The 72089-nt window shown below is 39.8% G+C and overlaps 2 protein-coding genes across 2 annotated transcripts in view; one reads left to right on the top strand and one right to left on the bottom strand.

Moving 5' to 3' along the window:
* Positions 1-13619: 13619 nt before the first annotated feature.
* On the bottom strand, positions 13620-39720 carry LOC133659308 (immunoglobulin superfamily member 10-like). Its single transcript, XM_062062054.1, has 10 exons — positions 39604-39720; positions 36889-37156; positions 31517-31646; positions 31059-31449; positions 28019-28771; positions 26257-27927; positions 19104-20300; positions 16893-17796; positions 15746-16112; positions 13620-15668 (listed from the first exon to the last, which is right to left on the bottom strand). Exons 2-10 carry the CDS (start codon positions 37101-37103, stop codon positions 14151-14153), a joined length of 7146 nt encoding a protein of 2381 aa, XP_061918038.1. The 5' UTR covers positions 37104-37156; positions 39604-39720; the 3' UTR covers positions 13620-14150.
* Positions 39721-62184: 22464 nt separating this feature from the next.
* LOC133659121 (uncharacterized) overlaps positions 62185-72089 on the top strand; it is a 23604-nt gene continuing 13699 nt past the window's right edge. The window contains exon 1 of the mRNA XM_062061855.1: positions 62185-62285. Within this exon, the coding sequence (XP_061917839.1) occupies positions 62185-62285 (101 nt within the window). The remainder of the gene's footprint in view (positions 62286-72089) is intronic.

The following is a 72089-nucleotide window of genomic DNA, read 5'->3' as shown; positions in this document are numbered from 1 at the left end:
ACGAGCAAAGAAGCAAGGAATCGTCAAACGTAACTGTTGCTTAAAGCAAACAAGAGTGTGGTGAAAAACAGGAATAAGTAGCTCTCTGATTAATCAATCAATCAATCAATCAATGTTTATTTATATAGCCCTAAATCACAAGTGTCTCAAAGGGCTGCACAAGCCACAACGACATCCTCGGTACAGAGCCCACATAAGGGCAAGGAAAAACTCACCCCAGTGGGACGTCGATGTGAATGACTATGAGAAACCTTGGAGAGGACCGCATATGTGGGTAACCCCCCCCCCCCCTCTAGGGGAAACCGAAAGCAATGGATGTCGAGTGGGTCTGACATAATATTGTGAAAGTCCAACACATCAGCGAAAGTCCAGTCCATGGTGGGGCCAGCAGGAACCATCCCGAGCGGAGACGGGTCAGCAGCGTAGCGTAGAGATGTCCCCATCCGATGGACAGGCTAGCGGTCCACCCCGGGTTGGGAGCAGAGTAGAAAAGAAAAGAAAAGAAACGGCAGATCAACTGGTCTAAAAAGGGAGTCTATTTAAAGGCTAGAGTATACAAATGAGTTTTAAGATGAGACTTAAATGCTTCTACTGAGGTAGCATCTCTAACTTTAGTGCCCAGGAGCAGGTGTGCGTCGCAAACACTAATCAGAGGCAGGTGAAACTAATCAGCACCCATGACAACTAAAACACAAAGCCAGGGGTGCTGAAAACAGACCTGAGGGAGTAAAAAACAAAACAAAACATGATCCGGGTAACAGATCGTGACACCAGGGATACAAAAAAAAAGTTTTTAACTATGTTTGGCCTGCTTTTGTGTGACCGAAAATATCCTCCCTGAAGGCAGCAGGTCAGACCAGGATTTTTTTTTTCTCTGACAAAGCGGCGAGAGCAAGGAGGAGGACATCTCCTGGTCACCTTCTGCGGGGCCTTCATGTCTGTTGTAACATGTGGCTTGGCATTGCCTTGCTGGAATAAGCAGGGGCGTCCATCATAACATTGCTTGGATGGCAACATATGTTGCTCCAAAACCTGTATGTACCTTTCAGCATTAATGGTGACTTCACAGATGTGTAAGTTACCCATGCCTTGGGCACTAATACACCCCCGCATCACAGATGCTGGCTTTTGAACTTTGCGCCTATAACAATCCGGATGGTTCTTTTCCTCTTTGGTCCGGAGGACACAACGTCCACAGTTTCCAAAAGCTATTTGAAATGTGGACTCGTCAGACCACCGAACACTTTTCCACTTTGCATGAGGCCATCTTAGATGAGCTCGGGCCCAGCGAAGCCGGCGGCGTTTCTGGGTGTTGTTGATAAATGGCTTTCACTTTGCATAGTACAGTTTTAACTTGCACTTACAGATGTAGCGACAAACTGTAGTTACTGACAGTGATTTTCTGAAGTGTTCCTGAGCCCATGTGGTGATATCCTTTACGTACTGATGTCGCTTTTTGATGCAGTACCGCTTGAGGGATCCAAGGTCCGTAATATCATCACTTACGTGCAGTGATTTCTCCAGATTCTCTGAACCTTTTGATAATATTACGGACCATAGATGGTGAAATCCCTAAATTCCTTGCAATAGCTCGTTGAGAAATGTTGTTCTTAAAATGTTGGACAATTTGCTCACGCATTTGGTCACAAAAAGTTGACCCTCGCCCCATCCTTGTTTGTGAATGACTGAGCATTTCCTGGAAGCTGCTTTTATACCCAACCATGGCACCCACCTGTTCCCCAATTAGCCTGTTCACCTGTGGGATGTTCCAAACAAGTGTTTGATGAGCATGCCTCAACTTTCTCAGTCTTTTTTGCCACTCGTGCCAGCTTTTTTGAGACATGTTGCAGGCATCAAATTCCAAATGAGCTAATATTTGCAAAAAATAACAAAGTTTTCCAGTTCGAACGTTAAGTATCTTGTGTTTGCTGTGTATTCAATTGAATATAGGTTGAAAGGGATTTGCAAATCATTGTATTCTGTTTTTATTTACCATTTACACAAACGTGCCAACTTCACTGGTTTTGGGTATTAGATAAATGAACATTTATTAACACATGAACACACACAGAGGTACCGCAAGTTAGTACTGTTGAGTACTGTAAACAATTCCTAGGTTAGATTAACATGTGATAGGTACCCATCCCTATATGAGGTTGGTACCCCACTGTATTTCTCCATCAGAATAATAACACTAATGCTCATATTCTCAATGTGTGTCCTTAGCGGCGGTCAGGAATGTCATTGCTCTCGACTGTTTGTCCGATCAATCCTCTGCCCATGTGCCTGTGATAGCGGGATGTGGAGAAGTGTCTTTACGAAGGAGAGAAAAAGACAACAGCACCCTTTGACTGGCTGGCCAAGTTGAGATACCTCACATATTTGACACAGCATCTCTGTGTGCTCAGCAGACACCCGTGCGTGTGTGTGCACACAAGAGCGTGCAGACGGGCCAGAAGCGAGAAGACGTGTCAGATGCTAACTACCCCAATGGAAGAATACCGACACATGCACACTCCAAAGTCACTTCATTAGGCACACATGTACAATCTAGCGAGATCCAATACAATAACTTTGCCACATGTGACAGATATGGCTTTATAGACCAATGCCGTTTCAGAGCACACTGAATATCTGGTGTGTTTACAATACAACTTAAGTCAAAGCTACACTATATTGCCAAAAGTATTCGGCCACATGCCTTCACTCACATATGAACTTGAAGTGCCATCCCATGCAATTGTCCAAAATGTTTTGGTATCCTGGAGCATTCAACGTTCATTTCACTGGAACTAAGGGGCCAAGCCCAAGTCCTGACAGTACCAACCCCACACCATAATTCCTCCTCCACCAAATTTCACACTCGGCACAATGCAGTCCGAAATGTAGTGTTCTCCTGGCAACCTCCAAACCCAGACTCGTCCATCAGATTGCCAGATGGAAAAGTGTGATTAATCAGTCCAGAGAAGGTGTCTCCACTGCTCTAGAGTCCAGTGGCGGCGTGCTTTACACCACTGCATCCCACGCTTTGCATTGGACTTGGTGATGTATGACTTAGATGCTGCAGCTCGGCCATGGAAACCCATTCCATCTGCGTACTGTACGTGGGCTTATTGGAAGGTCACATGAAGTTTGGAGCTCTGTAGCAACTATTTGTGCAGAAAGTCTTTGCACTATGCGCTTCAGCATCCGCTGACCCCTCTCTGTCAGTTTATGTGGCCTACCACTTGGTGGCTGAGTTGCTGTTGTTCCCAAACTCTTCACTTTTCTTATAATAAAGTTGAAGTTTGGGGAAATGTTTATAAAACAAACATAGACCCAATAATTCAACTTCAAAAAAGAGTCATTAGAACAATACACAAAGCGTGCTACTATGAACATACCAATCCATTATTTATAAGTTCTAATGTGTTAAAATTTTCAGATATTGTGTTTTTTAAAAACAATGGAAATTATGTTTAGAGTAAAGAACAACAGCCTTCCAGCTTGTATTCTTAGGTTATTTAAATTAAGAGGAGAAAACTATAATTTACGGGGGATATTGATTTTTCAAATAGGTAAAGTAAGAAGGAATATAAAATACAAATGTATTTCAGTTTTAAGAGTTAAATGGTGGACCAAGCTCAGTGATGAGTTGAAGACATGTAGTTCTTTGTTAAGGTTTAAGAAAGCCTTGAAAGGTGAAATGATTGAAAATTATAAAATATAGTAACAATTACTTTCATCTAGGGCTGCAACTAACGATTAATTTGATAATCGATTAATCTGTCGATTATTAATTCGATTAATCGATTAATAATCGGATAAAAGAGACAAACTACATTTCTATCATATCCAGTATTTTATTGAAAAAAAACCAGCATACTGGCACCATACTTATTTTGATTATTGTTTCTCAGCTGTTTGTAAATGTTGCAGCTTATAAATAATTTAATAATTTATTTTTGTAATAAAATATATATGTATATATATATATATATATATATATATATATATATATATATATATATATATATATATATATATATATATATATTTTATTAAAAAAATAAATAAAATAAAACTCTGCCCATGCGCATAGCATAGATCCAACGAATCGATGACTAAATTAATCGGCAACTATTTTAATAATCGATTTTAATCGATTTAATCGATTAGTTGTTGCAGCCCTACTTTCATCCAATTGATTTTTTTAACGTTGATGTTCCAGGTAATCTTATTTTCAGTGAAGGTATAGGATAGGCAAATATAGGCTTTGGCTTTTCGGTCATTCTTTTTCTTTTCTTTTTGTGTGTAAATGTGTATGATTGTTAAATATGTATAATATGTACCGTTAAACTGGTTACACAAAACGGTTGATGGTTGATTATATGACCAAAATAAACTTATTTCATTAAATTATTTCATTCATTCATTCAAGTTGAGTTTAGAATATTTAGGAGCGAGGAAATTTCACGACTGGATTTGTTGCACAGGTGGCATCCTATGACAGTTCCACGCTGGAAATCACTGAGAGCGGCCCATTCTTTCACAAATGTTTGTAGAAACGGTCTCCATGCCTAAGTGCTTGATTTTATACACCTGTGGCCGGGCCAAGTGATTAGGACACCTGATTCTGATCATTTAGATGGGTGGCCAAATACTTTTGGCAATATAGTGTATTATCACGGTCTGTTTTTTTTTTCCTGTGATGTCATCGATGTATGAGAAACTGCTAAGTGCTGCTAAGACATATGCAATGTGGTGCTTTACATGGCATGTAAAGTATCTCAGCAAGAAAGAGTCAGGTGCTTTGAAAAAGTGACACATTATATGCAATATATGAAGCTGAAGCCGACAAGACCAGGCCAGGCCAATATTGTTTCATGGTATATCATATTGTAAAAGCACTTTGAATTTTTTGTTCTTCATTGTGTGACTGTAGCATGACACACTATATTGCCAAAAGTATTTGGCCACCCATCCAAATGATGAGAATCAGGTGTCCTAATCACTTGGCCCGGCCACAGGTGTATAAAATCAAGCACTTAGGCATGGAGACTGTTTCTACAAACATTTGTGAAAGAATGGGCTGCTCTCAAGGAGCTCTGTGATTTCCAGCGTGCAACAAATCCAGTCGTGAAATGTCCTCGCTCCTAAATATTCCAAAGTCAACTGTCGGCTTTATTATAAGAAAATGGAAGAGTTTAGGAACAACAGCAACTCAGCCACCAAGTGGTAGGTCACGTAAACTGACAGAGAGGGGTCAGCGGATGCTGAAGCGCATCGTGCGAGCTCCAAACTTCATGTGACCTTCCAATTAGCCCTCGTACAGTACGCAGAGAGCTTCATGGAATGGGTTTCCATGGCCGAGCAGCTGCATCTAAGCCATACATCACCAAGTCCAATGTAAAGCGTGGGATGCAGTGGTGTAAAGCACGTCGCCACTGGACTCTAGAGCAGTGGAGACGCCTTCTCTGGACTGATGAATCACGCTTGGATGAGTCTGGGTTTGGAGGTTGCCAGGAGAACGCTACATTGCATTGTGCCGAGTGTGAAATTTGGTGGAGGATGAATTATGGTGTGGGGTTGTTTTTCAGAAGTTGGGCTTGGCCCCTTAGTTCCAGTGAAAGGAACTTTGAATGGTCCAGGATACCGAAACATTTTAGACAATTCCATGCTCCCAACCTTGTGGGAACAGTTTGGAGAGGGCCCCTTTCTCTTCCAACATGACTGTGCACCAGTGCACAAAGCAAGGTCCATAAAGACATGATTGACAGAGTCTGGTGTGGATGAACTTGACTGGCCTGCACAGAGTCCTGACCTGAAACCGATAGAACACTTTTGGGATGAATTAGAACGGAGACTGAGAGCCAGGCCTTCTCCACCAACATCAGTGTGTGGCCTCACCAATGCGCTTTTGGAAGAATGGTCGAAAACTCCTATAAACACACTCCGCAACCTTGTGGACAGCCTTCCTAGAAGAGTTGAAGCAGTAATAGCTGCAAAAGGTGGACCGACATTATAATGAACCCTATGGGTTAGGAATGGGATGGCACTTCAAGTTCATATGTGAGTCAAGGCCAAATACTTTTGGCAATATAGTGTACATAAGGGTTACAGGAGTGGACTTCAGTGTCCTGTTCACCTGGTTATCTTCTAAGGCTCACACATATTTTCCACCAGGAAACCATTGGCTCTCCAAGTACCATCATCTTGACCAACATTAAAATACAGTAGCCTAGTAGGCCGAAGTATTCATTAAAAACAAGGCAGGTATATTTACAATCGTTGGCCACTGTAACATTACACACAATGCAAAAAAATAATCAACAATGACACGCCATATACAGTACATATTCACAGACTTTTTGGCGTACCACTAGATTGGGGGTCAGCAACCCGCGGCTCTTTAGTGCCGCCCTAGTGGCTCCCTGGAGAATTTTTAAAACAGGATTGAAAATGGAAAAAGATGGGGGGGGAATATTTATTTTGTTTATGTATGTTTTTCGTTTGAGGACAAACATGACACAAACCTTCCCAATTGTTAGAACTACCACTGTTAAATATGTTTGTGTGTATGCTTCACTGATGAGACTATTTGGTGAACATTGTTTTGTCCTACTAATATCGGTGGTTCCTGAACTCACCATAGTGTGGACTGTGACGCAACAGTTTGTGTACATGGCAAATTTCCCACTCCTTCTTTGTCTCATTTTGTCCACCAAACATTTTATACTGTGCGTGAATGCACAAAGGTGTGCTTTGTTGATGTTATTGACTTGTTGGAGTGCTAATCAGGTATATTTGGGCACTGCATGACTGCAAGCTAATCAATGCTAACATGCTATTTAGGCTAGCTATATGTACACTATGCATCATTATGCCTCATTTGTAGGTATTTTTGAGCTCATTTAACATCCTTTACTTTTATCCTCTTTGTATATAATTGAGTTTGTAATATTGGCTGCATTTTAAATAGTTGTTTGTGTGCCTTGTTGTTCCAGACCTCAGCAAACGTTACCCAGCTTGCAAGGATTGTAATAAATCTATTAAAAGAAGACAGCCTAGCCAGTAAATTCCAGAAGTTATCTCACTTTCTGAGTAGCCTCTGATTTACTAATGGTTTCTGATGTTGTAAAAATGTGTAGAATAAATGTTACATTTCAACATTTCTGTCAACGAAGATTTGCTTCAGCTTGTGACGCGTAGTCATTTTGATAGTAGGCTATTATAGCTAATATAGACACTTACGCCATGTGTTGCCTTCATTATAAGACTTATGTAAGGCTTTTCATTTTTTGCGGGTCCAGACAGATTAGTTTTTTGTATGTTTGGTCCAATATGGTTCGGGTTGCCGACCCCTGCACTAGATGAAGCCGGTGTACCACAACCACAGTTAGAGAATGCCTACTCAACGGGTCGCACATCTGCATCCATTCAGAATGGAGAACTCCCACTGAAGTACTTTTACTGTCTTCAGGCCAGACAAACACTGAGACGCAGTCAGAAAATGAGTAACTCTCCAACAGTGTCATAAAAACGGGAGTATTGTTCCCTTTAAAAAAAAACAGCATTGTGGAGACGGCCCCCGAAGTTTGAAGTAGAAGAAGACGGCGGAAACCTTTTCAAAAACTGGCCTGAGCGGATGTTTGTGACAACCACAGCATGACACATCTTCCCCAAAGACGGCGTGCAAAGGTGAGTCCATCTTACTTGTGGCTTAAAAGCTGACATGAGGATTGTATGGCTCTGGTGTGAAATTCCGTCATCGGCACAGACACTGAAAAATGTCAGTGCATTGGGAATACTATAGTGCGTGTAGTCAGTCTTTTGACAACTGTTGTTACACTTACACCCTACACATTTCAGCAACATGTTTTGTTCTATTTTCTCAAGCGACACGACTGTAGAAAGGTAACGTGTGCAGATACCATAGCACTAAGAAATGTACTATCCACTGAAAATAACATTATTGTCCCTAGTGAGTTGCAAAAAAAAAAAAGTGTCTTGTCTACTTTCGAGCCTGGTGGTGTGGCACTGCATGAGTGCTGCCAGAACTGAGAGCTGCAGTTCGAAACCTGCAATCCTACATGTATTGTGAGGTTGTATATGTTCTGCACCAGATGATAGATACATAGCTCATTTCCATCTGCAGTCCCTAAATACCTAAATTAAAGAGATACAAAAACATGCAATAAAATTATACTATAGCATGTAATCAAATGAAGAAAAGTCATAAAATGCCCTTTGATTGACACGTACTTATACATTACAACCACCCCTCCTTTACATCATAACACAAAGAAAATACATGCTCTTGTTCACATCTGTCATTATTTGTAAAAACAACACCTCACAGCTTACAACCAAATTTCCATCCATCCATCCATTTTCTACCGCTTGTCCCTTTTGGGGTCACGGGGGGTGCTGGAGCCTATCTCAGCTGCATTCGACCGAAAGGTGGGGTACACCCTGGACAAGTCGCCAACAACCAAATTTCCTCATGCATAAATATAATACACATTAAGTTGACATGTAAAACATTGTTGATGGAAACTACAACTAAGATACACGTCAAAATCAAACAGCTTGGGTGTAATAAGTACAATAGTTACAGTTTAAACACATTTTAGGGTGCAACAACAAAAAAGAAAAACACCATAAACTATACATTACGTGTTGGACTTGCAACTATAATTGTAACTTAATGTTATACTTGTAAATGATAAATATTAGGGCTGTGAATCTTTAGGTGTCCCACGATTCGATTCAATATCGATTCTTGGGGTCACGATTCGATTCAAAATCGATTTTTTTTTTTCAATTCAACACGATTCTAGATTAAAAAACGATTTTTTTCCCGATTCAAAAGGATTCTCTATTCATTCAATACATAGGGTTTCAGCGGGATCTACCCCTGTCTGCTGACATGCAAACAGAGTAGTAGATTTTTGTAAAAAGCTTTTATAATTGTAAAGGACATTTTTTTATCAACTGATTGCAATAATTTAAATTTGTTTTAACTATTAAATGAACCAAAAATATGACTTATTTTATCTTTGTGAAAATATTGGACACAGTGTGTTGTCAAGCTTATAAATGTGATGCAAGTGTAAGCCACTGTGACACTATTGTTCATTTATTTTTATTTTTATAAATGTCTAATGATAATGTCCATGAGGGATTTTTAATCACTGCTATGTTGAAATTGTAACTAATATTGATACTGTTGTTGATAATATTCATTTTTGTTTCACTACTTTTGGTTTGTTCTGTGTCGTGTTTGTGTCTCCTCTCAATTGCTCTGTTTATTGCAGTTCTGAGTGTTGCTGGGTCGGGTTTGGTTTTGGAATTGGATTGCATTGTTTTGGTATTGCTGTGTATTGTTTTGCTAAATTGATTAATTTAAAAAAAAAATAATAATAATATATATTTTTTTTTAAATTAAAAAAAAATTAGATTTTTTAAAAGTGACAATCGATTCTGACTCGCACAATGTGAGAATCGCGATTCGAATTTGAATCGATTTTTTCCCACACCCCTAATAAATATGGTGATAATAAAACAAGATATAAACAACTATTTTTATCATAATTAGCTCATTTTAAATGAAAAAAATGTATTTTACTATCAGAAATAATTCATATTTATTAACACATAAAGGTACCGAAAATTGGTTTAAATGTGAACGGTACCCATACCTAATCATATTAGTACATTGTTTTACTAATTTGTTTAATCCATTCCATAATTTAATTCCGCATATTTATATGCCAGAGGTCTTAAGTCAAATTTCCCTGAGGCCATATTTCTCCTCTTTTGTTGAGAAGGGTTGTTTGACATTTTCTTGTAGCAGGTTATTGTTTACTTTGTGCATAATGTTAGTTGTTTGCAAATTCACTAAATCATTGACTTTTATTATTTTTGATTCAATAAATAAATGATGTGAATGTTCTCTGTAACATTATTGTCATTATCTATTATTCTAACTGACCTGTTTTGTAACACGGTTAGCAAATCAAGCATACTTTAGTAGTTATTTACCCACATTTCTATATGGTAACACCAGAATATGGAGAGATTTATTGTCCAAAAATTATTGAAGTGTTTCTTGCCACCTTTTGTTGTATATTTGTATATGAGATTCCCAGTTCATTGTATCATCTATTACCCAAAAATTGTATTTATTTTATCCCGTCAAAGTTTACGCCATCTGTTAGTTTTACTTACATTCAAAGCTAGTCTATTTTTGACGAACCACCTCTTTAAGTATCTAATGTATTCTGTTATGACAGCATTGGTATTACAATTTGTGTATTCTCTCCTAAAAAAATATTTGGATTTAATACAAATTTAAGATTGTTGTAACTTTACAAATGTTTTTTATAGAGACTGAACAATTTAAAGTACTAATGATTGTCACACACACACTAGGTGTGGTGAAATTATCCTCTACGTTTGACCCATCCCCTTGCTCACCCCCTGGGAGGTGAGGGGAGCAGTGAGCAGCAGCGGTGGCCACGCCCGGGAATAATTTTTGTTTTTTTTAATTTGGTAATGGTCATTTTAACCCCCAAATCCAACGCTTGATGCTGAGTGCCAAGCAGGGAGGTAATGGGTCCCATTTTTATAGTCTTTGGTATGACTCGGCCAGGGGTTTGAACTCACAACCTACCGATCTCAGGGTGGACACTCTAACTACTAGGCCACTGAGCGGGGCCCGGTATTAATCCCTGGGGTACGCCGCAAGTTATATTTAGAGTGCATAGTTTCACGTATTGCTTCCTGTTGTTCAAGTAGCTTCTCACCCAGTTCAAGACCAACCCTCTGATGCCATACCGTTTTATTTTGTTAGTTAAGATATAATGGTTAATTTGGTATGTTCATAAAACACTGCAGCTGCACCCTGTTTACAATCTATTGCATTCATAATTTCCTCCATTTTTCGAAAAATGCCATCAATGTTGAGATACACTATGATGCCAAAAGTATTTGGCCACCTGCCTTTACTCACATATGAACTTGAAGTGCCATCCCATGGAATTGTCCAAAATGTTTTGGTATCCTGGAGCATTCAAAGTTATTTTCACTGGAATTAAGGGGCCAAGCTCAACTCCTGAAAAACAACCCCACACCATAATTCCTCCTCCACCAAATTTCAATTTGACAATGCAGTCCGAAATGTAGCGTTCTCCTGGCAACCTCCAAACCCAGACTGGTCCATCAGATTGCCAGATGGGAAAAGCGTGACTCATCCCATTCCATGAAGCTCTCTGCGTACTGTACGTGGGCTAATTGGAAGGTCACATGAAGTGTGGAGCTCTGTAGCAACTGACTGTGCAGAAAGTCTTTGCACTATGCGCTTCAGCATGCGCTGACCCCTCTCTGTCAGTTTACGTGGACTACCACTTGGTGGCTGAGTTGCTGTTGTTCCCAAACTCTTCACTTTTCTTATAATAAAGTTGACTTTGGAATATTTAGGAGCAAAGAAATTTCACCACTGGATTTGTTGCACATGTGGCATCCTATGACAGTTCCACGCTGGAAATCACTGAGAGCGGCTCGTTCTTCCACAAATGTTTGTAGAAACAGTCTCCATGCCTAAGTGCTTGATTTTGATTAGGGCACCTGATTCTGAACATTTGGATGGGTGGCCAAATACTTTTGGCAATATAGTGTATTACCACTGTATCCGTATTGGTTCGTTCGCAAGCGTTCCACTTTTGTTCACGACTATGTCCAATCTGCCAAAAAAAAATACAAATGGTGACACCTTTACCCTGTTTGCTTTTTTTATCCCCATTTTCTCATTGTATTTGAGGTTATACGCTATGTAAACATCGCCCTGGAAACTGTAAAATATTTTGCTGATGGCAACCTGAGCAAAACGTCAAAAAGTTTGAGTCCGAGCAGAAGTGGCCTGTTTTTTTCAGCATCTTCGAGGTTTTTTTGATTGATTGAGACTTTTATTAGTAGGTTGCACAGTGAAGTACATATTCCGTACAATTGACCACTAAATGGTAACACCCGAATAAGTTTTTCAACTTGTTTAAGTCGGGGTCCACTTAAAATGATTCATATGGTGGCCGAGGAACAACCCTCAACCTCGCCAGTGTCTCACTTCAGCAGCTGTAGTTTTTCAGCTAGACAAAACACACACTTCCTTTCAATAGCAGCATATTGACCACATGTCAAGTGACGTGATGGATGTTTCTTTTTCTTTAAACACCCACATTGGGGGATTAAAATTGGACAATCTACATTTTAAAATAGTATTAATGTCAGAGGGAAGGTCATTCCTGCAAAAACATGAATACACTTCACTACCCACAGAAGGTATACGGTTTAAATGATGAACTAGTGATACACGATGATTACTGTTTGTGGTTCTTTCAAATGGTGCTTCCATACAAAAGCTCTTAGCAATTAGCCTGCATTCTAACACTTATATAGCCAAGTCAATACCCTCTATAGTTCCATCTCATTTTCCACTAGTTCATGTACAAAACACTTCCGGTAGCTCTTACAGTAACTGACATCGTAAAAACAAAGCATGAGACAAAAGACAAACAATAACAGTGAGATCAATGAGATAATTACCAGCGGGTTTTGCTTTTTGGAGAGCTACTTTCATATGTTTTTACAAATTTAAAAACTAATAACCAAAACATAACAGAAATATGTTGTTCTTAAACTGTTGGACAATTTGCTCATCTTGAATTCCTTCATTTCCTGAAAGCTACGGATTTGAGAAATATTTATCAACAACACCCAGAAACGCCGCAGGCTTCCCTGGGCCCGAGCTCATCTAAGATGGACTGATGCAAGAAGTTTTAATACTAAAATTAATTACACTTTGTGCCTCCTCAGCAGTGATTAATCAATGTATCTTAAAGTTTGTTTTTCTTTTTAAGAGGCATGTTACATGTTACAATTGTGGGGTTTCGGTGGGAGAAGCGCCAATTAAATTGATTTCAAGTAACGTCAATGTGCAACATAGATTTGAGATATGAATGTTTTGAGTTAAGCACGTTAATTGATAGACTGCTGTATAACATATCATATGAAAGAAGAAGTAATCAAAATAACATCATCAAATAGAGTAGGGTATTGTCAACAAACTGGCGTAGCTTAGTTAATTCTTTTTATGTTTCTTGTGAAAGTCACAAGTAAATGTACAAGCAATGGTTATTTTCTTTTTCTTTTTCACTTGTGTCGACGCCCCTCGGACTTCTGCTGTCAAAATAAGTTTCACTGCATTTCTTTCCCCAACTATTACCCAGAATTTCGTATAAGTATCAAGCTCAGGTATTTGATATTTTAATTTGATACCACGTACACCGGAGCTTGGTATGATATGATGGTATGGTATAATAATCATATCAACAAAAAACATTTTGGGTGTCACCCATTACTACTTACTTCTGATTTCTAGTTCAAAATACAGTATTTTAATCAAAAGAACCATGCAGACATGAACAATCTCAAATATATTTCAATGTTTATTATTCCTCCCATACATTAGTAGGTTCTAAAACATATACTGTATTGTTACAGATAAGCATAATGTATAACATTACTGTAAAATATTGTGTACAACACAATAGAACATAATTATCTAAAACTGTATTAACCAATTATATGCGTTAAAATAAACAAGGGAATCCTCTTAAAACCACAATCCATCACTGACATTGTAGCCAACAAGATGCATCCAGTGTAAAAAAACAATCATTATACCCTCAGTTTGTATTACAAAAATAAAAAACAGTTGATAGTTTGCTGTTAAAATATTTGTACAATACATTCCGACACGTGTTTTCATCATTTAATGTTGAAGGTTAAGTTGTAGACAACACTGTATGTGCAGTAATTATACCCATGTGTTGTCAGCATCACCTCCTAACTTTAGATCGATCCCACATGAATATGAAACATCTACTGTAGGATTTTTCTAGATGTTCCCTTATAAGTTACATCAACCCATTCCAGCCCCCCAGATGCGTTATTTATTGAATTGCTTTGTTCGAATGTTTTTTCCTCATTGGAAACCATTGTTGGAGATTTTTGAGTAAGCTGTGATCCTCTTAAATCACATACAACAAGGTATTAAACCCCGAACACCCAGATGTCTGCTAAAATCAGTCTTTCAGTCCTGATTTATTCTCCTACAGCACATGCACATATACAGCCTTTAGGTCTGTACCCAGATGGTTCTTGGCCAGACACTTATAAGTGCCAGAGTCTAAGGCTGTAAGTCTTTGAATAATAAGCGTACCCTGAGGGTGAAGCAGTTCACTTCCCATTTGTCTCCCTTGTTTTGCTGTTGACAGAATGGAATAATCAGGCAACTCCCAGGTGATCTCTGGTTTCGGTAAACCAGCAGCAGCACAGTTTAGCTTGATAGGTGTCCCTGCCATTACACTCAAGCTAGGTGGTGGCATTGTAGTGATGCGTGGTGGGTAGGCGATGATAACAACAGGGACCGTAAGCAAAGTCTCCCCTGCATCATTCCGAGCTCTGCAGACATAGTTTCCTCTGTCATGGAGAGTGGCATCTTGGACAACTAGGGTACCGTTTTCTTGCAACTTGTAACGGCCCAGGACTTGAGGCCGGGTGAGAGTGTGGCCCCCAGGGAGGGTCCAGTAGACTCGAGGTTTCGGATTCCCATCAGACAGACAGTGAAGGTAAAGAGGATCCCCAAACATACCGCGTATGATGCCCCTCGGTCTTGTCAGAATGAAAGGCTTCTGCCCAACATCCAAAATGATTAACTTTTCTATGTAGCCCATCATATTCTTGGCACCACAGCGGTATTTTCCAGCATCCTCAACGCGAGCATTATAAATGACCAAAGTCCCATCGCGGGAGTTACGCCGTGTTCCATTAGGCAGGATCCAGGTGATATCAGGTTTTGGGTATCCATCAGCAGAGCAGTTCAGAACATTGGTTTTACCCAATGGAGAGACTATCCGCTCATTGAAAGGGTTCTTAAAAATGGGCCTTCGGAGCGTATTAGTCACTTTGAGCTGTACCACCAAAACCGCCTCTCCTCCATCGTTCCTGGCCATGCAAATGAACTCTCCTGTATCTGTAGGACGCACATTACGAATTTCCAATGTCCCATTATGATGAACATTAATTCTTCCCCCGAAGTATGGTGCTCTTAAAAATATGTTATCAGGCATTATCCAGGTGATTGTAGGAGTGGGGCTGCCTTCAGCTTTACAGTCCATAAATTTCCTGGAATATTTTGTGGAGAAATCTTTTGTTACTGTTCTATTCTGATGGTAGCCATTGATCACTGGTGGGTTACCATCAATTTCTAGCTTGTAGACTTTTCTGTTTTCACCAGCAGGGTTGCGAGCCATACACACATATTCTCCAGCATCCATTAGCTTTACATTTCTTATATCTAGAGAGCCATTTACATGCAATAAGTAGCGTTCATTAGATGCTGCAATTACATCATTGTCAGGCAACATCCACAGAATCTTTGGTTTGGGTTCACCAACTGCTTCACAGTCAAACCGGATGTTACCTCCAGGCTTTACTCTGGCATAAGTTTCACTGTTTTGGAGTAGCTTTGGCGCGGCAGTCATCACAGTGATATGTACGTGCATCTCATCTTTTCCTACTTGGTTCTCAGCAATGCAGGTGTAGTCTCCTTCCTCTGACATGCCGACCTGGCAAATAATACCTATATGTTAGTTGACAGGACAAGTTTTTTTTTAATTGAAGTCTGTAAGTGTATACCACTTACTTCATTTAAGTAGAGTGTCCCATTGTCAAACAGAGTGTAGCGTCGCATTCTGCCTCCTCCACTAAAGGAATCTGCCTGCAGAGCACTGTTAACAAGGGTACCATCTGGAAGACCCCACGAGATCTCTGGCTTTGGAGCCCCAGAGGCTTTACAGTCAACCTTTAGGTCATTACCATAGACAACGTTTTTCTTGCCATAGAGCTTATGCTCTATTTTAGCTGGTTTCATGGACACCTTGACTCTCATGAGTTGTTGGTCATCACCAGTTGCACTTTTCGCGACACAGTGATAGTCTCCTCCGTCTTTATCAATCACTGAGTTGATGATTAGTGTACCATTTTCCAGAACCTGGATTCTGCTACCCATCCTAATAAAATTTGAAAATTTAATTAAATTAAAATGAGAAAGAAATATACATTAATATGATCAGTGGAAGACAGATTGTTGGCAATTCAAACATGCTGTACTGTAAACAGGTCTGATGTACTTTTTAATTATGTAAAAGTCCTATAATTAATGGTTTTCTTATTTCAAAATCATTCATTCATCCATTTTCTACCAGTTAGCCAGTTGAGGGTCATGGGTGAAGGATGAAGTTCATTCCAGCAAATTTTGGGCAAAAGCAAGATAAAAACCCTGGACTTCAATCACAGAGCACAGATCATTAACATTTACAGTATATTCACACCTATGTAGGGTCCAATAAACCTAGTGTAACAGAGGCCAGCCAGTGTAATTGGGCTATTTGAAAACCTCTCTCCCTGATGACCTCAAGAGCAGTGCTGGCTATCAGGTTGATAGGTCGGGCTTCTAGCTGAGTAGCTAGCACACTCGTCTCATGCCAGCGACCAAGGTTCGAGTCCCGGTTGGAACAGAAAAAGCAGGGACTGAACCAGGCAGGTTACACTAACATAAATATAACCCGGGGTACTCTGAGAACCTAGGACCCTCTGGCTGTGAGACAAACATGCTTTCTAAACTGCCTCATAATGTCGAATTAGAGCATGCTTTATTTTTTTAAATTAAATTAGTGTTTAGCAGCACGGAGAGAAGAAACAGACAGCACAGAGAGCTCACACTGTTTAGAAGGAATCCAGTCCAAGTACTTTATGGGATACTATAGCATAGTATAGTAGTAGAATCTTACCCTTGCCACTGGTCCACCACTGCTTCAGATGGTAACCTCCACATTATCCTGGGTTTAGGGTCTCCCTTTGCTGAGCAGTTTAGTTCCAGCTGATCCCCAAAATACAATTCAGTAACTTGCTGGGATGTTGCTACTATTTTAGGTGCAGATTTTGTTTTCTCGACTGTTAGAGTCACCACCCTTCGCTCTGAGCCTGTAGAGCTTGTTGCAATACATTCATATTTGCCCTTATCGTTTGGATTTACATCCTTTATGTGGAGGGTTCCATTCTCATGAACAGATATTCTATTGTCCCAGGCAAATCTGTTTGAACTGACTACCACACCGTCATGCAGCACCCAGTGAATCTTTGGCCGAGGATTGCCTTGTCCTGTGCAGTGCAGCCATAGGTTTTGGTTTAAAAGAGCTTTCACCAGCTGACGTTTTTCCTCCAAGATATCTGGTGGGGCAGCTACCACATGCAGGCGAATTGTAGCAGTATCAGCACCTGCTGAGTTACTAGCGATGCACTTGTAATGACCTCTGTCAAAAACTGACACCTGTGTAATGACAAGAGTCCCACCAGCAGTCACCATCACCCTTCCATTTGCGGTGTTTTGCCCCCTTACTTGTGTCCGGTTTGCCAGAATCCAGGATATTGTGGGTGTGGGTCGACCCTCCGCATTACACTTCATCTCCACAGTATTACCTGAATGAGACTTTATCTCACGCATTTTGGGTTCCAGGATACGTGATGGGTAAGCTACCACAGTGAGGGTGACTATAAGTTTATCTGACCCATGATCATTTTCAGCGATGCAGAGGTACTGGCCACGGTCCTTGATGTTGGCATTTTGTATTGCCAAGGTGCCATTGTGCAACACCTCAAACTTGCCTATTCTCCCCTTGATGGTAACTGTGTTTTCTGGAATGAAGAGAGAATATCCCTTAAATATTAAAAGTTAAGAATTTGTATTGACAATTTTTGAATGAATATTTTCTCAAGCACAAATATATAGACAGTATAATTAGGGTTGGGTATCGAGTATCGAGTATCGATTGGAACCGGGACTAACTTTCCGATTCTCCCGGAATCGTTCAAAAGTTTCAATTTCGATTCCTAGTTTCGATACCCATTCCGCCGTCCGGAAAAAAAGAATAAGTCCGCCGACCGGAAGAAGAAGCCGCTGAACACCAACGAAGAAGCGCCCACCGCCGGAAGTGTTAGCATAGCCGAGCCTATGTAGCCGAGCGAGTCAGTCAAGCATGGATAGCGGGCGTCGGCGGTCGAAAGTGTGGCTTTATTTTACTAAAAAAAATGAAATATCGGCGAAATATAACACGTGTGACAGGACTGTTTCGTGCTTAGGAGGGTGCACGTCCAACATGATGAAGCACCTCCGAGTTCATGAAGTACAAATATATGCATGTCCCGTCTTTGACGCGCTGCGCCGACCGTCCTCCTCCTGCTGTCAGATCTCGCTTTCTTCTATTTATGCCTTCAAGCTTCTTCCACACCCAGCGAACGTGTATTGTCCACAGCAGGAGACACTATCTGTCCAGAACGCTCACGCATCCTGCCTGAGAAGGCGGATATAGTCATTTTCCTAAACAAGAACTGTCTCTGATTTTATACTGTACCTGCTGCTAATCTGGACTGGGTTTTGCAAGTTGTTTCTTATTGTTTATTTGCTTTTCTGCACCAGGTTAGCCCATCAGTGGGAGCACGGTAACATTTTTAAGTACCTGCAGCATCATACACTTGTGTGTGTAAATGTGTTTTCATGAGGTTTCCTGCAGCATCATACACTTATGTGTAAATGTGTTTTCATGAGGTTTTCAAAAATAAAGCTCTCTTGAGGAAAGTGTACCCCTGTGAAAATGTATTTATAATATTTATATTCAAATTCATAGATTTGATATTTATATTCTAGTTGAAAACAGCCCTGTGAGGAATTTATAGTAAAGTTCATAAAAAGTTAATAGAATTAAAATTGATGGAGAATGTCAGACTATTTCATTCAGAAAGACTGTATGAAGGTTAGCTAGCTCATTTAAAATATCCAAAACTTTTTTTTGACCCTGCCTCTTAACAGAATCGGAATCGAGAATCGTCAGGAATCGGAATCGAAACAAAGAATCGGAATCGTTCGAATTCAAACGATACCCAACCCTAAGTATAATGGACAATCCGTTTTCTATTACATCACATTTGGTATCATTCAAGTGTACCTGTGCTTGAGGAGAAGCGTTTCCAGGATATTTCTGGCAGGGGGTCTCCGACAGCCTCACACGGCAGGAAAGCATCTGAGCTGGACAAAACTGTAAAACTGGCTGCATTGCCACCAACTATTCTGGGTTTGCTTGGCGTGACCTTAGTAGTTGGTTCTAAGCCAGCAACAGTGGGTCTCATAGTGACATGGGAATGATGCACATTGTTTCTTTTGTATGTGTAGGTGTAGTTTTGCATGGTCATTGTAGCAAAAAAAATGTCTTTACCTGCACTTTCTTTGGTAACACTTTTCAATGTCGGCCTGACTTTCCCTGTAGCTGTTGTGTGACTATGTTTTCTGTGTGTCGAGGGTTTGTAAGTACTATGTACTCTATTTTTAACTGTTGTGTAAGATCCCTTTGATGTAAACGACATAAGTGGCGTTTTGGTTGGAGTATAAGAAATATCCCAGTCTACTTCCTGGGAAGCATATGTGTCCTGCTCTGATGACCCTGAGGTTCTGTCAATTGGCCTTGATAGCGTATACATGGGTTTTGAGACACTCTTTTGGGGTACTATAGTTGCCTGGATTGCACTTCCCATGGTTATCCCAATTGTTGTTTTCTTGTGGAACTCAGTTGCTTTCGTAGGATAAAATGTATTTGTTTTAGGTTTCTTTAAGTTTCTACTGCCCTTATAGGGCCTCTTTCTTCTTCCTTGGCGGCCTCTCTTTCCATTGGATCCTTGTCTTGTAGAAAAATCATCTGGGAGTCCACCGGAGCCATATACAAATTCCTTGTCAGACTTTCTCCCTGAGGGTAAAATGACTGTAGGTGGTGAGGCAAGAGTTAATGGTTCTTGTGGTGTTTCAACAGTGGTGCGGTAATAAGTAGGGCTAATCGTAATTGGATGCTGGACACTGGGCTTCAGATTTGGCACCTCATAGTCTGCAGAAAATGACTCTTCATGGTTGTCTTCTTCAAATATGCTCATTTGTGTCTCTGATTTTTTGGAAGGGGGTAGATCCAGTTCAGTCAGGGAATGAGCAGTTGTGGGGGCCAGAGTAGCAGGGGATGTATTTAGGGTTACCGTTGAAGTCTGATGAATTGTGACTGTTTCAGTAGTGATTAAAGGCTTCCTTTGTCTTTGAGGTGTTTTTGTGTTGCCTCCTTTCTCTTGTCCCCCAAATGGAGTTGTGGAAATGGAAAGTTCTTCATCTATTGTAAAAAAAAAAAAAAAAACACAAGAAAAACAAAACATGTTAATCATGAATCGTCAGTATTGCACTGTGGGCCATGTGGGTGTGACATACAAATCAGTGTCTTATAAGATCCTCTTAAAAAAACAGCGTTCCATGCAGTCGACATTTGCTTTTGGTGTATTTATTTTCTTTCACATTTGGGAAAAAAACGAGCCCAGTTATGCAAAGTACAAACGTCCAGTGCAGAGGATGCTGATTCTCAGAAGGATAGACTGTCCTACGATGAAGTCATTATCATCATTAATAATTGTTTTAATTGATTATTTAGGTGACATTGTAAAATAGCGTTGATATTGTAGTAGGGCTGGGCGATGTATCGATATACGCGATATATCGCGGGTTTGTCTCTGTGCGATATAGAAAATGACTATATCGTGATATTCGAGTATACGTTCTCACGCAGTTGCTTTTAGCTGCGGACATTACACTGCAGGCTCCTCTCGCTCTGTCTTGTCTCTCCTTCTCACAGACAGCGAGCGCACCTTCCTACATACGTCACATACTGTCAGGTCATACGTCACATACGTATACGCCGTCGCGCAGCAGAGAGGTAGCAGCATGGCTAAAGTTAGCTGTGGTGCCAGTGGTAATACGAGAGAAAGAAGGTGCGATACTGGTAACAAATGAAGGAAGAATTAATTCCCAAGAAAAACAGCAGGGGGTTCATCGTCTGGCGGTGGTTTAGCTTCAAGTGGGAATATGTCGAACAGACAACCGTAATTTGTCAAATGTGGGGAAAAAACATTTCTACAAAAAGTAGCATTACTGCTAATATGTAGCATCATTTGAAAAGTCACCTGCTAGAGAATGAAGAGTGCTTACTCCGCATGTCAACATCTCCGTTCGGTGCCACACGCCCACAGCATCAAAATGCTGAGGCAAACATTTCCAGATCAACACCATATGAAAAAAATAGTCAACGACAAAAGAGATAACGTCCGCAGGAACCTACCACATAGTGAAGGACGTACACATTTTGATTTCCTATTATGCAGCTCATTTTTATTTGACACTTATTGAAATATCTTGTGTGACATCATGCACAAAAGTGCACTTTATTTGTTTTAAACTATTGTAGTGGCGTTCAGTATAAAACGTGCACTTTAATTTAGTGTTGTTTTGATTTGTCATCTTAGAGACATTATGCACAAAAGTGCACTCATAGCTTGTTTTAAAATGATTGACAATTTTGCACTTTCTGTTTTGGAAATGACATGAATGTTTGTGCCACTGCTTAATAACTGTTTAATATATACAGTGTTGGTCAATTGACTTAGTTGTGATTTCCCTCTCTGCGTGAAAGTTTAAAATGAGCATATATTAATGCAGTATGAACAAGAATGTTTTAATGTAGACACATAGAATCATCATACTGCTGTGATTATATGTATCAAGTGTTCATTCAAGGCTAAGGCAAAATATCGAGATATATATCGTGTATCGCGATATGGCCTAAAAATATTGAGATATTAAAAAAAGGCCATATCGTCCAGCCTATATTGTAGACAGAAAAGCTCTATTTACTGTAAATCAGGGGTCTCCAAAACTTTCAAAAATAAGACTAGACAATAAAAAAAAAATTTAAAAAAGGAACTAAATCAATATAATGTACTGTATTTTTCGGACTGTAGAGCCGCACCCAGTACATTTAATAAGAAAAACATATGTTTCCATATATTAGCGGCACCGGACAAATATTTTGTGGATGTTTATTTCCAGACGGTGTCTGTAACGCGGCTGTAAAACGGCTGATCAAACAAAACAGAGACATCGTCATGGACCCATTAGCTATGGAAGCTGGCTCTCCAATCAGCTAATAAGACTCATGAAGTCCATGTGACGTTTTGGTGAATTTACATACAAAAAATTGTCATTGTAAGTTAATAAAACTAACACAGACACACGTAAACGTGTTCGCATACTAGCTAATGCTAACGACACTAGACTAATTATGCTATGGCAGCACGTACGAATATGCAATAATTTAGTCCAAAAAAAAACTTACAAACGTTGCTTGGAGTAATGAATGAAGAATCCTTTTGAACAGAAACGTTATGGACAGTTTTACATCCAGTTCAAAACAGGAAGTGCATTTTCAACACGCAACACCCGCAGTGAGCGAACTCATCCAAAATATGGCACCATACAACACTAACACACATTATCAGTGTGTTTGCTTGCGTTTAATAAAAACTATTGAACACAAAAAATTATGGCCATTCGCAAAAAAAGCCCAAACATTTTATACACTGCAGGGTTTCAAAGTGTAGGAAAAAGTGGCTTATAGTCCGGAATCTAAGGTAATATCTGATTTTGGAAATGTATATATTTTTAAAAAAAATAATATCCATATGTATAGAGCTTATGTAACGAAATTTCGTTCTTATCTGTACTGTAATGTTCAAATTTGAATGACAATAAAAAGGGAGTCTAAGTCTATGTCTAGTTTATGTATTCTTATTTCTTATTTATTTGCATTGAAATCCAATTAGGGGATCATGCAATCACAGTGTTTGTTGCTCCAATGCTAATGCACCAAATCACCTGTGTGTTTGCTCGGAGTTTGTTGTTTTTTTAAAAGGAAAAAAAAAAAAAGGAAGTACCCACTTTCTACAATTGCATTAAAGATGTTGACATTCCTGGTAAAAACACACTACAACAGTCACCCACACACATCAAACCATAATATTATCATCGTCTCTCTCGAAAACCAAGTCCAGGTTCATACTGATGGTAAGTCAGTATTTATTTTGTAGTTTTTATTTGACGTAGGGCTTTTCTTTGGTTTATACATCAGTAAATGACAGTAGCATTAGATTGCTATACAGCACTAACTAAATTTACGAGCTCAATATGTTCCATTCACGAGCTCCTAACTCAAAACACACATATCTCAAACCAGAGCTTCCCACTGAAATGAATTAAACACGATGCCTGGCTGTATTTTGGGGGGGTCCTTACCGGGAATTTGCTATGCCAGCTAGTGGTGTGGAGGCTCGTAACTTATATATATGCTCTCAACTTAAAAATAACAATGAGAATGAGAGTGAGAGGGAGACCTAAAATACCCGTAAGTTAGTTAGTTGATGTACTACAATATTACAAGACCCAAAAGCAGTGAAGTTGTCACTCTGTGTAAATGGTCAATAAAAAGAGAATACAATGATTTGCAAATCCTTTTCAACTTATATTCAATTGAATAGACTGCAAAGACAAGATATTTAACGTTCGAACTGGTAAACGTTGTTATTTTTTGCAAATATTAGCTCATTTGGAATTTGATGCCTGCAACATGTCTCAAAAAAGCTGACATGAGTGGCAAAAAAGACTGAGAAAGTTGAGGAATGCTCCTCAAACACTTATTTGGAACATCCCACAGGTGAACAGGCTAATTGGGAACAGGTGGGTGCCATGATTGGGTATAAAAGCAGCTTCCATGAAATGCTCAGTCATTCACAAACAAGGATGGGGCGAGGGTCACCACTTTGTCAACAAATGCGTGAGCAAATTGTCGAACAGTTTAAGAATAACATTTCTCAAAGAGCTATTGCAAGGAATTTAGGGATTTCACCATCTACGGTCCGTAATATCATCAAAAGGTTCAGAGAATCTGGAGTAATCACTGCACGTAAGTGGCGAGGCTGAAAACCAATATTGAATGCCCGTGACCTTCGATCCCTCAGGCGATACTGCATAAAAAAAGCGACATCCGTGTGTAAAGGATATCACCACATGGGCTCAGGAACACTTCAGAAAACCACTGTCAGTAACTACAGTTTGTCGCTACATCTGTAAGTGCAAGTTAAAACTCTACTAAACAAAGCGAAAGCCATTCATCAACAACACCCAGAAACGCCGCCGGCTTCGCTGGGCCCGGGCTCAACTAAGATGAACTGATGCAAAGTGGAAAAGTGTTCAGAGGTCTGACGAGTTCACATTTCTAATTATTTTTGGAAACTGTGGATGTCGTGTCCTCCATACCAAAGGGGAAAAGAACCATCTGGATTGTTATAGGCGCAAAGTTGAAAAACCATCATCTGTGATGGTATGGGGGTGTATTAGTGCCCAAAGCATGGAAAACTTACACATCTGTGAAGGCACCATTAATGCTGAAAAGTACATACAGGTTTTGGAGCAACATATGTAGCCATCCAAGCAGGCCCGGCCCTAACCAATCTGGCGCCCTAGGCAAGATTTTACGTGGCGCCCCCCCCCCACATCGGCAGTGTGTATATACTCACAAGAAACCGAATAGCTTTGTCTTTGACCTTTTTTTTTACTTAAAGAAAGCAAATTAACAATCAGAATAGTTAACAAGATAAAAAAAAATATGGATAAATAAATGAATACAAAAAATAAAAAATGAATATATGAAATACAATATTTTTTACATACATAAACACAAAATAAAACGTGTCAACAAGTTGCATAAAATAAATTAAAAATACAATATAAATAAGGCACTGCACAAAACAAGATATCAAACCAGTATGACTTTAACAACTATATTACGAAAAAAGGGGATCCTACAGAGTTCTCTATTTGTGCTTTTTAATATTGCATTAACTAGAATGACTTACAAATTACTGTACACCAGGGAGTACTGTAATTACCTAACGTTACATTATTATTTTCCATAACAATTTAGCCCCCTCCACAATATTAACCCGACGTTAAAACAGAACTAGCTATTTATTGATTAGCAATTGCCGAATCATGTAACATTAGCTTATTGCTAAAAAGCCAGGTTACTATCACATTCTGTAACAGACAAATAATTTCATGTAGGCTAACGTTACCTACCTGCTACCTCTGTCTTTTTCTCGTTTCTCCTCTTCTTTTCTCTTTTTTCTTCCCTGGGCACCTGACAGTTTTGGCCGTTTTGACATCTTGTGTTGATTTTTTTATGTGGTGACGTCCAAAAAGAGTCATGATACGGGAAGGGAGGGGGCGCACCGTGCCGGGGGAGAGGGGGCGTAATGTTGTAACAAATAATATTTCTATTAAATAGGCTTTACTTTGCATTTTAATTAATGTGGGATTATTTTATGTATTTAGAAGTAATAGTTGTTTTTTTGTTTGTTTTTTTCCTCCAACATTTGTGGCACTGGCGTGGCGCCCCCTGATGGACGGCGCCCTTAGCATTTGCCTATACGGCCTATGCCACGGGCCGGCCCTGCATCCAAGCAACGTTATCATGGACGCCCCTGCTTATTTCAGCAAGACAATGCTTCGTAGTAAAAGAGTGTGTGTACTAGACTGGCCTGCCTGTAGTCCAGACCTGTCTCCCATTCAAAATGTGTGGTGCATTATGAAGCCTAACATACCACAACGGAGACCCCCGGACTGTTGAACAACTTAAGCTGTACATCAAGCAAGAATGGGAAAGAATTCCACCTGAAAAGCTTCAAAAATTGGTCTCCTCAGTTCCCAAACGTTACAAGTGTTGTTAAAAGGAAAGGCCATGTAACACAGTGGTAAAATTGCCCCTGTGCCAACTTTTTTGCAATGTGTTGCTGCCATTAAATACTAAGTTAGTAATTATTTGAAAAAGAAAATTAAGTTTCTCAGTTCAAACATTAAATATGTTGTCTTTGCAGTCTATTCAATTGAATATAGGTTGAAAAGGATTTGCAAATCATTGTATTCTGTTTTTATTTACAAATCACACAATGTGCCAAATTCACTGGTTTTTGGATTTGGTAGATTAGTATAACATCTAAAACTCTATGGAGGTAAATCAGGGTCAAAAGCTATGTACTTGAAAAAAATTACTTTAAAAACTGAAAGTTCAAATTTTGATGTAGTGTATTCAAATAAAAAGAAGTAAACACAAAACACAAGCTGGCCTGTAGGTTCAGAAAGGTTTAGGACTGCTGTTGTAAGTGAAAACAAGTGAAAAACGTTCTTACCTGTGGAAAGATCCGGTGTGTATGGTACTGCAGTATTCTGCCCCGATGACTGGATGAGTTTATTGATAATGGACTGTATATCAGTTATTCTGTTGGGTTTAAGGATTCTTCTGTGACCATGGAATATTCTCCTCCGGCCCCCTCCTTTATGTTTCCTCTTTGGAATAATATGAATGTGCTGCTGGGAGATGATAGTGGACCCCGAAGGTGGGGATCTTATTGTTTGCGTCGTGTGGAAGGTAATTTGATTTTCCTGTCTCTTTGTGGCGGTGACGGCTGTGATGGTGGACTGGCTTTTTGGATCAGAATGGACAAAATACTCCATGGGGTCTCCGCCATCTCTCATCGGAGTCACATTGGGATCAATCGTAAATGACAATGGTATCTCACTGGATGTCTCCGGATCTGCAGGATGTTCTCCAGAGAACTGCAGCTGAGTTTCTTGTGAATAATCTATGTGAGTTTGAGGTTTGGAAGGTATTTCAAAAGAATCATTCTCAATAGTTCCATCACGGCTGAATATGCCTGTGTTGTCTGAAACCGGGTAATGTAGGGACGTGACTGTTTTACTTTTGTCTGGACTGTGTGTAAATCCAGACATTTGGATTGTCACAGAATCTGTTGCTAGTTTGTCCTTTTTGTAATTCTTTGTGGTCATGTCAGGCTGTCTGTTTCCCGTTCCAAATACTTGCCGGTTATTTGAATTTGGCAAAACCGTAGTCAGCAAAATGAGATTGTCATTGTGTACATCGCCAGAGCCAATTTCGTCATCATCTAAAAAATCAATCTTTGACTCTTTAATTAACTTTCTCCCTGTTCTTGTCTTATCCCTTTCTTCATCTTGAGCAATTTTCATGAAATGTACAAATTCTGCCGGGTCCACTGTCCTCGTTGCTTTATCAAAGACCCGATTGCCAAATGTGCGTCTGTTGCTAACTGAAATCCTCCTGTGTCCCTTTCGACCTCCTGAACCTCCTTTTCCTCTAATTTTCTTTCTGGAATGTGGTCGATTTAAAGTTATGCCTACTGATTTCTCAGTAGCTCTGTCTGTGGCCGTGATACGGCTCTCAGTTAAAGTTGTGTCCATTTGACTTTCCATCTCAATTCCAGATCCATCGTCATCAAAACCTGTCACCACATTGGAGCTTTCCCTTGTTGTCACTTGAAATACCAAAATGTCAACTCCCAAATTATTAGAAACCAAACACCTATAAAATCCTTGGTCCCTTGGAGTGAGTCCCTCAATCAGCAGGGTGCCATTCTCATACATCTTTCTGGTCCCATGCGACTTATCCAGTACTGAGTGGTCAGGGAATATCCATTGTATAGAAGCCTTAGGACTTCCTGTCGTGTTACAATCGAAAATAAGATCCTCCCCCAGTTTCTGTGATATCTGGACACCATTGACATCGGCCTCCTCTACATCAGGAGAGAGAACTGTCACTCTAAAAACTAGAATGTCTGCATCCAAGTAGTTTGTGGCAATGCAGCGATAGAGGCCCGTGTCTGAGACATCTGCACCCCGAAGAGTGAGCTTCGCTTCAGCTGTGATTAGAATCCTACTGTCCTCACTCACGTATGGGGCTCGAACCTTAATTCCATCTGGTAAAATCCACTCTAACAAAGGCTTGGGCTCTCCCCGGACTTCACAGTTAAGCTGTACCACACCACCTATATTTTAGATTTAAAGACAAAATACATTTACATTTAGGGGTTATGGTTTAGCTTTATAACAGTGCAACCTTGATCCCTTAACACCCACCTGTGATTACGGTGTGGTCAGTCTTGGTTTGGTTGTCTTTCTTTATCATCGTCCATGAGTAGCTGTCCTTCTTAGGGGTTGTGTTTTCCATACGTAAGTTGACCACAGACTGGTACTTGATGTGCAGGGTAGAAAATGTGGTGGAAGCACGGTCAAGCTGCAGGTTAATCTCACCTTGCATTAACCATGCAGGCAGGGCTTTGATTTCAGCGTCAATATTTGAGTGTGGCTCATCCTCAACCATTTTCTGACTATATCTGTACACCATTTCAGGACGCTTAGCCAACATCACTCCTCTCTCCAGTCTCATGGGAGTCTCGCTGTAGGCTGCTAGGACTTGCCACAAATATTGAATGTGTTCATCGTCAATGTTACAGACTAAATATGTTGTGATGCTTGTTGTAAGCATAGTGATATTATTATCCTCCTCCAAGGTAAGGGAAATGTTGTCAAAATGTGATGGCCTTTGGACAGTGCATAATAGGCTGGCATCACTGTGAAACTGATCCGTCAGGTTAATTTGTATAGACCCGAGTGGGGCTAAAAAGTCCCTTGGAGAAACCGGTGTAAAATACTCTGCGTCGAAGCTGATGTTTTTCTGCTTTAGATGAGAGTGGATCCACGGTTCAGTACAAGTAAAGGCCTCAGCAGGTAGAAGAGAGAGTTGTCTCTTGTGGTATCGGGAAGGATCATCACAAACAGGACACAGCTGGCCCCGAGGATTCCTTCTATCCCGCTTGCATTTTAGCACCCCTGGAAACATTTAAATCAAGTGTTAAAAACAACAATTTTACACATGGACATGTTGTGCGTAAATCTGGACAAAAATGATTGGTGAAATATGGACATAATAAGACAACATCATTCAAGTACAGAATTGTAATTAATGATTTGTTCTCACTGAAGCCATGTCGTGAATTCGAAGTAAAATGTTTCCTCACTGCAGCGTTAAGGTTATACTTTTGACCATGGATATGTTCTTTAGTTTACTATGGATAATTAGATTCATGAGAAACCGCAGAACAAAACACATTTCAATACCTTTATAGATGTATAGATGCATACTTTTAATTATGTCGTTTTTTTCATTCGTACTGAGAAGAGATTCAAATGCAATGTTTCAGGATGAAGAAAAAAACACTTTCCACCACACGAAACACTGGAAATATAAATTATCTGTCACAATAATAAAATCCCTTAGTGTTCAGACGCAACACATTTAGGGTTACACTATAATTCTTAATGGTTTCAAAATAAGCCACTATTAATATAAAAATGCAAATAAATTGTCATTAGATAAAAGTAACACAAAGGTGAGTCACTTTACAAATATGTTCCTCAAGCATCTACATTTTCTTACACAAGTGTAAAAAATGTACAAAAAAAAAATCTTGGTAGTACAACAGAAAAATAATAAATAATTTTAAGATAAATTTGATAACAAATGACGTCATAGAATACTGATTTTTCTCTTTTTGTTCTTCTTTTCCTGACAATGTTCTTACGTATTGAACTGAAACTGAAAAAACAATCAAAGAGAAGCTAATGAATTAATTGGATGCTCGCTGACTTGAAGTCCTGTAACGAACGCTAAGGTCCTAAATGGCTTTTTGCAAAAAGCCGTTTTTTTTTTTAGCCTAATTCCAACTTGGACATTAGAAGTTCCAGAGCAACATGAAATAAAGGTACTGCTTAAAGGCCTACTGAAACCCACTACTACCGACCACGCAGTCTGATAGTTTATATATCAATGATGAAATCTTAACATTGCAACACATGCCAATACGGCCGGGTTAACTTATAAAGTGCAATTTTAAATTTCCCGCTAAACTTCCGGTTGAAAACGTCTTTGGATGATGACGTATGCCCGTGAACGTAACCAGTGAAACAGAAGTATCGGTACCCCATTGAATACAATACAAAATAGCTCTGTTTTCATCTCATAATTCCACAGTATTCTGGACATCTGTGTTGGTGAATCTTTTGCAATTTGTTTAATGAACAATGGAGACTGCAAAGAAGAAAGTTGTCGGTGGGATCGGTGTATTAGCGGCTGGCTGCAGCAACACAACCAGGAGGACTTTGACTTGGATAGCAGACGCGCTATCCGACGCTAGCCGCCGACCGCATCGATGATCGGGTGAAGTCCTTCGTCGCGCCGTCGATCGCTGGAACGCAGGTGAGCACGGGTGTTGATGAGCAGATGAGGGCTGGCGTAGGTGGAGCGCTAATGTTTTTATCATAGCTCTGGCAAGGTCCCGTAGCTAAGTTAGCTTCAATGGCGTCGTTAGCAACAGCATTGCTAGGCTTCGACAGGTGGCACAGCATTAACCGTGTAGTTACAGGTCCAGTGTTTGGTTCGGTGTCTCCTGATAGTAGTATTGTTGATCTTTTGTCTATCCTTCCAGTCAGGGGTTTATTTCTTTTGTTTCTATCTGCATTTAAGCACGATGCTATCACGTTAGCTCCGTAGCTATAGGGCTTCACCGATGTATTGTCGTGGAGATAAAAGTCACTGTGAATGTCCATTTCACGTTCTCGACTCTCATTTTCAAGACGATATAGTATCCGAGGTGGTTTAAAATACAAATCCGTGATCCACAATAGAAAAAGGAGAAAGTGTGGAATCCAATGCCCTTTTACCTAAGTTACGGTCAGAGCGAAAAAAGATACGTCCTGCACTGCACTCTAGTCCTTCACTCTCACATTCCTCATCCACGAATCTTTCATCCTCGCTCAAATTAATGGGGTAATCGTCGCTTTCTCGGTCCGAATCGCTCTCGCTGCTGGTGTAAAAAATGGGGAAATGTGAGGAGCCTTTCAACCTGCAACGTCACGCTACTTCCAGTACAGGCAAGGCTTTTTTTATCAGCGTCCAAAAGTTGCGAACTTTATCGTCGATGTTCTCTACTAAATCCTTTCAGCAAAAATATGGCAATATCGCGAAATGATCAAGTATGACACATAGAATGGATCTGCTATCCCCGTTTAAATTAAAAAAATTAATTTCAGTAGGCCTTTAAACTGCCATTCAACTCACCTGTGTGCTTCTGTGTCCACAGTGCAAACCAGGTTATTCGACAATCACACGCCCAGCTGTTGCCGTGGAGGAAGAGGTTCTCCAAGTGGCCGCAGCCTGAGAAGATCTCTTCAGGCAAGCTGGTGAGAAGGTTGTCAGACAGGTAGATGGTCTTAACCGAGGACACCTTGAAAACCTGGCTGTGTCTCAGGGTGATGAACGTGTCCGGGTGGAGCTGCTGCAGACGGTTGCCTTCCAGATTGACCAACTGCAGACGGGTGAGGCCGTAGAAAGCCTCGGGGCTTATGAACTCAATGTGGTTGTGGTCCATGTGGAGTCTCTGCAGACTTTCAAGGCCTTTGAATGTCTGTTTGTTGAGTTCCTTTACTTTATTATAGGACACCTTCAGGGCCTTGGAGAACAAACATAACAGATCATTTAGACTCAAAAGGTGAGTTATACTTAGTAATATGATTCACCTGTAGCGATCTTAGGTCCTGGAATGTTCTGTCTTCAATACTGTGGATAAGGTTGCTATGCAGCATTAGTATTTCTAATCTATCCAGTCCCGAAAAAGATTTCTCTCGTAAGACAACTATACTGTTGTATCTGCAACAAAGAAAATTCAGGAAGTTGTTCAGTGTTGAACTATTTTGGGAGCACCTGTGCAATGTTATATTTTGATCAGTACATGTACAAGACTAATATTGTTTTTGATTAAAAGCGATCCCAACAAAACACACAGAAGAGTGTGAAATAAGTATTTTTATTCGATGTAGAATACACTAAAATATATACTGCTTGTCCCTCTCTTGGTTCCAAGGGGGCTGGAGCCTATCCCAGCTGCATTCGGGCAGAAGGCAGGGTACACCCTTGACGATCGCCTCCTCATCGTAGGGAGACTAACATTTGTCTTGACTTCAATTCATTTAGAATGGTTTTCCACTCAGGAATATGCACGCACACACACATGTTTTCAATCGGCTAAATTTCCACAGCTATAGTACATCTGGATTATGTGAGGATACCACAATCAAAATATTGTTTAAAAGGATGATCCCAATGTCATCAGTCCTTTGTTCTTATTGTGGTGCCACTAAAACACATGTAATGGTGGCTTAGGGTCGCAACGACACACACATCTGAAAAGGGGCAAGCGTAAGAAAATGGAGCAGATTGTTGGGAGAAAAAGTTAAGAGAATAAACAGAGATACAGGCTGTAGAAATTAATTTAACTGCTTTGAATATCGTGACTGCTTTACTACGCCACCAGGGATTAACAGAAGAGTAAGTACATGTTGCTATTTTATTCTGTCAGTGGTGACTGATCAGGAAAGGGCTGGGAAAAAATAAAAGGGTTGGGCGATATATCGAGTTTGTAAGATACATCGATATATTTCCAAACAAGATATGAATTAAGAAAATATCGTAATATCGATATAATTAATTTCACGTTAAAATGACCAAACACCGCTTATTTGTTGTGTTCCTTGTTCTCCCCCTCTTCCCACTTGCTATTAAACCCCTCCCCTTCCTCTTTCCAAGACGTGCTTGCACGCATAAGAACATGATTGGTTGGTTGTTTACTATGATGAGTCACGATTGGTTGACATTAGGGCAAAACATTAGGGACAGGCCAATCAGAGGCAAGATAGGGCGGGTCATGGAACCAGGAAGGGAAATCCCAACAGACATCCCAAATGACGACGAGAGAGTCGTAGAAGAGGGTGATTTATATATATATTTTTTAAAATAGTGTAAGACGGCAGAGGGATTCTCTTCTTTAGATGTTTCTTTTAGCGAAGTAGACCACGACCAGGAAACCCACAATGCGTCTACTTGGCCACATTTGGACAAATGTATGCGTCTGGATAAAACATTCATTTGAGTTGTTTACCATTTAAGTCCAAATCAAAACTGTTTTCCAGTTGCCAAACCGGGCATATTTCGCACGAGAAATGCTGCCAAAAATGTACGCCGAAGTGAGGAATATCATAGCCGCACAATGAAGTCAAGTCACTTACTTGGCGCTGACCAGAACCGTACATGTGTGACAGTCCATTATATCGTCCACTGGGAATTAAAAAGTGCCTGCCTGCAAATTATTTTTTTTTAATCTGAGTTTGATACATTTTGTATTATTTGCACAGCTATGTTATTTTACGTAGAAAGAATATTTGTCTATTTTATTTATGTTATGTAATTCTGTGCTACTTAAATAGTTTCTTTTCTGTGCTGTTAATACTCATCTTGACTAACTGGCTTAATAAAAGTGTTTAAAGTACACTTGTCATTCACTTCAATTTCAGTGAATAATGCTCAAAAATATCTTTATATGTATACTTTCACCGGAAAATACACTATGTTGCCAAAAGTATTTGGCCACCCATCCAAATGATCAGAATCAGGTGTCCTAATCACTTGGCCCGGCCACAGGTGTATAAAATCCAGCACTTAGGCATGGAGACTGTTTCTACAAACAGTTTTGAAAGAATGGGCCTCTCTCAGGAGCTCAGTGATTTCCAGCGTGGAACTGTCATAGGATGCCACCCGTGCAACAAATCCAGTCGTGAAATTTCCTCGCTCCTAAATATTCCAAAGTCAACTGTCGGCAACTCAGCCATAAAGTGGTAGGCCACGTAAGCTGACAGAGAGGGGTCAGCGGAGGAATTATGGTGTGGGGTTGTTTTTCAGGAGTTGGGCTTAGCCCCTTAGTTCCAGTGAAAGGAACTTTGAATGCTCCAGGATACCAAACCATTTTGGACAATTCCATTCTCCCAACTTTGTGGAAACAGTTTGGAGCAAGCCCCTTCCTCTTCCAACATATGCACCACTGCACAAAGCAAGGTCCATAAAGACATGTATGACAGAGTCTGATGTGGATGAACTTGACTGGCCTGCACAGAGTCCTGACCTGAACCCGGTAGTACACCTTTGGGATGAATTAGAACGGAGACTGAGAGCCAGGCCTTATCCACCAACATCAGTGTGTGACCTCACCAATGCGGTTTTGGAAGAATGGTGGAAAAAAATCCTATAAACACACTCCGCAACCTTGTGGACAGCCTTCCCAGAAGAGTTGAAGCTGTAATAGCTGCAAAAGGTGGAGCGACATCATATTGAACCCTATGGGTTAGGAATGGGATGGCACTTCAAGTTCATATGTGAGTCAAAGCAGGTGGCCAAATACTTTTGGCAATATAGTGTATATCGAGATATATATCGAATATCGAGTTTAAGTAAAAATATATCTAGGTGTACTTTTTCGTCCTTAATCACACTGCCATTCATGAATTCAATTGACATTGTACACACTATTATCAATTGTACACACTATTATCAATTGTTACTTTTAACACAAGACAAAGTGTGTCACTTTTAGGCTAAATTTTGGGACAGTTCCCGTTTTTTGAACACTATAAAAAGGGTTATTGAATTTTGTGATCGACATTGACATTAGCATGTCAATAACATCAAATTTAATTGGCACCTATGTCAGTCGGTCTATAAGTTTGGACACCCTGTATACTGTATCCATGGCACACTTACTTTAGAGCACAGTAGAGAACAGTAGAGTAGAGTAGAAGAAGAAGAAGAAGAAGAAAGCCGGCTAATGAACAGGTATGTTTGGGCGTGTATACCTCATCCCTCTTCCTCAAAGGAGAAAATGATAAGGCAGGGGACAATTTGTAGAGAATGGAGTAAATTAAAAGGTAACCTTCTCGAGGAAAAGACATTGGGTTGGCGTGGCCCGGCTGGTAAGGCTGCCGTGCCAGCAACTTGAGTGTTCCAGGTTCGATTCCCGCTTCCGCTATGGGCAAGATACTTAACCCACCTGCTCCCAGTGCCACCCACACTGGTTTAAATGCAACTTGGATAATGGGTTTCACTATGTAAAATGCTTTGAGTGACTAGAGAAAAGCGCTACATAAATGTAGATCACTTCAATTCCCATTCAAATTCATTGTGTCGGAGGTTAACTTGTTGTAGTGACGTCGGCAAATCTGATTGAGGTAGAGATTGAGACATTGTTTGATTTATTTAACTGGTTCACTTACAGTCTTGATTATTGGAGCTATTCCTATCACAACAACTTGGTTGTAGACTGTATCGTTGTGGCTTGTGCAGCCCTTTGAGACACTTGTGATTTAGGGCTATATAAATAAACATTGATTGATTGAACAACTTGGTTTTATATTGTATCTTTGTCAACACAGTGATGGTAACATGACAGAATGATTATGTCAATAACACTACACAGGGTTCGTACGGGTGCTTAAAAACCTTGAAAATGATTGGATTTTAATGTTGTGTTTTCAAGGTTTGAAAAATGCTTGAATTTTGGGTGAAGTGCTTGTAATTGCTTGGAAATACTCATCATATTTCTCGGCAGTCTGACTCAATAGGCTAATTATAAAATGGAAAAAAATAAAATAAGTTTCCTTAAAAATGAAAGCTACACGCTTGATCTGTTGTCTTTGCACGAGCCCTTACATTATGTTGTTGGCATGCCAGATACGGCTCTGTGTCGCCCCAAAGAGGACAGTGGTGCATCGGTCCGTCACGCCGGGAGGTTGACGTTTTAATGAACATTGGATGGAAAATGACAAATACCAACTTTGGATAAAACGTGGACCAAATCCAGGTGTAGCCTGCTGCAAAGTATGCAAAAAGGAAATCCAGCTTTTCGTAATGGGAGAGTCGGCTCTCTCGAGTCATATGAAAGGTAAGCCACAGAGATTACCAGCTCTGCAAGTTAACTAACGTTAGCTAAAGTTTTGTTTTCTAACCTTTTAGTACATGCTACTCAGTGGCCTAGAGGTTAGAGTGTCCGCCCTGAGATCGGTAGGTTGTGAGTTCATACCAAAGACTATAAAAATGGGAGCCATTACCTCCCTGCTTGGCACTCAGCATCAAGGGTTGGAATTGGGGGGTTAAATCACCAAAAATTATTCCAGGGCGCAGCCACCGCTGCTGCTCACTGCTACCCTCGCCTCCCAGGGGGTGATCAAGGGTGATGGGTCCAAATGCAGAGAATAATTTTGCACCACCTAGTGTGTGTGTGACAATCATTGGTACTTTAACTTTAACTTTTAATGCCAGACCTAAACTGTGAGATCAGCGCTAGATTACATGTTAATTACGGACAGTTATTACGAGCTATGAAAGGAAAAAAGCGAGCGTTTGTCAATGATAAATTATAATGTTAAGGACTTCCCTCAACTAAAAATCGATTTGTTATCATAGCCACAGTTACAAGGCTAGATATGCTTAATGAAAGCTGACTGAGGTGTTGTGAAACTAACAAAATATTTTCCTTTAATTTATTATCCTAATGTGGAACAGTTTTGTTAATAAATGAGTGAAATTGACATTTTGAGGTTGCGTGGATTTATATCACATTATGCAGTTTAAGGTGTGAATCAATCAGAGCTGTTCGATGTCATTGAGTGCTGTAAGTAAGAAAAAGAACAAGAAATGTGAAAAACAACACAAATGGAGACACATTTGCAAACACCAATGACATTGAATAGTCACACTGTTCCATTTTCTACGCCCCGTTCAGTTAATAATAACTGCTGGTTCAATGTTCGGCTTAGGTTTGAGCAGATTTTCCGTATTTTTTTGCTGACCTCAAACAACAAGGCTATGGATTGATTCACACTGGTTTAAAGGTAAAAACTGGAAAATTGATCTTGAAAGTCCTTAAAAAGTGCTTGAATTTGGCCATGGAAAAGGTGTACGAACCCTGACTACAGTGTCCAGCAGTGAATGATTGAATACTATGTCCATTCATTAACATGTCAATGTGTCTGCTAAATGTTACAGGGGAAAAAAAGTAGACGCTCACCCAAGATTAATTCTTTCCACGGCTGGCTTGATGTGGTCAGGTACCGCGTTTAGGTATCGGAAGGTGCAATGCACTTCGCTGGGTGCAGAGCACACACACGACGGGGGACAGTCACCCCTCGCCGGCAGGGCGGCGGCCAACGGGATCGACAACAACAACAGAGCCCCCCAGTGGAGCACACACCTCCGCAGGTACGACCCTCTGCAGGTGCTCATCGTGGATGTAAAACTCGTTTGGCCCTACAGGTCAATAAAAATTAAAAATGCACCTAAGGGAGAGCAAAGCAGTGAGCTCTTAAGGTGGAAACAAATTAATTGTACAAACATACATATATACATACTGTACAAACATACATATACACACATACTGTACATATACAAATACATATACATACATACACTCATGCATATAATCACGTTTCATCAATCATATATTAACGTTGTTGCCCTAGGGGAAACTGGGTAACACATGGCACACTGACAAAGCTTAACCTATAGTTACTATAACAATCTACAAGGTTAATATAGCTGGCTTTTCTTTCTTCCCCTCCATTTATCTGTTTGTATTTCAAGTTGTCATTACATATATGTATTTTTGCATTTGAACAACTGTATTGTTGATAATAGAGGTAAACTATTGTTATTATTCATTACCAATAGTGCTATTTCTATTGGTATTTGTATTGCTCCATTTGTAGTGTAATAATGCTCATTGTCATTTCTGTATTATTATTTATTTCACTAACTGCTTCTTTGTTATCACTTTTACCGTCATATTTGTACATATCCTATTTGCTGATGTTGCTCTATTGTTGTTGTTGTTATTGTTGTTATTGTTGTGTTTGCTGTTGTTTTCGTCTCTCTGTCTTATCCCCCTCTTGTCCCCACAATTTCACCCTCTGTCTTCCTTTTTTTCTCTTTCTATCCCCTCCTTCTCGGCCCGGCTGCACCAAATGATAATATAAATTACATTTAATAAAGTCAAATACAAATAAGGCAACAAGAGAAGTATCCTACACTTCTCTTTTGTAAAGTAAATTTGTACAGCCGATATGGGCATCTACATCAACTATATGATTTGCCTGAGACGTTGGACAGGACAAAAAAAAAAAAAATGTATACAAACAGATTTATAATTTTGTAATACAAATAAACAATTTTGTAGATTTTTTTTTTTTTAAATACATGTTCTGATCTGTTATATAACTCCCCCAACTAACAGTACATGTAATGATCTCTTTCATACGATTGCTATGTTGTGTGTATGTAAAAGTTTGTAAAATAATATATATTTTTAAGGCAAGAATAATCAAATGTAGTCCAATGTAGTTGCAATTCCACATGATGTGATATACATTCAATATTTATTTCCCTTCACCCTTATTTATGTACTTCTTTTAACAGTCATTCCAGCTGTATAGCTCAAGCTACCCTGCCATGGGAAAACAAATATAGGTAACACTTTAGTGTAAGGAACATATTCTAAGTAACAAAGACTTAATTTAGAGTTATCTGGACACTAGGGGAACATATAAGGGTTAGGGTTAGGGTTACTAATAAGCAATAATTCTGAGGTTATTGAGGGAAGACTCTTAGTTAATGGCTTACTGGTTGTATAATAAGGCCATGCAGTATAAGGCATTAATAAGTACTTAATAATGACTAATTAGTAGCCAATATGTTACTAATTTGCATGTTAATAAGCAACTAATTAATGGTGAATATGTTCCCCATACTAAAGTGTTACCTAATTTACAAATAATATATCTTTTTTTGTGTGTGGGGTGTATTTTTTTATTATTAATTTAATGTTTTTTTTCAAAACACATTTTTATTTTTTGTTGTGTTCACAAGTGTCTTTTAAAATATTAGTTCAAGTTTAAATAGTTTCCCCTATTTTGGAGAGGGTATATTTATTTCACTATGTGGCCTACATTACTTTTTCTAATAGGCAGTGAAGTTCGACGTAAAAGTCCGATTTGACTGTTCTTTTTACGTATTTTATTTGGAAAAAATGCATGTGGTTTAAGCGAATGCTTTTTTCCAATTCCTCATATTTAGAAAATACTGTCTTAGGGTATTTTTTGTGCTCTTCATTTGCATTTTCGGTAACACTTTAGTATGGGGAACATATTCACCATTAATTAGTTGCTTATTAAAGTAACAGAGACTTAATTTAGAGTTGTTTGGACACGAGGGTTAGGGTTACTAATAAGCAATAATTCTGAGGTTATTGAGGGAAGACTCTTAGTTAATGTTGTATAATAAGGCCATGCTGAATACGGCGTTAATAAGTACTTAATAATGACTAATTAAGAGCCAATATGTTACTAATTTGCATGTAAATAAGCAACTAATTCATGGTGAATATGTTCCCCATACTAAAGTTTTAACGACTTAATTTAGAGTTATTTGGACACTAAGGGAACATATAAGGGTTAGGGTTAGGGTTACTAATAAGCAATACTTCTGAGGTTATTGAGGGAAGACTCTTATTTAATGGCTTACTGGTTGTATAATAAGGCCATGCAGAATAATAAGGCATTAATAAGTACTTAATAATGACTAATTAAGAGCCAATATGTTACGAATTGTCATGTTAATAAGCAACTAATTAATGGTGAATATGTTCCCCATACTAAAGTGTTACCAAAATATGGATTTTCTTAATATACTACATAATGTTGTGGGGGGGGAAAAAAAGTTGATCTCTTACCATCCCCTCACAAGAAACCACGGCTTCAAACCACAGTTCAAACTAAAATCCCGTGGAAGAAAATGGTCCACACTCGATCCTAGTAAGCCTCCAGATAGAATCCCCAGATGAGTCCGCCGTGTGCGGATTGCATGTCTGAGGGGCCGCCTGAAGTAGAGAGCTCCTTTTGGTCTCCTCCGCCTCCCCCCCCTCCTTACGCTGCAACCTGCACAAATGTGGTCCCCGGGTAGCCGTGAAGTATAAAGCCAGTTGAAAAACAGCACACATCTGTTGGAGAGTGCTGAAGCTTGCCTACATAGTGCAATGACCCATTTTCTGCCATGTTAATAGTAGCTGACACATGTGTGTCTATTTCGGAACTCATAGAAGGAATAAAAGCAGACATTCAAAATCAATCAACTTTTTTATGTGTAGGATTTTGTATTTTAGCATGGTTGTCTTTTATAATGCTAACAGAATGGACATGCCACCAACTTGCCTTCAAAACATGAAATAAATAGATGTGTCCAGTGTTGTCCCGATACCAATAATTTGGTACCGGAATTATTTTGTTACTTTTTGGTACTTTTCTAAATAAAGGGAACCACAAAAAATTGCATTATTGGCTTTATTTGAACAAAAAAAATCGTAGGGTACATTAAATATATGTTTCTTATTGCAAGTTTGTCCTTAAATCAAATAGTGAACATACAAGACTACTTGTTTTTAGTAGTAAGTAAACAAACAAAGACTCCTAATTAGTCTGCTGACATATGCAGTAACATATTGTGTCATTTATTTACCTATCATTTTGTCTACATTATAAAGGACAAGTGGTAGAAAATGAATTATTAACCCACTTGTTCATTTACTGTTAATATCTGCTTACTTTCTGTTTTAACATGTTCTATCTACACTTCTGTTAAAATGTAATAATCACTTATTCTTCTGTTGTTTGATACTTTACATTAGTTTTGGATGATACCACAAATTTGGGTATCAATCCGATACCAAGTAGTTACAGGATCATACATTGGTCATATTCAAAGTCCTCATGTGTCCAGGGATGTATTTACTGAGTTTATAAACATAATATACATTTTAAAAAGATGATGTTGTGATGCCAAAAAATATCGACGTAATCATAGTAGTATCAACTACATACGCGACTGTACTTGGTATCATTACAGTGGATGTCAGGTGTAGATCCACCAATGGCGTTTGTTTACATTTTGACGCCGGTGAGCTACGGTGTGTAGGGAAGCATGTTTACTTGTAAGAAACGTACTTTATTTGTCACCATGGAGACAAGGATTAGTGATTCAGGCTCTGCAGACTGGGGATGGACTTTAGCCGCTAGCTAGCTAGCCATGTCTTAAAGCACCTCTTCCTGAGGGTGTTTCAGTGTTATAACTTCACCTTTATCTTTACTTTTTAAGCCAAAATGTGTCCGTTCTCCCTTTTCTGTTTACACACTGTGTCTGCTTGTAAGTACTCCGTGTGTGTGCGCTGCCGAACATGCTCCTCTGCTTGTTAACCAGCAATGACACTATACCGTCTTTTCAGAGATGGTATAGTACCGAATATGATTCATTAGTATCGCGGTACTGTACTAATACCAGTATACCCTACAACCCTAGTTGTGTCAGATGAAAATCTTCTGGTATTGATTTCAGTTGCACATTAGCTCGGAAAGCATTGTGCTGTATGTCTTTGCTCCTTACTTTTTGCGTTTGGTGAGACAAAAAATACAGTTATATTCAGTCTAGAAATGTATACATACTGTAACAGGGTCCTAAACTTTGCTGACAGGACCTGATGAAGCTCTCAAAAGCGTAGTCAGGCTAAATTACTTCACGGCATTACATCGTTGCATGGTCGATATGTGGACAGATACTTGCTCTAAGAAATATATTTCTTAAAAAACAAACAGTGCAGTGAAACCTTGGTTTTAATACAATGTAGTAGGCTTGTACGGTATACCGGTATTAGTATAGTACCGCGATACTAATGAATCATGTTCGGTACTATACAGCATGTTCGACAGCGCACACACACAGAGTACTTACAAGCAGACACATTGTGTAGACAAAAAAGGGAGAACGGACGCCTTTTGGCTTAAAAAGTAAAGATAAAGGTGAAGCTATAACACTGAAACACCCTTAGGAAGAGGTGCTTTAAGACATGGCTAGCTAGCTAGCGGCTAACGTCCATCCGCAGAGATAGGGTGAGAAGCTCTGCCATCCAAGAGGAGCTCAAAGTAAAGCCGCTGCTCCTCCACATGGAGAGGAGCCACGTGAGGTGGTTCGGGCATCTGGTCAGGATGCCACCCGAACGCCTCCCTAGGGAGGTGTTTAGGGCGGTAGGAGGCCACGGGGAAGACCCAGGACACGTTGGGAAGACTATGTCTCCCGGCTGGCCTGGGAACGCCTCAGGATCCCCCGGGAGGAGCTGGACGAAGTGGCTGGGGAGAGGGAAGTCTGGGCTTCCCTGCTTAGGCTGCTGCCCCCGCGACCCGAACTCGGATAAGCGGAAGAAGATGGATGGATGGATAATATGATTTTAAATGTTCATTTATACATATTTTTTTTTAACATTTAAACGTATTCTGTATTGTTTTCTGCAGGTGAAACTATTATTTGTTCTCTATAAAAATGGTTTTGTGCTAATATTTTTGGATGTCTTAAACAGATTCATTGGATTTACGTTGTTTTTTACTTTTGTTACTTTATTAGTAGCCAAAGGTAAACTTGTTTTGCAGCCAGCAAGATCAGGGCGTCCATTAAAGTTAAAGTACCACTGCTACCCTCTGCAATTGACCCATCCCCTTGTTCCATTCCCTGGGAGGTGAGGGGAGCAGTGGGCAGCAGCGGTGGCCGCGCCCGGGAATCATTTTTGGTGATTTAACCCCCAATTCCAACCCGTGATGCTTAGTGCCAAGCAGGGAGGCGTTTGTATAGTCTTTGGTATGACTCGGCCGGGGTTTGAACTCACGACCTACCGATCTCAGGGCGGTCACTCTAACTAAGCCATTGAGCAGCAGCAATTACTTGACTTTACTTTACTTTACTTTACTTTACTTTACTTTACTTTACTTTACACCAGCATACAACATCACCAATAATTGGGCCGTGTGTCATAACCAGTGTTGGGTTAGTTACTGAAAACCAGTAACTAGATACAGTTATTAGTTACTTTATTTCAAAAGTAACTCAGTTACTAACTCAGTTACTTACACCAAAAAGTAATGTGTTACTGTGAAAACCGCTGTTGCTTAGCAGGTGAAGTGTGTCTCTCTTTACTAGTTTCGTCGAAGCATGTTGCTTTTGTAACTGTTTCAACAGATTTTAATTGCTGTTTTGGGCAGTAGATAGGATCTTTGATCCAAGACACAAGTTGCATTCAACTAAAATGTTATTTTCTTTGTGGTCGACAAAAGAAAAGTGTTGAGAATATCTCCATGTTAAGAAACTCTGCTTCGGGCTTCGCCATGATGTCTTGTTAGTAAACACAGACACACATACATAGACAGCGCGCGGTGCGCCTCTTTCTTGTCTCCTATTCCGCAGCGCTGCAATAAAACACACTCAGATCTTCTCAGTTTCTAGCCGATACTACATAAGAAATAACGTAAAATAACGCATTAACGCATCATGTAGTAACGGTAACTGAGTTACTGAATATAAAAAATAACGCGTTAGATTACTATTTACCGCCGAAAGTAACGGCGTTACAATATAACGCGTTAGTCCCAACACTGGTCATAACCCGATGTCCCGGGTCATGTCTTGGTTTGTGTTTTGGTTATTATTTGCAGTGTAGTGTTCTGTTTCGTCCTAAGAGCTTCTTCCTCTGCTTACTTTTCTCATTGCCAGGTGCACTGATTAGACACTCCTGTTTCTGTTTAGTGATTGGTGTCCTCACCTGTTGCTGCCCCTAATCACTACCCTTTATATTCTGTTGTTACCCAGCCTAAGTTGCTGGATCATTTTATGCTACACACGACAAGTTATGTTCCTGGTTCACATCTGTTTAGTTCAGTGTTTTTCAACCACTGTGCCGCGGCACACTAGTGTGCCGTGAGATACAGTCTGGTGTGCCGTGGGAGATTGTGTAGTTTCACCTTGCAAACCAGTAATTATAATCCACAAATAATGGGCCGTTGTTGAGTGTCGGTGCTGTCTAGAGCTCGGCAGAGTAACTATGTAATACTCTTCCATATCAGTAGGTGGCATCCGGTAGCTAAATGCTTTGTAGATGTCGGGAACACGTCGTGTGAGACGACGATGGTTTGTGGTGATCACAATATGCAGGTAAAAAGGTATCCAATGCGTAAACCAAAAATAAACAAAAGGTGAGTGCCCCTAAGAAAAGGCATTGAAACTTAAGGAAGTCTATGCAGAACGAAACTAAAACTGAACAGGCTACAAAGTAAACAAAAACAGAATGCTGGACGACAGCAAAGACTTACTGTGGCGCAAAGACTGCGTCCACAAAGTACATCCAAACATGACATGACAATCAACAATGTCCCCACAAAAAAAGATAGCAAAAACTTAAATGTTCTTGATTGCTAAAACATAGCAGGTGCGGGGAATAGCGCTCAAAGAAAGACATGAAACTGCTACAGGAAAATACCAACAAAACAGGAAAAGCCTCCACAATAGGATCTAAAACACTACACACAGGAAAACAGCAATAAACTCAAAATAAGTCAGGGGGGTGATGTGACAGGTGGTGACAGTACACCTACTTTGAGACAAAAGCTATATTGATGCCTGGTTAGTTATGGTTTGAAGTCATATCCAACAACTGCGACAGCGACTTTTTATTGTCTACTGAGTTTAATGTTTTAATGATTTCTGCTGGTGGTGTGCCACCGGATTTTTTCAAAGAAAAAAAATGTGCCTTGGCTCAAAAAAGGTTGAAAAACACTGGTTTAGTTTGCCCTCTATCTGCTACATTTGTTATTTTGCCGCTAAGGCTAAGCTTGCTGTCAGCGTCACACGCTCCTAGCGGCATGACAATTTTTTGTGCATGTTTGCCTCTTGTTACACCATGACTGCTTTTATTTAGCAAACTAGCAATTACTGAATCATTATTATATAAGTATATTGGGTAACACTTTAGTATGGGGAACATATTCTAAGTAACAAAGACTTAATTTAGAGTTATTTGGTTAGGGTTAGTGTTAGAATAATTATATATAAGTTATGACACAACTCTTATGCTTAAAGGCCAATGCTCTAGTTATTATCTATTGTGCACAAGCTGTACTTGTCTTTTTGTGCAAAGGCACACAACTTGTTATCTTCCACTGCAAGTTAGGAGTCGCCTCGTCGCAGATGTTTCTGTCTTTCAGCCTGCTAACAGCCAAGGATGGACCTCAAGCACCTCAACGAAGATAAGGCAACAGCAAGCAGACAGAGCAGAGACAGGGCGCAATCACATTTCCGTTCTGAATAATCACGTATTGTGCCTACTGAGCTTCTTGCATAATGTGTGACCCCTCCCTTTAGAAGCAGCCTCAGCGATGTAAGTAGGGAACTCCTGAATAAAATGGGGGGCACGTGGGCTGTTCCTCAGAGCGGAGGGTGAGACTGTAACTGAGTGTGCAGCTCCATGCGTTCTCCTCATGAGCAAAATTGAACTCTGTCTCTGCCTGATTCCTTGCTTCTTGTTCTGTTTAAAAGATAGTTCAGTGCTTAAACCTTACAGTTAGGGTTAGGGTTAGAGGGTTAGGGTTAGGGTTCTTGTATAATAAGGCCATGCAGAATAAGGCATTAATAAGTACTTAATAATGACTAATTAAGAGCCAATATGTTACTAATTGTCATGTTAATAAGCAACTAATTAATGGTGAATATGTTGTTATATGTACTCTGACACACTTTGTGGATAAAATAAACAGGGGAGACAACACACAACCGTGTGGTGACGTGGTAGAACTACCTTTCCTGACAGACAAGGCATCATTGACCCTGACTTTCTGGGTTCTGTTTGTTCAAAAAAATGAAGGATCCAGCATATCAAATTGTTAGTCAAGTTAAAGTGCTCAGTCAACCTTCTAATCAGGATATTAGGCTGAATTGTGGTAAAACACTGAAGAAAAGTCTTAGTCTGGCATGGTTCCATTTTTGTCCAAATGTTTTAAAAGCATATCTATAAGAGTTATAGTGGTATCCTCAAAACCTCTATGGGGTCTATGTATGCACATTGCAGAGGATCTTATTTCATTTGAGTTTGCTTTAATATCCCAGCCATGACCATCTTTTCTAAAATGTTCATAACAATCGATGTCAAAGCCACAGGTCTAAAATCGTTTAACTTTGTGTGTGTGTGTGTGTTGTGTTGCACATGTTTTCTATTTGTGTCTTGTGACGTCAGCATTTTTGAGTCAGTTTGTTGTAAACTCTATCCTTGAAACAAAATCCACCAGCAACAACCATGCGTATTTGGCTCCCCACAAAAAATTCCTTGACATATCTAATATAAATATTGTTGCTATTTTACCACCAGACCTTGTTAGTGTCAACAAACGACTGCAACTTTGAACAGACACGCACATTATTACATGGGGAATACAACAGCTTGTTATATTCACTTACACGGACCGGAGGCTCTTTTCTTTGCAACAAAAGGACATACGAGACCTATTTAAGCACAGGTTGAACTCTGAACTACATTGCGACTGTAATATTCATAGCCAATGAATACCCTATGTTGGATGAGTGGCATTTTATTCAGGCATCTGTTTAGGCAACTACATACTCAAGGTGGCCCGGTAGGGGTCCTGGCTTGGAATGAGGAAGTCAGTAGACAACACAGCTAACGGTAGAGAAGTTGGATGTAGATGACCTGTTGGAATAAAAACACAACTCAAAGCCTGAAGAAATCGTCCTGCAGTCTATTCCATACATGGGAATATTACATGGTGTCAGAATAGAGGAGCAGAACCGACACTAACATGGAACCGACAGGAGTGCCGTCGCCCCGCATGGATTGGGACTCTCTCGATTTACCGGGAGAATGGAGAAAGTTCAAGCAGCATGTTGGACTGATGTTTTCCGGCCCGCTACAAAGCAAAGGTGAAGCGGAAAGATGCAGCTATTTACTCCTGTGAGTAGGAGAGAAAGGGCGAGACATTTTTAATACGTGGGTCCTGACTGCGGAGGAAGTAAATGTACTGACAGGGTACTACGACCGTTTTGAAATATATGTAACACCCAAAAATAACACAATATTTGCTAGATATAGGTTCCAGGAAAGAGTGCAGGGACCTAGTGAATCATTTGAGCAATTCGTGACCGGATTGAAGCTGCTAGCAAAGGATTGTGATTATGCGAACAGGGATGAGATGGTCAGAGACCGCGTTGTGTTTGGGATACATTCAGCTAAAGTGAGAGAAAAGCTCTTAAACGTTGGATCCGAGTTAACGCTAGACAAAGCCATAGATATAGCTAGATCACACGAGTTAACCCAGACGCAGACTAAAGCTCTCAGCGGAGTCACCAGTAGCCCGCGTGAACAGCAGCTAGTACATGCGGTACACTGGCGCGCATCAAACGGTGCCGCAGAGAAAACGGAAAACATGCGAGTAAGTGATGGAGGCGCAAAACGGACAAGGAACTGTAGCTACTGTGGTAATAAATGGCACAGGAACTTAGACGACTGCCCAGCTAAAGGAAGACAGTGTGCTAAATGCTCAAAACTAAGTCATTTTAGTGCCGTTTGTAAATCTAGCCAGTACACCAGGAAGACAGTGCATGAAGTAAGCCAAAGCCCTGAGTCAGACAATGAATTCTTTGTAGATGCAGTGCAGAGAGAGCGTGTTGCAGAAGTAGAGCAGGCTTTTGCATGTATTGAAATGGGCAAGCAGGGAACAGAGCTGAGGTTTAAGCTAGATACTGGGGCCCAGGTTAACATAATTCCTCTGAGAGAGTATCACAGCCTTAAACAGGAGTCTAAGCTTCAACCCACCACACGCAGACTGACAGGCTACGGGGGAGAACAGCTAAAAGTAAAAGGCACATGCACAATAAATTGCAAATATAAAGCATGCTGCATGATGTTGGACTTTTACATGGTAGAAACGCAAGCGCCCCCTGTGCTAGGTCTACAAGCATGCCTGGACATGGATCTCATCAAGTTAGTGCTCTCAGTCACTGCGCCGCCGCCGCTTGAGAAAAAGACAGTCATGGAGGAGTTTAGTGACGTGTTCAAAGGGATCGGATTATTTCCCGGGGAATGCAAAATCCACCTGGACCCGAACGCAATACCCGTGGCGGCCCCTCCAAGAAAACTTCCACACAAGCTACGCTGTCAACCAAAGGTAGAGCTACGAGAGATGGAAAACACACACATCATCGCCAAGATAACTGAACCAACAGAGTGGGTAAATCGGCTAGTGGTCGTCGAAAAACCACGGACAGGCAAGCTCAGAGTATGCCTGGACCCTAGAGACTTGAACAAGGCCATTATGCGCCCGCACTACCCACTACCAACACTGGAGGACATCACGTCTGAGCTAGCCAGCGCGCGCTACTTCAGCGTAATGGACGCCCGCTCAGGATATTGGGCCATCAAACTGTCAGAGGAATCGTCCAAACTCACAACGTTCTGCACGCCGTTCGGGCGTTACCGATTCCTGCGGTTACCATTTGGACTCATCTCAGCACAGGATGAATTTCAGCGGAAAATAGACGAAACCTGTGAGGGCCTTGATGGCGTACTCGCAATCGTTGACGACATCCTCATTTACGGAGCGACCAGGGAGGAGTATGACAGAAGGCTCTGTACTATGCTGCAGAGGTCACGGGAGAGAGGAGTCCGGCTCAACCTGGAAAAGAGCACCGTCGGAGCCACTGAAGTAAGTTACTTCGGGCATCGGCTCTCAGCAGACGGTCTCAAGCCAGATCCAGAAAAAGTATCCACCATCAAGAACATGGAGCCGCCAAAGAACCGGGCATAGCTAGAGACTGTGCTAGGCATGGCCAACTACCTGACCAAGTTTGCCCCCTGCCTCTCCGAGGTGAACGCGCCCATGCGACAGCTGCTGAAGCAATCCAGCGAGTTCCTGTGGGACAAACAACAGGACGCAGCGTTCCAGAAGATGAAAGACGTGCTCACCATAGAACCGGGCCCAGTCTTGGCCTATTTCGATCCGGAGAAACCTCTCAGTCTACATGTGGATGCTTCGAAGTACGGGCTCGGAGCCGTGCTGCTCCAAGAGGGCAGACCCATCAGCTATGCGTCCAAATCCCTTACAGACAGTGAGATCAACTATGCGCAAATAGAGAAAGAAATGTACGCAATACTCTTCGGCTTCAAACGTTTCCACCAATACGCCTACGGATGCCACGTCCTGGTGGAATCGGATCACAAGCCACTCGAGTCGATTTTGGAGAAACCCCTTGCTGCAGCCCCTCCGAGGCTACAACGTATGATACTCCAGCTCCAAAAGTATAGCTTCACAATCGAACACCGTCCTGGGAAGGACATCCCGGTCGCTGACACACTCTCCAGAAAATCCATAATCTCCCACGGCAACGACAACCTTAGTGAAGGAATGGACTGGCAGGTGCACATCGTGTACCATAGCTTGCCGGTGAGTGACCCTAAACTGAAAGAGATTGCAGCAGCTACAGAGAATGACACACAGTTCAGGCAGCTGAGCCAGGTGATACTGGACGGATGGCCGGAGAAAAGAAAACAATGTCCCCAGAGTGTGTCTGCGTTCTGGAACCACCGGGACGAGCTGTCAAAAACGAATGGAATTATTTTCAAGGGAGAGAAGATCGTCATTCCAGCCAGCCTCAGAGAGGAGATGCTGTCAAAAATCCATGCTGGACATATGGGAATGGAGAAATGCAAACATAGAGCCAGGGACATCATGTTCTGGCCAGGGATGAGCAAAGACATAGAGGTCATTGTGGAGCAATGCTCTGTCTGCCAAGAACGACGCCCAGCAAATGCCAAAGAACCCATGATACCACACCGGATCCCGGACCGGCCCTGGCAAGTAGTTGGAACGGATCTCTTAATGTGGAACAATCAGGACTACCTGGTAACTGTCGACTATTACAGTCGTTTCTTTGAACTAGACAAACTCACCAGCACCACATCAACCGCAGTCATTCACAAGCTCAAGGCAAGTTTCGCCAGACACGGCATCCCAGAGACCTTGGTCTCAGATAACGTCCCCCAGTATGCGTCCAAGGAGTTTGAGTCCTTCACAAAGTCATGGGAGTTCAGGCACGTCACATCGAGCCCATTTTTCCCACAGAGTAATGGCCTCTCAGAGAAATCAGTACAGACCACCAAAGCTCTCATGGACAAGGCCAAAACTGATGGAAGAGACCCATATATTAGTCTTTTAGAATATCGAAACACACCACTCGACAATTTCAAATCACCAGCACAGTTGCTGATGAGCCGCAGGCTACGCTCCATCCTGCCAATCACCGACCAGCAGTTGCAACCAGAGATCGTCAGTCACCAAGAGGCACATGCGACGCGAGTAAAGAGACAACAACATCAAAAGAGATACTTCGACAGGTCAAGCCGGACACTACCACCACTACACAGTGGAGAGCCCATCAGACTCCAGGAACAGGGGCACTGGAAGCCAGCAGTGGTCGTGCAGCCTGCTAACACCGAACGATCATACATCATCCGCACTCCAGAAGGGACAGGTGTATCGCCGTAACCAGAGACACCTCCGAAGCACCAAGGTACACCACTCTCACCCACCTGAACCGACCTCATACTCACCTGACGACAACACACCGGAAGAAAACCACGCACCTATCACACACACAAGCGAAGAAATGGACTTGCCTGCTTCGCACGCACCAGAACTGTCATCTGATTCAGAAGCAGAGGCTTCATACCGCACCAGGTCAAGCAGAGAGGTAAAGCCTCGAGCCATTTTGGACCTGTGAATTGTAAAGGGTGTACGCCGAACGCTGCCCTGAAAGAAAAAAAAACGAAAAAAAAAAAACGAATGTAACCTTATATGTGTAAGCTGAAACCATCATATTTATCGGTGATTCTGATTATTTGTTGGGAATTTACAGTCAAGACTTTTCACAAATGTGTTCATAAAATATCTTCTATTACAGTGCAATGCATACTGCATATGGGTTCACTACCGCGCTAAAATGTTGAATGATGCATTCTGGTATTGAGACACGTTAGACCGATACTTGTGTAAGTTCTTCACTACGTTCCAGTCCGTTTATAATACTGTTTTGCACTAACCAGGTACCTCACACAGAATCTGTCTATTGTGCCATGTTTATTCATTTAATATTTGTTCCCAGTTTACTTACCTGATATGATGCTATTTTATGCATACATGATACAGGCAGCACTTTACTATTTTGTTTTGTTTGTTTCCATAAAAAGGGGGATGTAATATTCATAGCCAATGAATACCCTATGTTGGATGAGTGGCATTTTATTCAGGCATCTGTTTAGGCAACTACATACTCAAGGTGGCCCGGTAGGGGTCCTGGCTTGGAATGAGGAAGTCAGTAGACAACACAGCTAACGGTAGAGAAGTTGGATGTAGATGACCTGTTGGAATAAAAACCCAACTCAAAGCCTGAAGAAATCGTCCTGCAGTTTATTCCATACATGGGAATATTACAGCGACCACAGAGGAATAAGCAAGCAGATCAGATAACGTTCTCATAAATGTGTTGATGGATTATTCATCGGTTTGGAATGAAGGATAATAGGTGTCCCTTTCATCTGTTGCTTTAAATGACTGGGACGATTAAAGTGGTTAATTGTTGGGTCTTCTATCTTGTTTACTCCAACATCTGGACTAGAAATGATGTTCGAAAACCGGTTCTCCCGATTGTTCGATAAGAATAGAACCGATTCCATGGATTCAAATCCCTTTTTGAGAAACGGTAAACGAGAAATAGTAAAGAAAAATATTTGGTTCTTTATTCGAATCCCTGGGAACGAATCCCAGTGTCACAGGAAATGCCCTGTGGCACGTCACAGGATATGACGTAGCTCAGTCATTCGGCGGCAGATACAGAAGCAGCAAAAACAATGGACGGGAAAAAACGCTCCAAGGCATGGCTTCACTTTACTAAGAAATACGACGAGGAAACGGCTATCTGCAATTATTGCCAGTCTTCGCTTTCCTGTAAGGCAGGGGTGTCCAAACTTTTTCCACTGAGGGCTGCACACTGAAAAATCAAAGCAACCGGGGGCCATTTTGATATTTTTTTATTTTAAAAACCAATACAATATATGTATACAAAATATACATTTAGGCCTCCACTCAGGCTTGATCCCGGGGACCCCAAAGGGTTTTGTTAAAAAAAATATAAAAAATGTGTCATTATTCAGTATTATTATTTTTATTATTATTCAAGTTTTAAATCCATAGATCGTAAAAAAATGACTTGCGGGCCGCAAATGGCCCCCGGGCCGCACTTTGGACATCCCTGCTGTAAGGGGAGCAGTACAACAAACATGTTGAAACATTTTCAGGCCGTACATAACCTGAAGGTTAGAGAAACGTGTTGTCTTCGACACTTTGCTAGCCTCTTCCTCTGCTTCAACCTGCAGTCTCAGTGATAGTGCCGGTGAGTAACTAACGTTAACTGTTGCCGGTTAATTTCCATATCTGCTCACTTGTAGCCTTTAGGCTAAAATAACGTTACCTCTTATGTCAACCTGGACTGCAGTAATGTTAGCTAGAGGAGAGTAAGTATTGTGTTTTTTTCCACATACAACAACCTATCTGGATTCGAAAGGAGAATCGATAAGGAATCAGTTCTAAGAGGATTCGATAATGGCATCGAAATCGATAATTTCTTAACAAACATCATCCCTAATCTGGACACCACATTATTCGGACATTTGTCTCTTCCCATTGTCTTCTGGTGTTACATGTTGGGTCAAAGACAGTTACTTTTAGGTACTTGTTCAAGGTTAAAGGGCTTCTTCTCCTCGCTACATTGCTCACCTGGTTATGCAAACACTCTCTTTCCTCTTGTTGTATCCCTTTATGTGTGAGCATGATTTCATTCAATTATGCAACATTGGGGGTTTATCCCCCTCTAGCTAGAGTCAATTTAATCTGCCAACTGAGCTGATGTTCATCCTTGCCAGACCTAATAATGTGCTGGCCTAAGCCATGATTATAAATGAAAAAGTTAGTTCTAAAGATAGCAAAACGGTGCTTCGGGAGCTGAGGAAAGTGGATGAATAGGGAATGGCGGAGATTTGTGATATTTTGTGTGTCTGTGTGTGTTGGATGGGTAAATACTGTGAGATTTGGAGTAGATGATGAGGCTTGTTTGTGATTCACTGTTGATTCTGGTTCATCGTCTTTAGCCATAGAATCTGGATTGTAAATTGGAGGGATGGCAGCTGTGTTTTTCTTACAGTTTTCTCCATTTACTTACACACAATTTTACTAACTGTGTGTCTTTTTTCAAAAGGATTTACACACTTTTCCGGACAACACATTCAATTTTCTTAATTCCTAGATTATCTGCAAAATGACACACTTCGGTAAAACCTATGCCCATTCTTCAAAATAAAGCAAGCATTTGTAAAAATGCAGTTTTATTGTCATCTCACTCACACAGACGACAAATGATAAGACACTATTGGAGTGAGTTACCCAGAACAGTGATAAATACAAAACCCCTTTGTAAAATCCCCTATTTTACCTTGTGAACTTCTCAAACATTTTCACATGTTTGGGGCATTTTGCCCAACCCTTTTAGCATATGTGATGAATGATTACTGTAACTTGACAAAATATATTGGCAAATCCATAGCAATCGTCATTGTTTACTTTGAAGTGGGCCTACATATTGTAAAAGTAGTCAGTGACGCTCCGTTTGTGTAGTTTTTAGCCTCAACCCGAGTAAACAGAATGCTAATGCTAACAAGCTAACATTGAAGCCGATGGGTTTGTGTTGTCGGCGTGAGATAAACACTGACATTTATTAATTATGTATTGTTATTTACAGATAAACACTGACCTTTATTAATTATATTATAGTATATTAAATATTATATTAGTTATAATATGCTCAGTGGCCTTGTGGTTAGAGTGACTGCCCTGAGATCGGTAGGTCGTGAGTTCAAACCCCGGCTGAGTCATACCAAAGACTATAAAAATGGGACCCATTACCTCCCTGCTTGGCACTCAGCATCAAGGGTTGGAATTGGGGGTTAAATCACCAAAAATGATTCCCGGGCGTGGCGACTGCTGCTGCTCACTGCTCCCCATCAAGGGGATGGGTCAAATGCAGAGAGTAATTTCACCACACCTACTATGTGTGTGACTATCAGTGGTACTTTAACTTTATATTGTTATTTACAGATAAACACTGACATTTGTTATTTATATATTGCTATTTACAGCTGAAATGGACCAAAAGGAACCGCCTGACCCTCATGAATTCATCATTTACCGAGAGGACGACTTTCTGACTGTTGGACATTGCGGACAAAAGCCTGACTTTTTATGAACAATTCGGTACACTTTATTTTATAAATCATATCGTTTTGTATATGATTGCATTGTATTCCAATTACTTACTTTTTAGTAAAATAACTGTGACCTAATAATGTCTGTTGCTTAGTGGCCTAGTGGTTAGAGTGTCTGCCCTATGACTGGGGGGTTGTGAGGTCATACCAAAGACTGTAACAATGGGACCCATTACCTCCCTGCTTGGCACTCAGCATCAAGGGTTGGAATTGGGGGTTAAATCACCAAAAATTATTCCCGGGCGGGGCCACCGCTGCTGTCCACTGCTCCCCTCACCTCCCAGGGGGTGGAACAAGATGATGGGTCAAATGCAGAGGTTAATTACACCACACCCAGTGTGTGTGTGACAATCATTGGTACTTTAACTTTATTTACATGATATCAGTATAAAAATATAGTAAACCATTGATTGTATAAACTACCCAGAACTATGAAATGCGGTGGAAACACAAACCACACACTTCTCCAGGAACCTATAGATCCAGGAAGCAGAGGTTCCAGAAACTAAACGTTCCTGAACTTTTGTTGAAAAAGGGCCTAAAGGATGCCTTGTGTGTTCGCTCCAAACATCAGCTTGCTGCAGCTAAATGAGGACCTCTGCTGGCCCCCGGCTGTCATTACAACACAGGTGCACGGTCTTGCATGGGCGTGCCTTTCCTTACAGGAGCAGCTTCCTGTCTTAAGATCATGTGCCCTTTGCTTGTCCAGGTTGTCCCAACCCATCTGCAGAGTCCTGCCCCCTTTCTTTCTGCAGACTTGAAGAAGTCCAGTGCATCCAGCAGCAGCAGCAGCAGCCGACCAAGAGAGGAGGTAAACTCTTTTTTTGTTCTTACTTAAAGAGTCTATTACAGTCTGTGCATCATACTTTTCCATTATTTAGAAATTATTCTAAATGAAGTGCAATAGCACAACACAACAATTGAACTTGTTGTTCAATGGACACGATTTTGTCCACAGCCTGATCTCATCAGGTTGTGTCCCTAATGAAGTGTGCAAAGCTTTACTTTGTTTTACCTCTCTTTTTCAGAATATTTGACCTTGTCTTGCCATCTGGAACTCATTATATAGAGCAGTGTTTTTCAACTAGTGTGCCGTGGGATACAGTCCGGTGTGCCGTGGGAGATTATCTAATTTCACCTATTTAGGTTAAAAATATTTTTTGCAAACCAGTAATTATAGTTTGCAAATTATTTGTTGTTGTTGAGTGTCTGTGCTGTCTAGAGCTCAGCAGAGTAACCGTGTAATACTCTTCCATATCAGTAGGTGGCAGCCGGTAGCTAATTGCGTTGTAGATGTCGGAAACAGCGGGAGGCAGCGTGTAGGTAAAAAAGGTGTCTAAAGCTTAAACCAAAAATAAACAAAAGGTGAGTGCCCCTAAGAAAAGGCATTGAAGCTTAGGGAAGGCTATGCAAAACAAAACTAAAACTGAACTGGCTACAAAGTAAACAAAAACAAAATGCTGGATGACAGCAAAGACTTACTGTGGAGCAAAGACAATGTACAGCCGAGCATGACATGACAATCAAAAACGTCCCCACAAAGAAGAATAAAAACAACTGAAATATTCTTGATCGCTAAAACAAAGTAGATGCGGGAAATATCGCTCAAAGGAAGACATGAAACTGCTACAGGAAAATACCAAAAAAAGAGAAAAAGCCACCAAAATAGGAGCGCAAGACAAGAACTAAAACACTACACACAGGAAAACAGCAAAAAACTTGCGTGATGTGGCAGGTCGTGACAGTACACCTGCTTTGAGACAAGAGCTATATTGATGCATGGTTGGTTATGGTTTAAAGTCATATCCGACAATTGCGACAAAGACTTTTTACTGTCAACTGAGTTTCGTTTTTTAATGATTTCTGCTCAAAAAAGGTTGAAAAACACTGATATAGGGCAGTGATTCTCACACTTGTGGTGGTGGTGGTACATGGGCTCCATCTAGTGGTATGGCAAAGAATCACCTAGTTAAATATTCAAACACAGTGTTACTGTTCAAACTGTGTGGCCAAAAATATGAAATATACTTGTTAAATAAAACCTCTGTTTTTAATGAATACTTAGGCTGCTGTATTTAAATGGCTGCCTATTATGGTGGTACTTGGAGAGCCAAGTGTTTTCTGAGGTGGTACTTGGTGGAAAATGTTTGAGGACCACTCATGTTTCCTTGGCAGACAAAGACAACTCAGCGTAATATTCACTCCTGTAAATGTTCTTGCAAGTCAGTGTCAATATTTGAAGCCGTTTTAAGTCTGCCAGCAGGGTTGTTGTTTTTTTTGCAGCCAAATTACAATAAATGGATTTGAAGAAGTTCATTTTTATGCCAATGAACAGTAAAGCACAAATTAATTATTATTTCACAAGCAATTATATGTTCCACATTTATTAATGATAGCGGGGTTTGAAGCAAAGGTGTTGTTGTGGGACACATTAGACATTTTAGCTGTATTCTTATTTCCGTCTGCAACTTTTTAATCTGCTGGTGTTGTAATTGAACATGAAAGAAGGCAGATGCTATTTTTGTGGACTTTACCATCATCAAGTTAGTGAAGTATGGTGTTATTGTCTGTCCTCTAATTGGACACATGTTGTGTTTTGTAACCCTTTTTTTTTGTTTGCTGCAGAGTTGAAAGAACAATCTGTAAAGGTTTGTTTCTTGTCTTCCAAACGCGGCTCCTTTTTGCATGTATTTTAACAAAAAGGCTCAATTTTAAATGTGCCCTCCCCTAAATAATTGACCTGTGTGACATTGGACCCCCCTACTTTGTCAAAATTTCCCCAGACTTGTCCCAATTGTTTATGCTGCAAATGTTTTTATTTTTTGCCTTTAAATTTTTTAAGTTATTTTAAATACTTTTTCTGACTAGTGATGTCATCCAGCCCCCACCATGCCAAACGTATCCTATAAACAAGGGTTCGGAAACGCAAAATGTTGAAAGAGCCATATTGGACAAAAAAAAAAAAAAAAAAACATCTTTATGGAGCCGCAACAAATTAAAAGTGTTAATAAGTGTTATAATGAAGGCAACACATGATGTAAGTGTCTATATTAGTTATATTAGCCTACTATCAAAATGACTTTAAAAGCCTTATATAAGTGTTATAATGAAGGCAACACATGATGTAAGTGTCTATATTAACTATATTAGCCTACTATCAAAATGACTTTAAAAGCCTATATAAGTTTTATAATGAAGGCAACACATAATGTAAGTGTCTATATTAGCTATAATAGCCTACTATCAAAATGACTTTAAAAGCCTTGTATAAGTGTTATAATGAAGACAACACATGATGTGTCTATATTAGTTATATTAGCCTACTATCAAAATGACTTTAAAAGCCTTGGATAAGTGTTATATTGAAGGCAACACATGATTTAAGTGTCTATTTTAGCTATATAAGCCTACTATCAAAGTTACTTTAAAAGTCTTATATAAGTGTTATATTGAAGGCAACACATGATGTAAGTGTCTATTTTAGCTATATAAGCCTACTATCAAAGTGACTTTAAAAGCCTTATATAAGTGTTATAATGAAGGCAACACATGATGTAAGTGTCTATTTTAGCTATATAAGCCTACTATCAAAGTGACTTTAAAAGCCTTATATAAGTGTTATAATGAAGGCAACACATGATGTAAGTGTCTATATTAGTTATATTAGCCTACTATCAAAATGACTTTAAAAGCCTTATATAAGTGTTATAATGAAGGCAACACATGATGTAAGTGTCTATATTAACTATATTAGCCTACTATCAAAATGACTTTAAAAGCCTATATAAGTTTTATAATGAAGGCAACACATAATGTAAGTGTCTATATTAGCTATAATAGCCTACTATCAAAATGACTTTAAAAGCCTTATATAAGTGTTATAATGAAGACAACACATGATGTGTCTATATTAGTTATATTAGCCTACTATCAAAATGACTTTAAAAGCCTTGGATAAGTGTTATATTGAAGGCAACACATGATTTAAGTGTCTATTTTAGCTATATGAGCCTACTATCAAAGTGACTTTAAAAGTCTTATATAAGTGTTATATTGAAGGCAACACATGATGTAAGTGTCTATTTTAGCTATATAAGCCTTCTATCAATCCAATCCAATCCACTTTATTTATATAGCACATTTACACAACAAGAATGTTTCCAAAGTGCTGCACAGCCATGTTAAAAACAATATTAAAAACAATATTAAAAACTATATTAAAAACAATATTAAAAACAATATTATGCTACACCAATGACTGAATAAAAACAAAGAATAAATGAATAGAAAACCAATACAGAGACAATATAAAAAATAAATATGATTAAAAACGATTTTAAAGGGTGAAACCAATTAAAACAGTAAAATAGACATCAAAATTTATAACCCTAACCCTAACCACACAGGACAACAGAGGACAGAAGACCACACAACTCACGTAGTGTTAAAAGCCAAAGAATAAAAGTGGGTCTTTAGACGAGACTTAAAACACTCCACTGTGGGAGCAGTTTGAACATGGAGGGGCAGAGTGTTCCAGAGTTTAGGGCCGACCACAGAGAAGGCCCTGTCTCCCCTGGTTTTAAGTCTCGTCCTGGGCACCAGTTATCAAAGTAACTTTAAAAGCCTTATATAAGTGTTATAATGAAGGCGACACATGATGTAAGTGTCTATATTAGTTATATTAGCCTACTATCAAAATTACTTTAAAAAGTCTTATATAAGTGTTATAATGAAGGCAACACATGATGTAAGTGTCTATATTAGCTATATTAGCCTACTATCAAAATGACTTTAAAAGCCTTATATAAGTGTTATAATAAAGGAAACACATGATGTAAGTGTCTATATTAGCTATATATTTTAAAAAGTTGTACATGTAAACAAACTACGGTGAGTTCATGGATCGCAGAAATTAGTAGGACAAAACGGTGCTTGCCAAATACTGTAATCAGTGAAGCATGTTTAATACAAACAGTGGGATTTCTAACAATTAGGAAGGTTTGTGTCATGTTTGTTCTCCTACAGAAAATATATTAAAACATTCCATTTTCACACATCTCTGAAAGAGGTCCAGGGAGCCCCTAGGGTGGCACTATGCGGCTCGAGAGCTGCCGGTTGCTGACCCTCCCCCCCCCCCCCCCATCCCCCATCTTGTTAAAAGCTATAACGACTGGTTATAAATCATAAAACGGTGATACTATAAAAAATATTCCAAAAAATTTGCAGCATGGGACACGTTTGGGGAGATTTTTTACAAAGTCCGTGGGCTGTTATTAATTGTAACACATAAAAACTATAAAACGTTATTAACAAAAACCATAAAAGTTAGACAAAAAAAATTTGCAGCACAAACAAATAGGACACGTTTGGGTGATTTGGACTGGGGACTGGATGACATCACCAGTCAGAAAATTTGTATTTTAGAATAACTTAAAAAACATAAAACCAAGCATAAAAGTTGTTTAATAAACTAAAAATACCAACTCTACAGTACAGATTAAAGATTGTTATGTCATGTCTAGAGGGCTCTTATAATGTTGAAAAATGTATTTAGACAGTACAGCTCCAGCTATGAAAATATTTGATTTATAATTAATTATGCCTACTTTGCGGAAATGTATTTATCGCGATAATGTTCGAGACCAATCAACAGCGATAAATCAGAGATTATTTTCTATTATTATGTCTAGTATATTGGGTAAATAAGTGTAAAGGTCATCACGAGGTATTATTTCATGTCTAGAGAGCTTTAATATTGTTAAAAAACATATTTAAAAACTAGTAAAAAATATTTTTTTTTTCTGTTTTATTCAATTCATAAATGAAAAATTCCTACTTAGCGGAAACTCAGTTTTAACGGTTACATTATAGTTTGCTTTTTACATAAAGACATAATCTGACGTAATTGTCAGTATATCTGTATTTATTGTTGTGTTGTTAGCATAAGAAAATACATAAAATAGGCAAATGATACACTAATAAGCAATAAATACAAATAAGTATAATTGCAAGAAATTATTGTACAGTTGGGAAGAGTAGAGATGGTTTAAATGTTAAATGTTTCTCGTGATATTATTACACAAATTACCTGTGCATTTTTTTTAACAACGGATATTGATTGATTGATTGATTGATTGATTTAGTTATTATATAATGTTGTACATAGTAAATCTGTTGATTTGACCTGGTTTGAACAGTGTGTTACTGTAAATGGAAACATTTTACTATACAGGGTTTTTTTAGGGTACATTTCTGGCGACTGAGCTGCCAAGTTTTTCACTGTAAAATATATGGTTGTTGTTTTTACGATGTATTGCTGTACATGGAAAAAAACGGTACCTCAGTTATTTACAGTAAAATTCTCTTCACTAAGCTGCCATTTTTTTACAGTAAAATTTTCAGTTGTTTTACGGTGTTTTACTGTAAATGGAAGGAGTGGTTAATACTATCGATACCTTGTATGGTATCATTATTTAATCGATGCTAAAATGATTACATTGTTTTTTGTTTTTTTTGTTGTTGTTATTATTAAAACATATTTTTTCTTAGTCTTTTTTGTTATTGTGTACAAACATACCCAAATTAAACAGTAAAATTATGAAGCCTGAGCTGCCAGTTTGTTTGTTTTTACCGTAAAATTGACAGTTGTTCCACGATGTATCACTGTAAAAGTAAAAATGCTACCACAGGTTTTTTTTACAGTAAAATTATTAGGCGAGTGAGCGCCCTTTTTTTGCCGTAAAATGTTCAGTGGTTTTACAGTTTATTACTGTAAACTGAAAGACAGTGCCACAGTTCTTCAGTGGTAAAAAAAAAAAAAAAATTGGGTGCTCAAAATCTATTGTCTTTTTTGCAGTGTACAAATTGATGGATAAGTTGCTTTGGAAAAAAAAAAAAATTGAGCATATTTAAGTATTTTTATTTCGATAAAAAAAAGTATAATAAAATGTTTGTGTAATAGTAAGGTTTACAACAGGCCTGGGCAATTATTTTGACTCGGGGGGGCCAAATTTAGAGAATAATATGTGTCTGTGGGCCGATATATCTATCTTTGGGAACACTAAAACAAAAACTCACAATAATGTCTGATTGAATTCTAAAAACGTCACGACAGACCGCCTTAAACGGAATGGAATATTATTTTTGTTTTACAGAATGAGGCACCCACAATATTAACTAGGAATGATAAAACACTGAATATTGACAACATATGAACGTCACCCCCCCCTCTCGATCAACATATTTTACAATCAAGCAAAACGCAACAAAAATGCAACAAACTCAGTGAAAAATTAACGTGAAAAACGAAAAAAAAAAACCACCTACAATCTGATATATATTTGATATATCACTAAGCTTTAGAACTTTGTTGTAGAAATCTTCTGTTTCTGTCCCTGACACCCACATTTCAGGCTCTGGAAACACTCTGTGGAAACGCTCCCCACCCACACTGCTTGGTGCCTCGTCTGAGCTGCAGTGACTTAGATTACCATAGTAACTAATTAGATTACCATAGTAACTAATTAGATTACCATAGTAACTAGTATATCATGTAAAAGTGCAGATTCCAACCATTGAAATGCTTAGTATAGTTGAAGACTTACGGTCATTAGAAAACATCACTGCACATCATAATGGCAGCTACACTTTCCATCTTAAATATCCCAAAAAAATATTTGGGAATGTCCGGCAGGCCAGGTTGAAAAGCTTAACGGGCCACATGTGGCCCCCAGGCTTTAATTTGCCCAGGTCAGGTTTACAATATGCAATTGCATGCAGTAGATGTATTTTTTTTTTGGTAAGAGAGAAAACATTACATTATTTCCAGGTTTTTGCAGGTCATAATACATTGAAGTGGCCTTGAGAGTGACACCTGTGGCACACCACAAAAAATCTTAAAAGGGATTATTGAGGCAATTTTGGACCTTGCAGAAACTACATGTGTTGCTCTTTGCTTCTCCAGGAGGGAACACCAGTGAGTTGCGGTGACCCCTCCCCGCCCCGCCCCCACGACCCAAGGTTTATTTTGCACATCTGCCCACGCCGGGAAGTAGAAGACGGGTGACCATGATCGACCTGAGCTATCTGACGGAGGAGGAGCAGGGCGTCATCATGACGGTGCTGAGGAGGGACACCCAACTGAAGAAGGCAGAGGAGCAGAGAGTCCGGTAGGACAGAAACATACAAGAAGATGTTGTTGTGAGACCACATGTCTGTTCCTTATAGAACAACACAAATAACAACTCGGCGGCAGAGAATAAGACATGAACTCAATTAACGACCACGTCCGAGGGGATGACACACCTTCTACCTGGTCACGAGTGCACATTTTTAGTCAGCAAATATTTGAACACGACACGGCCTCTTAGCAGTGACTCAAGAATGTCAAATATTAGCTTCAAGTGCCAATCAGGTAGGTGTCAAAGCATCCTGGCCACAGCATTAGGTACACCTGCACCGTCCAAACCACAGGCACATTTTAACTCTGACAAAGTATTTGAGGGCGCACCGGATAATAAGGCGCACTGCCAATGAGCGGGTCTAGTCAGGTGTATAAAAGGTGCATTAAAGGAGTCATATTTTTTTATTTTTTTTCTAAATGTAAAAGACTTCTTTGTGGTGTACATCAGTGTTTTTCAACCTTGTTTGAGCCAAGGCACATTTTTTGCGTTGAAAAAATCCAGAGGCACACCACCAGCAGAAATCACTAAAAAACGAAACTCAGTTGACAGTAAAAAGTCGTTGTCGCAATTGTTGGATATGACTTTAAAGCATAACCAAGCATGCATCAATATAGCTCTTGTCTCAAAGTAGGTGTACTGTCACCACCTGTCTCATCACACCAGGACTTATTTTGAGTTTTTTGTTGTTTTCCTGTGTGTAGTGTTTTAGTTCTTGTCTTGCGCTCCTATGTTGGTGGCTTTTTCTCTGTTTTTGGTATTTTCCTGTAGCAGTTCCATGTCTTCCTTTGAGTGATATTTCCCGCATCTACTTTGTTTTAGCAATCAAGAATATTTCAGTTGTTTTTATCCTTCTTTGTGGGGACATTGTTGATTGTCATGTCATGTTCGGATGTACTTTGTGGACGCCGCCTTTGCTCCACAGTAAGTCTTTGCTGTCGTCCAGCATTCTGTTTTTGTATACTTTGCAGCCAGTTCAGTTTTAATTTCCTTCAGCATAGCCTTCCCTAAGCTTCAATGCCTTTTTTTAGGGGCACTCACCTTTTGTTTATTTTTGGTTTAAGCATTATATACCTTTTTACCTGCATGCTGCCTCTCGCTGTTTCTGACATCTACAAAGCAGTTATTACACGGTTACTCTGCCGAGCTCTAGACAGTACAGACACTTAACAACAACACATCATTTGACGACTATAATTACTGGTTTGCAAAAAATATTTTTAACCCAAAAAGGTGAAATTAGATAATCTCCCATGGCACACCAGACGGTATCTCACGGCACGCTGGTGTGCGACGGCGCAGTGGTTGCAAAACACTGGTCTACATAACATGTAATGGTGGTTCTTTGGTCAAAATGTTGCATAGATGATGTTTTACAGATCATCTTCAAGTCGCTTTCTCACAGTCGCTTCAGGATGCGCCGTTTTGTGGGCGGTCTTATTTACGTGGCTCACCTTCGACGCCGTCTTCTCCCCATCATCTTTGTTGTAGCGGTGTAGCGTGCAAGGATGGGAGTGGAAAAAGTGTCAAAAGATGGAGCTAACTGTTTTAATGACATTAAGACTTTACTTCAATTAGTAACGGAGAAGCATCTCCTCATCCGTGGCTCAATAGTACAACAACAACAAGGCCGGAGATGTGTCCCCTGAAAAAACGTTCGACCGGAACTCTCTAACAACTGAAGTTCCTTGGGTGAATAATAAAACTCACTACACCGGTATGTTTTAGCACTTTCATGGCGAGTTTACTGACATATAAAAGTAAGAACTTTACACTACTTTATAAATGGCAACAGTGGAGGATGAATGTCACATAACAAGAAGATAGAGAAAAAGAAGAAGATTATCCACTACGGTGTCGACACGGACTACAAGGGTGGATGCACGCAAATTTTTAGGACTTATGCAGATCCCAAATACAGATCAGCAGATACCAGAAGGTAGGAAAAGTTGCTTTTGCATAATATTGCCAAACAAAATGCCAGATAATATGTCCTACCTTATACACACATCATAATAATACTCCTATGTTGAAGCACAGTACAATCCATCAAGCAGTGCGGCTTCATAGCTTACCAAAGTCATACTAAAACATTTTGATAGATTTTTTTGAGTACCGTGTGTAATGTTCTATATTTCCAACGGAACATATACAATTTTGTTATGTTTACATGAGTCATATTGCAGTCTACACGTATCTCTCATGTGTGACTGCCATCTACTGGTCACACTTATCATTTCACCATGTACCAAATAAAATAGCTTCAAGGTCAGTAAAAAAATAAAAAATGTTCCGTACATTACGCCGGTGTTTTTCAACCTTTTTTGAGCCAAGGCACATTTTTTTCATTAAAAAAAATACGGAGGCACACCACTAGCAGAAAACGTTTAAAATGAAACTCCCCCAGGTTGTCGTGCCTTATTTTGAGTTTGTTGGTGTTTCGCTTTAGTTCTTGTCTTGCGCTGTTATTTTGATGGCCCTTCCTATTTTGTTGGTGATTTCCTGTAGTAGCTTCACGCCTTCCTTTGAGTGCTATTGCCCGCACCTGCTTTGTGTTAGCAAGCAAGACTATTTAAGTTGTGCGGATGCCATCTTTCTTTGTCGAGACATTGTTGATTGTCATGTCATGTACTTGCGGACGTCGTCTCTGCTCCCCACGCTGTAAGTCTTTGCTGTCGTCCAGCATTCTGTTTTTGTTTACGTTGTAGCCAGTTCAGTTTTACTTTTGTTTTGCAAAGCCATCCTTATGCGTCATGCCTTTTTCTTTCCCTTTTGTTCATTTTTAGTTTAAGCATTACATACCTTTCTACCTGCACACTGTCTCCCGCTGTGGTCTGCATATTGGGATGACAACAAACCATCCTCTTCTCACCCGACACATTCTGACTTTTACAAACCAATGTTTACCTGTTTCCACCTACTGACATGGAGTATTACATAGTTACTCTGCCGAGTTTTACGCAGCAGAGACACTGAGCAACGGCACATTATTTGCAGATTATAATTATTGATTTGCAAAAATAGGTGAAGTTGCATAATTTTCCACGGCACACCAGGCAATATCTCACGGCACACTACTGGTTGAAAAACACTGCATTAGGCGCACCACCGGGTTATAAGGCGCACTGTCGAGTTTTGAGAAAATGAAAAGATTTTAAGAGTGCCTTATAGTCCAAAAAATACGGTATTTTGGACTGTTATTCTTTTGGAATTACAGTGGTACCTCAACTTAAGAGTGCCCCAACTTAATAGTGTTTTAAGATAAGAGCTGTCGCTCTGCTAACTGTTACGCTTGAGTTACAAGCATCTCTGCCATTAGTTGGCATAGCAAATGTCACAGTGAACCCCGTAAGATCCAAAGCATTACCTCATAGCTAGAAATTGACATAACTTTGTTTTTCAACCATGGTAAAGAAGAAAGTGAGTGTGAAGGACAGTGCTGATGAGAAGAAGTGGATTGATCATCAAAAAAGTTAAAAGTACCAATGATTGTCACACACACACTAGGGGTGGTGAAATTATTCTCTGCATTTGACCCATCACCCTTGATCACCCCCTGGGAGGTGAGGGGAGCAGTGGGCAGCAGCCCGGGAATCATTTTTGGTGATTTAACCCCCAATTCCAACCCTTGACGCTGAGTGCCAAGCAGGGAGGTAATGGGTCCCATTTTTTATAGTCTTTGTTATGACTCGGCCGGGGTTTAAACTCACAACCTACCGATCTCAGGGCGGACACTCTAACCACTATGCCACCGAGTAGGTGACCTAGTGGTTAAATCATCAAAAACATGACAGAGCGTTGTGCCAACTCGATGAAGCAATTTGAGCGTATCACTGCTAGCCTGCACCATACTGACGCAGAGAATTCCAGCCAAGAATGTTAAAATAATATCTAAACGGGGGACATTTATCCATAAAAATATGGAAAAGCTGCTGACAGAGAAGTAGCTGGAAGGACATTCTGTAGAAATCCAATCGAGTTGTACATTCTATTGTATTATTTTCATACCAGGCATGTGAAATCTCTGCGAAGACGCTGAAATTTGTGTTTCTAAACATTAATTGTCAAAATATCACTGCTGTGTTTAAAAAAAGAAAATAAATTAAATATCGTGATAAAAATACGATCAAACAAAAATTAACAAACAAAAAAAAAAAAATGTGCCGAACGCTTGCCTCAGCCGCAGGTACTGTCAGGCCTGGGTCAGAAATAGGACTCAGATGCGGTGGTGGGGAATAATCCGGCAGGCTTTTATTTTGAAAAGTTCACTTTTCACCTCTTGAGTCAGGGCAATACAACAACGGCTATACTTTAACAAATAGACGGAATGTGAACAAACCAAAAATCACTCCAAAAGGAGGAAACACAAATATCTATCCCTAACTACACGAGCGAGGAATATAACTATGAAATTTAAATAACAAAACACGCTCCAAAAAGGAGGGAAAAACAATGGGCTGTAAAGCTCCTACACTGATTGTTATCTAGAGAAATAATCAACAAAAGGTCACTCAAAAATGAGGAAAAGAAGAGACGGTAAAAGTAAACTGAACTCACCACTGCGACTTCAAAACTTAAACAAAAATTCACTCTGCTTAAGAGGAGAAAAGGAAAACTCAAAATACCAACTTGGTAGTGATGGGTCCGGCAACACCGATGCATCGGCGCATGCGTCGAGCTCATAGAGCAAAACCCTTTGTCGGTGCGTGTACCGCTTTTAGAAGGTCACGTGACCGACCATGAGCTGTTTCGGTCACGTGACCGATACGCAAACTGTGTCGCACTGACGCCTCCTCTGTGCCCTGTGAGCGGGTCTTTTCTACAGCCGGAGAAATAATAACTAAGAAAATAAATCGTCTAAAAAAAAAAACTGTTTTTTTTGTAATAAAAATGTGTAAAAAAAATAAATTAAAAAAATCCCAGTCAACAAGCATCCTCATTCACAACACGTTCTCTTAGATTTCCATGTTATGATACATGTTCACATTATTTATTGACTGTATCTAAAAAATATAAAAATATATTTTTATTTAAATGAAGATATGAAATAATCCTAAATGAAATACAATGACTTGGTTTATATTATTGTATATACTAGGTCATAAAATCAGTGTCAGTTGAGTCGGTCCATAGGTTGCCTGTAGGGATTTTTAATGTCCAGCAGATGTCAGTATGTAGTGACACAGTATCGACACAGTATCAATACAGTTTTGCAATGTGTCGAAACGCTTCATGACGCCTCATCAACCCATCACTACAACTTGGAAATTCAGGATCTGGATAACAAGACGAGACAAGGCTTGGGTATGATGCTGGAGATGCACGAGACATTCTGGCACAGAACAAAGGGTGGAATGGGCTTATAAGACACATGGGGGTAATGGGGAAACAATCAGGGATGACGTCAGACTGATGACACATAAGGAAGGGCAAGTGACCTGAAACGAGAGGAGAGTTAATTTTCAAACTAAAACATGATTCATAATTCACAAAACACAAAAAACCAAGGACAAGACATCCCTCACCGCGGTGTGACAGGTACACTGCAAAAACTGAAATCTAAGTAAGATTAAATATCTCAAATAAGGGTGATATTTGCTTATTTTCTGCCTGATAAGATAATTCTTCTCACTAAGCAGATTTGATGTTAGAGTGTTTTACTTGTTTTAAGGGTTTTGGTCCTAAATTATCTCAGTAAGATATTACCGCTTGTTGCTGAGATTTGATTACCTATATTGAGTAAAACATGCTTGGAACTAGAATATCAAGTGTTGCAAAGCTGTGTCATCAACACTCACAAGTATAAAACTACTTTTTTAAAGTAATCATTTCTTACTTTAAGCATGAAAAAAAAAATCATGATGCATATCATTATGTCAAGATAATGGCACTAGCGTTTACTTATTTAAGAATATTTTTCAACGTATTGAGCAAAAAGGTCTATTTTTTTTTCTACCAAGAAAAGTGCACTTGTTATTAGTGAGAATATACTTATTTTAAGGTATTTTGGGGTTCATTGAGGTTAGCTAATTTCATTTGTTTTGGAAAGTCTTGACAAGCCAAATGTTCTTGTTCTATTGGCAGATAATTTCGCTTAGTTCAAGTAAAATACCCCTAATTTTTTATTTATTTTTTTCTTGTTTTTGAACACTGACTTTTTGCAATGTAGGGACTGAAAGTACTGACAGCCTACAGAACCAGGCCAGGCACTACAAAGTTCTACAGGAGCTTAATTTAAGAATATGTTTTAACATATTGAGAAAAAAGGTCCATTTTTTTTTTCTACCAAGAAAAGTGCACTTTTTATTAGTGAGAATTTACTTATTTTAAGGCATTTTTGGGTTCATTGAGGTAGCTAATTTTACTTGTTTTGGAAAGTCTTGACAAGCCGAATTTTCTTGTTCTATTGGCAGATAATTTTGCTTAGTTCAATTAAAATACCCCTAATTTTTGTGGGGTTTTTTCTTTGTTTTTGAACACTGACTTTTTGCAGTGTACTCGACGTTCTTCTTGCTTACCTGTCTTCGACTCTCTTCGCTCGCCGAGCAACAACGTTGACAGCTGTCCACTTTGCTGCTAATCGGACTTGGATGATTACAATCACACTGTCATTCCAAATGGGGTCAAAGATCAACTATTGGAAGGCTTTAAAGCCTTCAAAGAAGAGCCACGTTAGTCGGTGTAAGAATGTGAAGAAACAATGTGCTTCTCATCAGGAGTTAAGTGGAGGCGTTTGGTCGACTCGTTCACTCAAAGGCCGCTGTGTCCGCGAGCGTCGTCTCAAATCACATGACGAGTCTTTTGTTGATTTGATTTTGAACTTGATGGAAATGTTTGCCACCCTCTTTAGCGGCATCATGTGCAGATTCCTACTCCACCGTGACCTTCAATCACTGTTAGTATTACGCTGAAAAACAAACATATTTGATGGCTTGTTGACAATAACACTCTGATTTCAAGCAACAGTGCAGAACTTGTTGCTGCTGCTTGTTTGTAGCATCATGTTTCAGTGCAGATTAGTGCGCTTTAAACGGGTGTCAAGTGTTGTTCTGGACTGCCTGTTTACTGAGGATAAAGTGGACCCTCGGGAGGGTTTAACTCGGTCCCTTTAAGTCGTATTGGTGTGCGAGTAATGTTTTTATTATACGGCAAAATATATACTTTTGCAAGAATAACTTTGTGACTTTGGACAACTGGTGTAATTTCAAGTGGACCTCAACTGTACTGGTATTCCGGCTCTAAAGTGCTTGCAACCACCTCATTTTTGGACTAATTTGTTTTTGTACGTACATTGGCCGTAGGTGTACACATTGAAACATGAAATATTTACATGGGCCAGTAGAAGCATGGACATCTTATAAGTAGACGCAGCATCGGCTGCTGTGACGCGAGAAATTGGGCCGCCATCTTGAAGTGGTGATGAGGAGCCGGCGAGCAGCCTAAACTGACAGTTGACAGGTAGAAAACAAAGATGCCGGGCTGGTGTTCAGCGTTTTCCTGCTCAAATGAGCGGACTGTTGAATATAGGAATCAGGGGATTACTTTTCACAAGTAAGATTTAACCTTAACGTACTATTGGTTGTATTTTGTGAAAAGAATATTACCACAAAGTTGAGAAGGAGCAAAGATCTTCAATAGTACTGAAATTGTAGCCGCTAGCAAACAAAAGTATGAACATAATAGAATTGCTTGTCAATGAAATTAATTAAATTTAAAAATGTCATACTTGAATAACATAGTTGAAATAAATGATTGTGACACCTAAAACAAAATTCACCAGCAGCCACTGATTATGATGCATTCTCATTTTAGGCAAAGTATAAGACAATACTTTCTTAACAGTATAATTGTAACCAGGAATAAGTTTTCAAGTAACAATATTCAAATACTAACATTGTTGGGTAACACAAAATTTGGTTTTATTCTGAATCCAGTGAAACGGATTGGTGGTTTTAGCTGATATGAAGACTTTCAGGTGTTTATATATGTGTATGGTTAAGTATTTGGCAGATGCTTTTATCCAAAGCGACATACATACAAAATACATATAAAACAATCACTGTAAACATGATCTTTTAAGGGAAGAATGTAATACAAAACATCAATACAAAGTGTCAAGACAGAATAAACTCTCTGCTGCTGCAGCAACAGAGATACAGTCCATAAGATATATAGATATCTAATGTATTCATACATTGTTTATGTAGGATATACGCATGTATATATAACATAATCATATTGTTTCTTCAACTTAAAAATAGCTGACCGTTTTTTCCCCCTTCTCTGGGATTATATTCCCAGTTTTGATCTCGGACGTCTAGTCACTTATAGCATATAAAAATATTCTATTACTGTTAAGCAAACTATGAATAATAAAACACGCCAAAACATGTGTCCTTTATCATAGCTACACGTATGACAAAAAAACGCGTGAGAATCAGTGGTATTCAGTGAGATAGCATGAATTAAATGCGCTGACAGTTCATTGCTCCTGCCATATGAATTGCACTGAGTGGAGCGGCTCACCACTCCAAGATGGCGGCCCCGCGTTTCGTCAGCGCCAGTAGGCAGTAGCGCTCGATGCTGCGTCTACTTATAAGATGTCTATGAGTAGAAGCACTTTTGTTTATCTAAAATTTAAAAAAAGACGGTGTATGTAACACACTTACAGCCTACTGTAGAGTGCGGTCTTTGTCGTCATCCTCCTACTATTGCACACTGGGGCCGCCTTCTTAGGTGTTAGAGTTTAGGGGACTCTGGGTTGCTTTATCGAGCAATTGTCACATCGGGGTCGCATGTTAATGCGCGGATCGTTTCCCCAAGATGCAGACGGAACTCCGGAGGCAGTGTACAGGTAGGAAAATGATTTATTTTCCATAAATCAATCCATAATACAAACATGCAGGAAAATGCAAACAAACACAAGAAAAGCGGGCCGATTGCACGGGAAGCTAAGGAAAAAGCTAATGGCAAAGCTAAGCATAGAACCAGGAATCAAAGAGTATACCAACGTAACTTGTTGCATAGCACAAACAAGACAGCCAGACTGAGTGTGGCGAAAAGCAGGAATAAATAGCTCTCTAATTAGTGCTTGGGAGCAGGTGAGCATTGCGAGCAGGTGAAAATAATTAGCACCCATGGCAACCAAGAAAACACAAACCTAGGGGTGTTGAAACAGAACTAAGGGAGTCTTTAACTAAACAAAACATGATGCGGGCAACGGATCATGACAGCAATTCTTCGGCCTGATTTTCGCTCCGGTCTTGAGGCAGTCATCTCTGGGCTTGTGCCTTTACCTTCCTCGCGGTGGTCCGGACTTTCATCTATGTTGATCGTGGTGGATTTCCATTCCGTGAGGCGGCCGTTTCCTTGAATGAGGAGTACAGCTTGCGCTGCTACAGATGCTTGAATAGGACAACAAATATCCAGCGGAGGCAGGCCTTAACGGGGGCGGGTATTGATAGCCAGGGTGATCGAGTTCAGCTTTCAGCGGGTCAGGGGCATTTTGCCGTGTCTTTTCCAAGATGAGAGTGAGTCCACAACACGCTAAATGTCTGACTGAATGATTGTGTGAGTGTGTTTGATTTGAAGTGAACAATTTCATTGGTCTAACGTGACCTTGCGTCAATTTCTTCGGTCTAATGTGGCGAGGCCAAATTTGTTGCCGCCATGTGAAGCTCGTAAACCCGAAAAAATCAATCAATTCACCGCAACATTAATAAAGAGCAAGGTTCAAAGTTTGGGATACTGTATATACAACAAAAATTATGGAATCTGAGTCAAACAGCTCAC

The sequence above is a fragment of the Entelurus aequoreus genome, linkage group LG10 (assembly GCF_033978785.1).
Source record: "Entelurus aequoreus isolate RoL-2023_Sb linkage group LG10, RoL_Eaeq_v1.1, whole genome shotgun sequence".
NCBI classification, from domain to species: domain Eukaryota; kingdom Metazoa; phylum Chordata; class Actinopteri; order Syngnathiformes; family Syngnathidae; genus Entelurus; species Entelurus aequoreus.
The sequence above is the reverse complement of the archived record's forward strand: the minus strand, read 5'-3'. Positions and strand labels throughout refer to the sequence as shown.

Coding starts and splice junctions, on each gene's coding strand:
- LOC133659308 (XM_062062054.1), bottom strand. CDS start 37,103: ATGAGCACCTGCAGAGGGTCGTACCTGCGGAGGTGTGTGCTCCACTGG. Junction 17,797..19,103: donor ACGCTTCTCCTCAAGCACAG/GTACACTTGAAT, acceptor TCTTCATTCCAG/AAAACACAGTTACCATCAAG. Junction 15,669..15,745: donor GGACACTCTACTTAAATGAA/GTAAGTGGTATA, acceptor ATTATTTGCCAG/GTCGGCATGTCAGAGGAAGG.